At 45.7% G+C, this 72,089-nt stretch overlaps 1 protein-coding gene across 1 annotated transcript; it reads left to right on the plus strand.

Annotated features, from left to right (window-relative positions):
* The first annotated feature begins 22,030 nt into the window (after positions 1–22,030).
* Positions 22,031–36,265, plus strand: LOC120383124 (butyrophilin subfamily 3 member A3-like). Its single transcript, XM_039500748.1, has 6 exons — positions 22,031–22,130; positions 24,077–24,424; positions 27,692–27,976; positions 30,096–30,202; positions 32,416–32,436; positions 35,756–36,265. Exons 1-6 carry the CDS (start codon positions 22,031–22,033, stop codon positions 36,263–36,265), a joined length of 1,371 nt encoding a protein of 456 aa, XP_039356682.1.
* The last annotated feature ends 35,824 nt before the right edge of the window (positions 36,266–72,089 follow it).

Raw genomic sequence — 72,089 nt, forward strand, 5'->3', positions numbered from 1 at the left:
CTGGGCTGCAGGTTTTATTCTTTTCTACTGCAACAAGTGTGACAAGCAACTTCTGAATTATTTTAGAATAACATGGTGTGTCTAGATTTCACCATTCGACTACATTCATATGCTGAAAACTTTCCCAATAGTTGTTAAAGACATTTTCAGAATCGTTAAGAGACTTCCTTACCCTCTTGATTCCAAAAGGGGTCCTTTGTTAGGCGGGAAAGGACTTCTGAACAAATAAAGTCCTCCAATTTTTCTGCAGTCATTTTGTGGAAGTGTGGCTGTGGTGAGACTGCCTGATTTATATGGTCTTCTGCTGTGGTCACTACTGGTTGTTATTTAGCAGTGCAGTCAAAATCAACTGCAGCTTTCTGATTGGCTGAGGCTATATAATGGTGGTGTGGAAGTAGTATTTACCACTACTAGGTAGAGCTGAGCATTGATCCTTGGCTGCTCTGATGCTGGAACCAGGGAGCCAGTTAGATTTATTTATTTAAAAAACAAAACAAAAGAAAACAAAAAAATCTATCCAATGCACTAAAGACCAGATTTTCAAAAAAACAACAAAAATAGTCCAATTAGGTTTTCAAATTAAGTGGTTAGATTTCAACACTCAGTTACTCATAGGTTGAGAGGACAATATCTCTCACTGCCCTAGTGAAATAATTTTAAATATTAGTTCACGTTTTCCTGTGTCCATGAATATTGGGAACTCAGAGATTCCAGTATTCATTTGTCCCTTCTACATAACTGTAGGGTGTGCAGGACTCACCCCTGTGGTGCCTCCTGCTGGTCATCGGGAATTAACTCTTCTCCAGCCAGCGGAGCTCCCTCTGCAGGCCAGTGTCCCACTTGCTGCTGCTGGGCCCCCACATCCCTCCAGGACCTGGTGCCCCTTTAACTGGGTGCTGCCCCCCTGGGAGTACCCCCACACTCTTAGGTTCTGGGTCTTCCCCTCCCAGGGTGAACCCCCACCCACTATCCCCACTTCACCTCAGTCTTGGCTACTGCCCAGGCTCCATCTAGCCCCTGTTCACTGGGGCAGACTGCAGTATAAGCCACTCATCACAGGCAAAGGGGTTTGAACCTGCTGCCTCTGCCTTGACTACCTGTGGGCTGCCTCCTGCAACCCAAGTGCCCCTTTGGCCTTACCCTAGACCTGCAGCCTGGGTCTTTCCTAGGCTGGAGCTCCCCAGCTCCATTGGCCTTTCCCCAGCCCTGCTCTACTCTAGGTACTTGGCTTGGCTGCAGGGAGCCTAACCCTTCTCTCCCTGAATGCAGAGAGAATCTGTCCATGCTTCTAGCCCACTGGCCTTTTTATACAGGCCAGCTGTGGCCTAATTGGGGCATGGCCAAAGCTGTGGCTGTTTCCCCAATCCACCGAGGCTTGCTGCTTTCCTAGCAGCAGCCCTCTCGCTGTCTCAGCCCTCTCCCAGGGATGATTTCAAGCCCTTCAGGGCAGGAGCGGGTAATCACCCCATTACAGGGACTGCTTACTCCCCAGCGCGTACTTCAGGAGGTGAGGGCCGCTTTGCCGCCCTCTGCTCAGGCCTACCTTGACCAGGTCCTGCACAAGGGCATGCCCTGCCCACTCTCCACTCCAGGCCCTCCGGACCTTTTCATCGGGCCTCTGCCCCGGGACCCAACTGGCCCCCCCACCCCTTCTCCGTAAGCCGGCTGCACAATCTGCGGCCAGTCTGCTTCCAAACTGCGCCAAGGAAACATCTATACACGCTCGTGCTCCACACCCTTCACTTCCTCACCCTCGTGTCCCGCCTAGACACAAAGTTGCGGGACGTCCTGCCACCTCTAGAGGGTGAGGAGCCCCGATGGGCCAGCCTATACTCCACCCTGGTCCCGAGGCCCGCCAGGGATATCAGCTGGCGGCTCCTTCACGGGGCCGTGAGCATGGGCGTGTATTTGACATGGTTTACCCCTGTCCCGGACACCTGCCCCTTCTGCGACGTGAGGGAGACCCTGGCGCACATTTACTTGGAGTGCGCCAGGTTGCAGCCCCTATACCGGCTCCTCACGAATATACTGTTGCGTTTCTGGCTGCACTTTTCCCCTCACCTCCTTCTCCATGCACTCCCTATCTGTGGCCATGCACTCCTCCACAACGTTACGGGACCTCCTGGTCAGCCTCCTCCTAGCCCTGGCTAAAACGGCTATCTGTAAAACCAGGGAGAGGAGGTTGACCAATGGAGACTCCTGTTACTGTGGGCCCTGTTTCCGCTCCTCTGTCCATTCACGTATCCAGGCAGAGTTCCTCTGGACGGCATCCACTGGCTCTCTTGACACCTTCGAGGAGCAGTGAGCGCTGTCCCGGGTTCTCTGCTCAATGTCCCCATCAGGCTCCCTTCTTTTGACCCTTTGACCACACTCCTGTCCCTGTTATTTCATTAGTTGTCCCCCAAAATCATTTGGTTTCCAGGTCATGTAGATTCTCCCCTTAGGCTGGGTGGAGGAGGTCCTTCAGCAGGTACAATAAGTGATCTCTAGTGAGAGTAAGGGATCCACAATTTGTGTCTCATCCCTTATGTTTTTAAGTTAACTAATGGAGTTAACACATGTTTATGTCATTTTCCTGTAGTTTTAGGCTCCAGTTCTCTAATCTCGATTGAGGGTCACCAAGATGGAGGGATCCGGGTGGTTTGTCAATCAGTTGGTTGGTACCCAGAGCCTGAAGTGCTGTGGATCGATCCCAGAGGGTGACCTTTACTATTGTCAGAAGCAAAATCTCAAGTGGATAATGGTCTGTTTGAAACAGAAAATGTTGTTATTATAAGAGGACATTGAAACCAAAACTTGTCCTGTAGGATCAGGAACATCTTTCTGAAACAAGAAAAGGAAGCAGCAGTTTATATAACAGGTCTGTTACCATCCAAACTCCACACTGAAATCACCACCACCAGAAACAAAATAAAATACAGGAAACAAAGAACTGAGGAATCTGTGGTGTATATTTTACAATCTACAATTCAGGCAATCTGATTACCTTAATTTTTGAATATTCAGACTATCAAAGGTTTGCATTTCATGTAAATTTAATCACATGTCTGAATCACCTGAAATTCTAATGTAAAAAAAAAACCCTCCATTGATTTTGAGAAGAAATATTGACCCAAACCATTGAAACTATTTGTTCCTGCAACTGTAACTTCACCTCAATGATTTTCTGAATGTAGTAATTTATGTAATCCTACAAGAAGGATGTGGATAAATTGGAGAGAGTCCAGCGGAGGGCAACAAAAATGATTAGGGGGCTGGAGCACATGACTTATGAGGAGAGGCTGAGGGAACTGGGATTGTTTAGTCTGCAGAAGAGAAGAATGAGGGGGGATTTGATAGCTGCTTTCAACTACCTGAAAGGCGGTTCCAAAGAGGATGGATCTAGACTGTTCTCAGTGGTAGAAGATGACAGAACAAGGAGTAATGGTCTCAAGTTGCAGAGGGGGAGGTTTAGGTTGGATATTAGGAAAAACTTTTTCACTAGTAGGGTGGTGAAGAACTGGAATGGGTTACCTAGGGAGGTGGTGGAATCTCCTTCCTTAGAGGTTTTTAAGGTCAGGCTTGACAAAGCCCTGGCTGGGATGATCTAGTTGGGTTTGGTCCTGCTTTGAGCAGGGGGTTGGACTGGGTGGCCTCCTGGGGTCCCTTCCAACCCTGAGATTCTATGATTCTATGTTTTGTTTGCTGTCTTTTGCCTATGTGAAATATCACCTAAGTTATATGGCACTGTTTCTGTTGACATTCAGTGGGACTTGTGCTCATGACTCACTTTGCCTTTGTCTACTCACAAAAGTTTCACTGATTATCTAGTTAATTATTGATTAATCACCCTTGTTCAAACACACTTATTTCAATTTCAGACTGTCCTGTGGCTTTCTTAAGTCAATTCCTTACTGATTTATACTAAACGGGTATAGAACATTATTAAGCTGATTTACAATTAAAGGTTTTGTTAATCAACGTAGTAAAATTGGTGCAATCCTCTTAAGTGGTCAGTCGTGGAACCAATTTAAGAATGACCACATGAGAATGTCGCACTAGTTCACAGAACCATGCACAAACCATATGTGGAGAAGGCTTTAGGCATGTTTGAAATGATCACCCTGCCTAGGTGACCTAAACGTTGTAAACACAATAAAAGCAACTGAAGATTAATTAATTTGCTGCACTTACTGCTTGGATTAATTGTGATCATGATTCATCCAAATATTTTGGGGGAAATAGTGAGTTGCAAAAATATTCTAATTAATCTAGCAATTCCTGAATGTTGCTGAACACTGAAGGCAAAATTATTTGCCTGCATAACTCCACTGAAGTCAACAGAGTTTTATGAGCAGAGAATTTGCCCCTGAGCCCTATGAACCTCTGAATACTAGTGAATCAAACCAGGCCTGCTCATTCACAGATAAATTCACAGATAAATCCGTGCTAAAACTGTGTTGGTTTGGAATCATTTTTAAAATTAGTCTCTGGTCTTTTGTGTAGTGTAGATGGGGTCATGCATTCATTCTTATCATACATATGTCCTGCTGGGGACTATTTATGTGGAATTAAATAAAAAAAAGGATATTTGTTCCTGCTTCCAAACTAATGAAAAAACCTGGGGTTTTTATTTCTCAGGTTCTTTTTTCCCAAGGGTGAATCTTTGGATGGTGGCTCTGAGTGCGATCCTGGTGGTTTTATTAGGTTTCATTGGTCTCACTGTTTACCTATTTAAAATAAAAGGTAAATATCATAGTAGAAAATATAGTATAATTAGCAAGAAGTTGTCTTCTAATAAATGAAAAAAGGGAAGAATTAAATTTTACACTGGGTCAAGCAGGGGAAGCATATAGCTGCACTACTCCTCCCCCACAACCCATCAGCACAGGGAAGGAAATGCTGCTAAGGTTCCCCTTTGCTCCAGATAGCAGTGATCTCCAGGCACAGAGAACTTCTCCCCCTCAAAATTTCCTTCCCTGTGCTGATGGGGGAGGGGGAGGGGTAGTGCAGCAATATGCTTCCCCTTCTTGGCCGAGTGTAAAATTTCATTCTTCCCTTTTCTCATTTATTAAAAGACAGTGCCTCAGTGAAGCTAACTGGAGCCCCTGAGAAAAGGTGTGTGTGTGATCAAAACCCTCCCCACTCCTCACTCTTTTCTGCCCACTCCCCAACCACTCATGCAGTTATTCCCTCCTCAGTCCCAATGGACTTTGGGAATTAGTAAATGTCTTTGTCCCTCCTCTGACAGGTAAATATTTTGTACAAAATTAGATCATCATAAAGATTATGTGTGATTTTATTTTGGGAGCAGTTGTCTGTGGTTTCATTTACTGTTAACAAGAAATTGGAATGAGACTAAGCCTGATAAATTTCACCCAAACAGGTAATATGAAAAAAATATACACAGTAGAAATTAGGGGTCTGAATAAACATGAGCTCTCAGCCTTAACCTGAGTACTGACAATAGTGGGAAAGAATGAGTAAGAGATGGAGAAAGGAAAACTTTTTTTCCTGGTGTTGAGAACATGAAATCCATCAAAGGCTCATGAATTATACAGTCAGTGTTCAACTTTCACAAAACTGTATAACTAAGGGAAAAATGTTCCTAATAATAATTTGTATTTATTTTTGTTTCTTTTTTAGGGGGCCATGACACAGAAATTGGTAAATGTTGTGCTTTTTCCTCCAACAAGTAAAAGTTGTGCACGAATTTGTCTCCTCACAAGGGTGTTTGATTATTTATTTATGAACTTCTTTGAGTGGAGTTTTTTTACCAGAAGATTAAAGCCCTGATACTGCACCACTAACATCAATTAGAGCTTATCCATTGACTTCAATGAGTCTAGTATCAAGCACTGAATGCACAAATCATCACTAAAACAATGAAGGCCAGCAATTCCACTCTTTGCTCTACCAGGACTCCCAGCAAAGCCAATGGGAATGTGAGAGATACAAGGAGGTAGGATTGGGCTCTAATGGCTAGATTTTTAAAGATGCCCCTCTTTCCTTGGATAGCATATATGAACTGGGGGAGGGGTGTGCAGAAAACCCAGATTTCATATCATAATCAAAGCCCTGAGACATTTCTCAGACTAAACCCCCAATCTCCTCATATCAGAACCACAGATCTCCCAAGCTGCTGCAGCTAATTCATCCACCACTCAATACAGCTACACCTAACACAGTGAATGCAGCTGGAGTGTATGCAGAAAGCTCATAGTGGGTATTGCCAACTCCAATGGAGCAGTGTCAAGTTTGCATTGGCATGTACCTTAACTCTGCATTTCCTGGTTTTTAGAAGTCTGAGTTTTGATGAACTTAGAGAGACGAGGTGGGTGAGGTAATATCTTTTATTGGATAAATTTTTGTTGGAGAAAGAGGCAAACTTTCAAGCTACACAGACAGAGCTCTTCCTCAGGTCAGTGTAGCTCAAAAACTTGTCTTTATCACCAATAGAAGTTGGTCCAATAAAGATATTACTTCATCCACTAATATTCTGGGATCAACATGGCTACAGCAACACTGCACAGAACTTTTGATTAGGGCTGTCGATTAATCATAATTAATTCACATGATTAACTAAAAAAATTAATCATGATTAAAAATTAATCATGATTAATCACAGTTTTAATCGCACTGATAAACAATAGAATACCAACTGAAATTTATTAAATATTTTTGATGTTTTCTACATTTTCAAATATATTGATTTCAATTACAACACAGAATACAAAGTGTACAGTGCTCACTTTATGGTATTATTTTTTATTACAAATATTTGCACTGTAAAAAAAGGTAAACAAAAGAAACAGTATCTTTTAATTCACCTCATACAGGTGCTGTAATGCAATCTCTTTATCGTGAAAGTGCAATTTACAGATGTAGATTTTTTTCTGTTACATAACTAAACTAAAAAACAAAACAATGTAAAACTTTAGAGCCCACAAGTCCACTCAGTCCTACTTCTTGTTCAGCCAATCGCTAAGACAAACATGTTTATTTATATTTATGGGAGATAATGCTGCCAGTTTCTTATTTACAATGTTACCTGAAAGTGAGAACAGGCATTCACATGGCATTACCAGGTATTGTTTTATTTTTGAATGCAGGTATGGGCTTTTTTGTACATAATTCTACATTTGTAAGTTCAACTTTCATGATAAAGAGATTGCACTACAGTACTTGTATTAAGTGAATTGAAAAAGACTATTTCTTTTATTTTTTACAGTGCAAATATTTGTAATAAAAATAAAATGAGCACTGTACACTTTGTATTCTGTGGTATAATTGCAATCAATATATTTGAAAATGTAGAAAACATCCAAAAATATTTAAGTAAATGGTATTCTATTATTGTTTAACAATGTGATTAATAGCAATTAATTTTTTTAATCGCTTGACAGCCCTACTTTTGATGTATCTTATGTTCTGGAAGGGTATGGGCTATATTGGGAAACCTTAACTCCATGGTTACAAAGATGGGGGAGGATTTTTTTTTTTTTGGCCATTCAATTTATTATAGTTCACAAAAAAGCAGGAAGAAGAGTTTCTTTGAAATCATTAATAAATTCAGGTAACTTGGGACACCTAAATGCTTGAATCTGCCTATGCAGGTGCTTCCAGCTGTGCAGGAGTGTGGCTGTTTCTTTAAGAGAGGGCTCTAATCTCCCCTCGTGACAGGATTTGAAATGACTGCAACTTTCCAGTTACTGTTACTTTCACTTTCAAACTCTGCAAATGCTGCAAGAAGGAAGCACATTTATTCGTTTGGAGCACAAACAGATTTCTTTAAACAAGATTAAGGAAAAGCAACTAGAAAACTCTGTAGCTATTTTATAGCCTGAATGGGCTGTGCAATTTGATAAACTGAAATAATCACTCAAAATATAATTATCTCAACAAAACTGATGAGGCCTGACTAAATCCTGAAGATTACTCCTTCTGAGAAGTTTTACAATCAGGTAGGTTAATTCTGCTTCAGAATGACTCTTTGTAACTAATCCCCTAATATACATTGCTTGTTGCTTGGACGATTGAAGATTAAATAATCCTCTGATAATTTGTTTCACTCTTTATTAACCCTACATTACATGTACATTCAAAATGATTAACATTCAAATGCACTGCTCATTATTTTCATAGCAATGTGCCACGAGATTTATACAGCACATTGAAGTAATGATTTGTTTCTTTTGCTATTCTGTTTTATTGATGAACACTGGGCCTCACCCTGTTCTCAGTGATGCCAGGGGGAAGATTTGTAACAAAATACAGGAAGAAATTTACCATGCCAGACCCAACAGTTATCAGTCTAGTTTTCTGCCTGTTGTCATTTCAGTTTTCTAGAGCTTACTGTGGGGCTGAATCCTTTTGCTTCTGATACATTCAAGGGAAAAAAGGAAAATTATTTCCACAATCAATTAAAACAGAAAATTGCATCCTTTTCTCCTGATTAAATCATGAGAATTAAGCATGTGTCTAAGGTTGATCCCATGTTTGAGAATGTTCCTGAACAGGGGGCTTCATAACACAATTTAAAAAGAGGTAAATTTATATATTGTGTGACAGGTCATTTCCTTTTGTGTGAAAATCCACTGTAGGGGAGATTTCATATGTAATCCTTCTGCCCCTCTGAGTTGGCAGCAACAAGGGCCAGGTTTAGTATCTAGGGGTTCCATTTCAATAACACTATGCAAAACCGGCTCGATCCCCCACCCAGTGACCTGGGACAATTACATACCACCCCCTCGAACACCTCAAAGAGGCAATACTTCCCCTCTCGCAAGCACGGAGTCTGAGTGTAGCAAAAATCCTTTTAATAAAGGAGGGAAACAATGCGGCATTATGTTGGGGACACACCACAAAAAGGATTCATAACACAAACCACCTCCAAGTAAGTTTTGGCAGTGTCCTTTTCCCCTCAGGGTCTTAAGTCCATTCACCCCAAAGTCCAACAACCCCAAAGTCTCTGTCCCTGGTCAGTGCCACCCCAGAGTTCAAGACTTTATCTGCAGAGTTTTACCCCTTCCCAAGACTGGGTGGGGGGGGGCACATGGGGTGTTAAGGGGCACCTTACATGGTCCAAGGCTGACTGCCCCGCCTCTCCATGGAGTTCTGCTGCAGCCTTCACCACGAACGGCTCCGCTCCACCAGCTACTCTGCTCCTCCAGCTGTCCCATGAGCTGCTCCAGCTGTCCCCGCAAACTGTTCCGCTCCACTAAGCTCACTGTTCCGTGGGCTGCTCCAACCATCCCACAAACTGCTCCACTCTGCCAGCCGCTCCACTCCACCAGCTGTCCCACGAACCGCTCCAGATGCTAACAGAGAGTTTCGCAAGGGAGTTTGGAAGGGGAGTGGGAAGGGGCAAAGACCCCTTGCTGTTCTGTGTTAAAACCTATAAACTAGACTACAGTCAAAACTTCTTGCTTTAAACAACCCCTTCATTAAGTAGGAGACAATGCAGGCAGAAGCCCAGCAGCAGAATGAGGGCTATCCAATTTATTGTGCTGAGTGCAGCATGTATGATTACCTGCCCTGTGGGCGGGTGGCGTATGTGTGCAAGTGGTGCAAGGAGCTCCTGGCCCTCAGAGACCACGTACGGGCTTTGGAGACCAGGGTGGCAGAACTGGAGGAGCTAAGGGAGGCAGAGAGGTATCTTGATGAGGCTTTCTGGGACACTGTAGAATTGTCCCACCTCCAGTCAGACAGCCCCTGCGCTGTTGAGGAGGATGAAAGGCCCAGGGAAGCAGAGCAGTCTACAGGAACAGAGGGAAACCTTCCCATAATTGGAACCCTCCTTCCAGATGGCATTGGGGTATCTTCTCGCACTGAGGTTACCTCTCCAGGGGAGGGAACTCCAGTTACTAGGAAAAGGCAGGTGTTAGTAATGGGAGATTCGATCATTAGAAACATAGATAACTGGGTTTGTGATGACCGGGAGAACCGTATGGTGACTTGCCTGCCTGGTGCAAAGGTTGCGGCTCTCTCGAGGCATCTAGACAGACTTATGTGCAGTGCTGAGGAGGAACCAGTGGTCGTGGTACATGTAGGTACCAATGACATAGGGAAGGGTAGGAGAGATGTCCTGGAGGCCAAATTTAGGCTGCTAGGGAAGAGACTGAAATCCAGGACCTCTATGGTGGCATTCTCAGAAATGCTCCCAGTTCCACGCGCAGGGCCAGGTAGGCAGGCAGAGCTTCAGAGGCTCAATGCGTGGATGAGACGATGGTGTAGAGAGGAGGGGTTCACATTCATTAGGAACTGGGGAAACTTTTGGGATGGGGGGAGCCTATACAGGACAGATGGGCTCCACCTAAACCAAAGTGGAACCAGACTGCTGGCACTACACATTAAAAAGGTTGTAGAGCAGTTTTTAAACTAGGAAATGGGGGAAAGCCGACTGCTGCAGAGGAGCATGTGAATCAAACCAGGCCTGCTCATTCACAGGTAAATTCTAGAGTCTATTGATAGAGATTCTCTAGGTTATAGTCAGGAACAGAGGATGGAAGAGGATAATGTAAGGGCCATATCAGATGAGAAACATTCACAAAAAACGGTATTTGACACATCAGAAAAGGGCAGTCAATTAAACAGGGACAAGTTTTTAAAGTGCTTGTACACAAATGCCAGAAGTCTAAATAATAAGATGGATGAACTAGAGTGCCTTGTGATAAAGGAGGATATTGATATAATAGGCATCACAGAAACCTAGTGGACTGAGGACAATCAATGGGACACAATCATTCCGGGGTACAAAATATGTTGGAAGGGCAGAACAGGTCATACGGGGGGTTGGAGGGGAGTGGCACTATATGTGAAAGAAAATGTAGAATCAAGTGAAGTAAAAATCTAATCAGAATATAACATTAGGGGTCTATTATTGACCACCTGACCAGGACAGTGATAGTGATGATGAAATGCTAAGGGAGATTAGAGAGGCTATCAAAATTAAGAACTCAATAATAGTGGAGGATTTCAATTATCCCCATATTGACTGGGAAATGCAGAGACAAAATTTCTCGATACGTTAAATGATGGCTTCTTGGAGCAGCTGGTACGGGAACCCACAAGGGGAGAGGCAACTCTAGATTTAATCCTGAGTGGAGCGCAGGAGCTGGTCCAAGAGGTAATAATAACAGGACTGCTTGGAAATAGTGACCATAATATAATAACATTTAACATCCCTGTGGTGGGAAGAACATCTCAACAGCCCAACACTGTGGCATTTAATTTCAAAAAGGGGAACTATGCAAAAATGAGGGGATTAGTTAAACAGAAATTAAAAGGTACAGTGACTAAAGTGAAATCCCTGCAAGCTGCGTGGGCACTTTTTAAAGACATCATAATAGAGGCCCATCTTAAATGTATACCCCAAATTAAGAAACACAGTAAAAGAACTCAAAAAGTGCCACTGTTGCTTAACAACCATGTAAAAGAAGCAGTGAGAGAGAAAAAGACTTCCTTTAACAAGTGGAAGTCAGATCCTAGTGAGGTAAATAGAAAGGAGCATAAACACTGCCAAATTAAGTGTAAAAATGTAATAAGAAAAGTCAAAGAAGAGTTTGAAGAACGGCAAAGGTAATAACAAAATGTTTTTTAAGTACATAATAAGCAGGAAGCTTGCTAAACAACCAATGGGGGCCCTCGATGATAGAGATAGAAAAGGAGCGCTTAAAGATGATAAAGTCATTGCGGAGAAATGAAACAAATTCTTTGCTTCAGTCTTCACAGCTGAGGATGTTAGGGAGATTCCCAAACCTGAGCCGGTTTTTGTCGGTGACAAATCTGAGGAACTGTGACAGATTGAAGTGTCACCAGAGGAAGTTTTGGAATTAATTGATAAACTTAACATTAACAAGTCACCAGGACCAGATGGCATTCACCCAAGAGTTCTGAAAGAACTCAAATGTGAAATTGCAGAACCATTAACTAGGGTTTGTAACCTGTCCTTTAAATCAGCTTCTGTACCCAAAGACTGGAAGATAGCTAATGTAACACCAATATTTCAAAAGGGCTCTAGAGGTGATCCCAGCAATTACAGACCAGTAAGTCTAACGTCGGTACCGGGAAAATTAGTCGAACCAATAGTAAAGAATAAAATTGTCAGACACATAGAAAAACAAAAATTGTTGGGCAAAAATCAACATGGTTTCTGTGAAGGGAAATCATGTCTTACTAACCTATTAGAGTTCTTTGAAGGGGTCAACAAACATGTGGACAAGGGGGATCCAGTGGACATAGTGTACTTAGATTTCCAAAGGTCTTTGACAAGGTGTCTCACCAAAGGCTATTACATAAATTAAGTTGTCATGGGATAAAAGGGAAGGTCCTTTCATGGATTGAGAACTGGTTAAAAGATAGGGAACAAAGGGTAGGAATTAATGGTAAATTCTCAGAATGGAGAGGGGTAACTAGTGGTCTTCCCCAAGGGTAACTCCTAGGACCAATCCTATTCAACTTATTCATAAATTATCTGGAGAAAGGGGTAAATAGTGAGGTGGCAAAGTTTGCAGATGCTACTAAACTGCTCAAGATAGTTAAGACCAAAGCAGACTGTGAAGCACTTCAAAAAGATCTCACAAAACTAAGTGACTGGGCAACAAAATGGCAAATGAAATTTAATGTAGATAAATGTAAAGTAATGCACATTGGAAAAAATAACCCCAACATATGATGGGGGCTAATTTAGCTACAACGAGTCAGGAAAAAGATCTTGGAGTCATCGTGGATAGTTCTCTGAAGATGTCCACGCAGTGTGCAGAGGCCGTCAAAAAAGCAAACAGGATGTTAGGAATCATTAAAAAGGGGATAGAGAATAAGGCCTGGTCTACACTGGGGCGGGGGGGCGATCTAAGGTACGCAACTTCAGCTACGTGAATAGCGTAGCTGAAGTCGAAGTACCTGAGCTCGAATTACTTACCCGTCCTCACGGCGCGGGATCGACGTCCGCGGCTCCTCCGTTGACTCCGCTACCGCCACTCGCTCTGGTGGAGTTCCGGAGTCGACGGGAGCGCATTCGGGGTTCGATATATCGCGTCTAGATGAGACGCGATATATCGAACTCCGAGAAATCGATTGCTACCCGCCGATCCAGCGGGTAGTGAAGACGTACCCTTAGACTGAGAATGTATTATTGCTCTTATATAATTTGATGGTACATCCACATCTTGAATACTGCATACAGATGTGATCACCTCATCTCAGAAAAGATATACTGGCACTAGAAAAGGTTCAGAGAAGGGCAACTAAAATGATTAGTAAAAGCAGCAAAGAGTCCTGTGGCACCTTATAGACTAACAGACATTTTGCAGCATGAGCTTTCGTGGGTGAATACCCACTTCGTCGGATGCAAGTGATTAGGGTTTTGGAGAGGGTCCCATATGAGGCGAGATTAAAGAGGCTAGGACTTTTCATCTTGGAAAAGAGGAGAGTAAGGGGGGATATGATAGAGGTATATAAAAATATGAGTGATGTGGAGAGAGTCGATAAGGAAAAGTTATTTACTTATTCCCATAATACAGGAACTAGGGGTCACCAAATGAAATTAATAGGCAGCAGGTTTAAAACAAATAAAAGGAAGTTCTTCATACAGCACACAGTCATCTTGCAGAACTCCTTGCCTGAGAAGGTTGTGAAGGCTAGGACTATAACAGTGTTTAAAAGAGAACTGGATAAATTCATGGTGGTAAGTCCATTAATGGCTATTAGCCACAATGGGTAAGGAATGGTGTCCCTAGAGACTGTTTGTCAGAGGGTGAAGCTGGATGGCAGGAGAGAGATCACTTGATCATTACCTGTTAGGTTCACTCCCTTTGGGGCATCTGGCATTGGCCACTGTCAGTAGACAGGATACTGAGCTAGGCTAGATGGACCTTTGGTCTGACCCAGTACAGCCGTTCTTATGTTCTCATGTCTTCGCAAACTGCTCAGCTCCACTCACTATTCCATGGGTCGCTCCAACTGTCCTGCAAATGGCTCCACTCTGCCATCCACTTAGCAATATATCTTCAGGCTCCCTCACTAGTTAACACAGCACTCAGTGATCTTAGCTCAGTAATTTTAGCTCTTTTAAGTGATTTCAGCTTGTAGTAGGGGAGCCCCAGTGCTGGTGCACCATTGGCTCAAAGGAAATTCAGCTCAGCAGCCTCTAGCTAGACTCCTAATAGAATCAAAATTAGGTCTGCTATTCAACAGGGGAGGGGAGGAGAAAGAGAGGTGCGTAATTGGTGTTTCAGACCCTCAAAGGGTACCCATACCCTCAGGTATACCTGTCCCCCAGCTTCTCTCAATTCACTGGGTTTTCGAACCCATGTCCCTTGTCTAGCGAGTGCTACTTAGTTGATGGTGAGACCCTCTGTCATAAAACAGTTTCATAGACTTCATTCACATAATCAGGGTAACAACACTTTATTCCTCCTGCCCCGATCACAGAGAAATGGGGATCCCACAGCTGTCAAAGTGACCATTTTGGGCTACCTTGGGCTCATACTAGGCGGGGTGGGTGTGCCTATGCAAACAAGATCAGCCCCTGAAGTTCTTTTCCACACTCACCATAATTCACCACCATATGTCAGGGTAGAGCTCATCCTTACTCTGGTTACACATGTATAAATCTATAGCGGTAAAGCTAGCTGAAAAAATGGAATTATTGTGAAATTGTATTTTACAGTTATTTCTGTTTTAGTTGAAGTATTTTATGGATTTTTCAATTTTTGATCAAATATTAAAACAAACATTCACCCACGAAAGCTCATGCTCCAATACGTCTGTTAGTCTATAAGGTGCCACAGGACTTTGCTGATTTTGTTTTCAATTTTTCTCTTTTTTCAATTTTCGTTCACCCGCCTTTATCTTTCATTGAAATTTAATTGAATTATTAGAATGTATCATTTCACTGAAAAATTAGAAATATTCAAATGATAAGAGAAAATATTTTTATTTTTTTCCTAAAAATCACATCAAAAATCATTTTTGTTGAACTTTTTTTGATCAGCTACAGTGTTGTCATCTCACTTAATTTTATTGTTTTTGGGGGGATTTTACTTTGCCTCACAATATTTGGTAAGCCTGGCATCTCTAGTTTTGAGATTATGTATGAGATAAACATAGAACTCCAGTCTCCAGGGCTCTCAGGGCATTCATCTGGTCTGGCTGCAGGAGGGGATGTGGGGCCAGACTGAGGGGGCCTGGAACAGTTTGGGAAGCAGCCACCTGGAAGAAGGTGAGGTAATTCAATTGTGCTAGGGAAGCAGTGCTGAGTGAGATGCTGCAGGGGAGGCAGCTAGTTCCCTGGGTACACTTTTGCTGCAGTTTAACAACCTGCTGAGAAATTGCTGTACAGCTGAGTAAAGTGGCTGTGTTGCTGTTCTTTGGCTAATTAGTGCAAGGCTTGAGATTGGCACTCATCATTCAAACACATTAACTCTGCCACCAGCCCATGTACCTGGGGTTTTTGTTCAGCATCTCAACATGGAGCAGAGCAGATTCAGTGCTCTAGGTCTAGGGTGAAGGAAAAATAAAGGAATGGTCTATACCATACCCCGTAATCTATCTCCTCTGGCTGTAGGATGTACTGTGAGCAGCTGGTAAATTAGGGATGTACAGAGCTCAGCACACTGGGGTCTCATCCTCCATAGACTGTAATACAAATAGCTACACAATCATTATATAGATGTGGAAATGAGGCAGGGAGAAGGTTGGCTCAAAGGGCCCACTATTCAGTGGCTGCAAAGGCCAATGCAGACCTTGGCAAAAGCTAGGAATGTCCTGAGCTCCAGCCAGAACTGCATTCCTGTTGTAGTGGTCCCTATGGGGCTTTTCCAGGGTGCTGAGTATAAGAGGTGTAGCTTCACTCTGGCCCCACCCCTTTATCCCTGTGTGACATTGCAGGTCATAATGCTTTATAGAAATATGCTTATGAATGCAAATATGACATAACTGGAATATGTTTTATGTTAGATATGCCATGTAACATATCTTTGCAAAGGTTATGTTCTACTGAATGTATTCATCCTATTTGTATGCATGTATCATTTTTATATCTGAAGTGATGAGTGTTGACTCTATACTTGTATTTAAAGTGTTTGATGTAGGAAGCACATAAAGCAGATTTGGTCAACATAGTGTGAAGGGGTTATTCAAATAATTGGGAGTACTTAGCTAATAATGGCCTTTGGGAGACGCCAATCCACTTCTAAGCTTTCCTGGGAACATTCAAACTAACATGTAAACGATGGTGTCGGCCTGTAAAGAACTGAGTCATGCATGGACATGTGACTTGCCCAGGTGACTGCAAAACTCCATCTTTAGGAGGGGATTTTACACAGGAGAAGAGAGGGGTTTCCACGCACAAGAGAGAGACTATATAAGCCCCTGGAAACCCCGCCATTTTGTCTTCAGATGGCTCAAAAGATAGCCTCTCCACCCCAAAGAGATGCCTGAAAGAAATGGGAACAAAGGACAGTAACTATGGGGATGTGAGTGATTGCTGGACCCAGACTAGGAAGAAGTCTAGTCTGTCAGAGATAGCTGGGTTTCTGATGACCGGGAGAACCGTATGGTGACTTGCCTGCCTGGAACATCTCTGAGGATGAGATTTACTTGCATTTAGTTTCCTACTGTATTAGGCTTAGACTTGCGTCTTTTTGTTTTATTTTGCTTGGTAACCTACTTTGTTCTGCCTGTTATTACTTGGAACCACTTAAATCCTACTTTTTATATTTAATAAAATCATGTTTTGCTTATTAATTAACCCAGAGCAAGGGGGAGCAAACAGGTGTGCATATCTCTCTATCAGTGTTATAGAGGGTGAACAATGTATGAGTTTACCCTGAATAAGCTTTTTACAGAGTAAAATGGATTTATTTGGGGTTTGGACCCCATTGGGAGCTGGGTATCTGGTTGCTGGAGACAGGAGCACTTCTTAAGTTGTTCCTCCTCTAGCCTGTCCATGACCAACCCCCATTCCTTCCCTGGTCCTCCCAGGAATACTCCTTGTGCCTGCAGCTGCTGGGGAGGAGGCACGCCAGGCTTGGAGGGGAAGGAGGGATTCCCCAGTGTGGGGGAGGGGTTTACACCTTCCCTACAGCCCCTTTGGCCCAGACTAACAGGCAGGGGGCCAGAGCACAATGATGGGGTGGGTCCAAATTTCAAGAATGTGCTCAGACTCAAGGTTTAAATTTTGCATGTCAACTCTAACCATCTGGGGCCTGGTTCTCAGAGGAATTGGATGCTTACAGCTCCATTGACTCCACCTGCAGCTGTGGATGCTAAACAGCTCTGGAGAACATGCTCTGCAGTTCTCTAGTTGAGGGGCATAAATCGAGGCATACAAAGTTAGGCTATTGTTGTACGTATAGACTTTAATAAATTGCCCATTAATAAGAGTAGACATGGATTAAGTCTAATTGAAAAATCACTGTTTATACTTGATCACTGTTGACCAGGGCAGGATTACAACCAGTGACCTAGCAGTGAAAGGCCCAGGATGTTCCAGCCCCAGAATCCAGAGGCAGCCAGTCCCCCAGGGATGGAACAGTTCTGCAGAGTATTTTAGATTCATAATCTTTCCCACAGGAGGGATAATTCCACAGCCTTGTACATGAAGGTGAGAACCTCAGGATGTTAAATTCAGCAAAGTGAAAGTATCTGAAATGTGACCCTGCCCTGCACAGGTGCTGTGGTGCTCTGGGGAGATGTGACTTTCACACAGTGTCCAAGCTCCTTCCCAGTATTGAGCAGTGTGAGGGGGAGTGAGAAGGAGCCACATGCCTACTCCAGGTGTTTCTGACATCCTAGAGGGGAAAGAGAGGAAAAAAGAGAGCTCCGTCTAATATGACACTGACTGGGGATCGCTCCTGTAGGGGTGGGGTGTCCAAGGGAGTAGGGGGGTCACATTCTGGGATCCAGGCCAATTTCTCTGTACATAGTAAGTTTAGACCCTCTGTTCTGCAAGTGCAGAATGAGGGACAGGATCAGAGTTTGCAGCAGCATCAGGGGATGAGATTACAGCAAACCATACGCTGGCAGTTAAGGAATCCAATCAGTGAAATGCACCAGCACAGACCATATCAATCAGTGTGTTATCATGTAGATCTCACACAACAGGGAGTGCTGCATTAAATGGATGGCTGGATCTAGTCCCTTGAAGTTAAGGCCCCCATCAGCCTATGATTGAATTGACAATGCTGAATGCAGGAGTGAGAATCAGCCAGTGGCTCCATAATGGGTTGCCCAGAGGTCTGATTGAAAATAAACCTGTTCTGGGAATGGAAATGGAAAGGCAGCCAAAGAAACCAGACTATTCAGTGACAGTAAAGAATAAACTTGCACCATCGACACTGATAAAGATTAACTTTAATATTAAAATTGTAAATTACAAAGTCAAAAGAAGAACTAGGAAGTGTGATCAGAGTAATAAACAATAACATCTGTAAAGTAAATAATTAAAGGCAGTGAAGGTACATTGGCATTGGATGACAGATGGGAGTCCAGTTCAGGCAATCAGCACAGGAGTGAAAACAGATTTGTGACCAGCTCTCAAGTTCTGTGCAGACATGTCACTGGTCTAGCGACTGACAAGGAATTCTTGTAAACATCAAAACTAAGTGAAAATTATGATTTTTTTATAGAATGGTTTGGGTGTAAAATCTGTCACTGAATGAGGCCTCCCTTAGAAGCTGACTGCATCATTCCAGACAGGGAACGGCAGCCTTGTGTATATGTGGGGCTCAACCCTGCCTTTGGGAACCCTGGGGGAAGGGTGGGAGTGCTGAGATGGTCAGTCCTGGAAACAAGCCCCATTTGTGGCAACTTTTATCCCCTCTGTCCTGTCTGGCAGTGCATCCCTGCGGTTCTTAACTCTGGCTCCTACCCCCGACTTTGCCCCTTTGACTCTCTCCTTCCTCTGCCTCCACCTGTCTGATTCATCTCCGGACATAGTTCTGCCATCTCTCCCCTCCCATTTGGCCTCCCTCTGCCTCCCCACCCCTCTCCTCCCCTCACCCTGTGGAGCAGAGTCTGACAGTGACAGAAGGCAGCAGATGTCACTGACAGGATCGGCTCCAGCTTTTTTGCCACCCCAAGCAGCGAAGCCGGGGGGGGGGGGGGAGGGGAGGGGAAGCCGATCAGCAGCACTTTGGTGGTAGCTCAATCACATCGCTTCATTCTTCTGCGGCAATTCGGTGGCTGGTCCTTCACTCCGTCTCTTCCTCTTCAGCAGCACTTTGGCAGCAGCTCAAAGAGGAAGAAAGGGAGTGAGGGACCTGCCGTCGAATTGCTGCCAAAGACCCGGACATGCCGCCCGTTTCCATTGGCTGCCCCAAGCACCTGCTTCCTTCGCTGGTGCCTGGAGCCGGCCCTGGTCACTGAGCATGTTCAGATCGCTGAAGCTGGCTCAGGAACTGCAAAGCAGCAATGGAGATGGGGAGGAAGTGGTTGGTAACCCTGCTCCTTGGCCCAATTAACAGACCTGTGGAAGTCACTCTTCCCAGTTGACAAACATCAGAAATCCTGAGTTAAGTCTGCCAAAACTCCCCAGGGTGGAAATGAGAGTTTCTAATCGAACAAAACTGAACATCCTTGCCCCGCCCCTTCCCTAGCCCTTCCCTGAAGCCCTTCCCTGATCACTCTCCCCCACAATCACTTGCTCATTTTCGCCAGGCTGGAGCCGGGGGTTGGGGTGCAGGAGGGGGTGAGGGCTCTGGCTGGGAGTGCGGGCTCCAGGGTGGGCCACAAATGAGGGGTTCAGGGTGTGAGAGGGACCAAGGGCAGGGGGTTGGGGTGCAGGAAGGGGTTTGGGTTCTGGGAGGGAATTTGGGTGTCAGAGGGGTTCAGGGCTTGGGCAGGGGGGTTGGGGTATGGGAGGGCATGAGGGCTCTGGCTGGGGGTGTGGGCTCGAGGGTGGGGCTGGGGATGAGGGGTTTGGGGTACAGGAGGGGGCTCCAGGCTCAGGGGTGGAGCTGAGTGTGGGAGTGGGTTCTGAGTTGGGGCAGAGATTTGGGGCGTGGGAGGGGATTGGGGGTGCAGGCTCCAGGTGACGCTTACCTTGGGTGGCTCCCCAGAAGTGGCAACATTTCCCTTGGCTCCTAGGCAGAGGTACAGCCCAGCAGCTCTGTGTACTGCCTCTGCCCGCAGGCATTGCCCCCGCAGCTCCCATTGTTCATGGTTCCCAACCAATGGGAGCTGCAGAGCTGGGATTCAGGGTGGGGGCAGCGCACAGAGACCGCCTGGATGTCCCCCCACCTAGGAGCCAAGAGACATATTGCTGCTTCTGGGGAGCCGTGAAGAGCCAAGTAGGGAGTTTGCCAGCCCCGCACCAACTGGGCTTTTAACGGCCTGGTCAGCAGTGCTGACCGGAGCTGCCAGGGTCCCTTTTCGACTGGGTGTTCTGATAGAAAACCAGACACCTGGCAACCCTAATAGCGGACGCAGTCAACTGAGGAATGAGGGAGTGGGGAGAAAAATCTCATCTTCGAATGAATTTTGACCCTCCTCCTGCCCCTCTATCCAGTCTCAGGAAGCAGCTCTGGGCTCTGGCTGCTGCCATTAGCAGGTTAGAGTGTTAAAATATTGACACAGCTGCTTTGCTGGCATTTTCCCCTCCTCACCTTCCTCATGATTCCAGTGCACCGGGAACGTCTATCCCACCCCACCCGCCTCATGATTCCAGTGCATTGCTGGATCTGGGGCTCCTTACACCTGTGGATCAGCAAGGTTCTATGGAGCGGTGTGATTTTGTTTTCTGTCTGAGGCACTCTCCCTCCTGGTATCTTTTCCTTGTAAACCTCTTGGTGTTGGGTCTTATCTTCTTTTGTTTTTATTAACTTTTTATTCCTTTTTAAATATATATACACACAGAGAAAAACATAACCAACTATACATAACATTTGCATAATATATTAACCATTTGCTACCTAACCTTAGCCATACTTGAACATAAAAAATTAATTATATATACATAATATGAATGGTCAAAATATACTTCAATTATTTGCATTAAACAATTTACAAACAAACTCTGTTTATGAAAATCCAACTAGTTAAAGAAAAATTATGAAGTTAAGATAAAGAATAGATGCAAAGTTCAGAGCAGAGGGATAGAGATGAGGAGGGAAGGAAGTGGGTGAACAGGAAAGAGAAGGGGGAGGTGGAATGCATGTATCTCTAATTTTTCTTGGCTATTTCTGTTACGGTATACTAGTGAGGCACAACTAGTAACTAGCAGCTGGAGTTAACCATAGCAAATCTCCTGCTGACGTGCAGAGAAGTTCTGAATTTATCGAAGGAATAAAAAAAGCTCCAGGACTCTCACTGCAATTGAATGTATTGTGACATTTCTGGCTCATTTCCTGTACATTTCTCTGTCTCTGTTTCTCAGGTTTTCTTGTTGGATCTTTTCCACTCTGTATTAATTTATATATTCAGCAGGGGTACAGTGCAGGAGAGAGGGTGGCTTGGTGGTTAGAGCACTCCTTTTGGCTGTAGAAGACTCATGTTCAAGTTCCTGCTCCAATAAATATTTCATTATTTACTCAAAGTGGAACAGATCCAACAGGAAAGATTGAGAAAACTCCACCCCAGGCTAGCCAATAGCGAGTGATTAGGGCTCTCCCCTGGAGAGTGGAAAATGGAGGGAGAGAGGAATCAGGGATTCAGAGCTGGGGAAAGCAGGCACCTGGAGAGGGGAAAATGGAATTGGGGGAAAGCAGGAACCTGTGGGCAGAGAGTGGTAGGGAGGACCCAGAGGGGAGTGCAGGAAATGGAGGGGTGGGAGAAGCAGAGACCTGGAGGTGGGGAGCATTGTGGATTGGGAGGGAATGGGACAAAATCAGACTCAAAATGGAAACATGTTTTCAACTTTAATGTAATGGCTGCTTTAATGGCATAACACAAAAATGATTTTACTTGGCAATGCATATATCCCATTTTATTTATGTGTCCTCTGATCTTCTACCCCAGTAGCCAGTGTCTCATAATCACTGTGTTAAACTCACTATGATGTTTGTTTTTTGCATGATCATCCTGTTATCTAGACCGAGTTCCCATGAAGATGCAGGTTCTCTCATTCTGCCACAGAACCGGAGCCAGATGCTCTCTGCCTGGTTTGATTGTCTTCTTCATTACTTGTTCTGTTCACAAGTTGCAATCAGGTAGGAATCCCATCACTTTCTGCAGTTTCTTATATGATTTATCTAGGCCTCTGCAGTGACTTACAAATATTCTTAACTTGAAGTCAGTGAACTACTCACAGTGTGTAAACTGAACCATACTGCAAGATCAGCAACTTTTTTATTCAATTTTGCTCTGCTTATGCTGTTGCTGGATTGTTTCATTTGATCTTGGGATAGTTTATAGGTTTGCTTATTCATGCATGTATTTTTAAAAGTTGTCAGCAATGGATAACACTCTGTTATTGAAGGAGGATAAAAATATAAATAAATAAATGCCATGGGTTTGATATTTATGCCCAGTAAGATGTTTAGTTGTAGACAAAAAGCTGAACAAAAACCACCCCAAATCCCAAACAGTAACAAGAGTGCTTTAAAAAAAAGTATCTTCACTGCCGGTCCAAACCTTCAGGACTAATAACTGCCTAACTCTCCTTAATGCACTGATATTCTCTTCCACTCACACCCTTCTCCAGAGTGCATGGACTGTAAGTCAGTAGGTTGGACAAGAGGGTACATGAGAATCAGAACTGACGACCCTCCATTAAAAGTGTCCCATTAAAACCATTGGGATTGTTAGCTCAGACACCCCGTCTGCTCTCAGTCACTGGGACATCACATGAAGAAAGAGGCAGTAGCCTGATCCCAAACCACTTGATGCTTCATATTTCAAAAAACAATGCCTTGAATAGCATGAGAAATATTCTGGAAGTCAGAGCAGATCACAGAGCTCAGGTACACAGTGTTCCATGTGAAGAGCACATCTAACCAGCTAGTGCAAAGTGTAGCATCCTATCTTAAATTGACATTAGCCCTCTGGAGATAAAAGGATTTCCCAGCCTGTGAATCTCAGCAACAAAAGGAGGAGTGTCCCTTAGGGTTGATCCAAATCCCACTGAAGTAAATGGGAGCCGTTCCATTGATTCAGTGGGATTGAGATCAGGTTTCCAGCTCTTTAAAATTTCCTCCAAATTTTTTTGCCTAGTTTATCAGATCTAATCCTGTCTTATATGCAGAGCACATTACTACATGAGGATGACAGGGCTGAGTTAATTTTCTTTGTGTCCTGGCACATTTCACATCACAGTATAGAGTGACTGGACCTGATCACCTTGTCACTGTTGCTGGGGTTGGGGGCATTTTGTGACCCTCTCACTTGTTCCCCACAATGTGAGCTGAGAATGTACTTCAGTATTTTTTAAAAATATAATATTAACCCTTTTCACTTGAGTGGTTAGCCAGTGTTCAGGGTCCTGTGGGTTCTTTTTATTAAGAGGAGAAATTGCTGATGGAGTCAAGTATTTATTTGATGCAATCCTTTTTATTTACAAAGAATGTATCACTGAACATGTAGGAATCAACCAGCAGGAGACAATTTCTTTGCCCAAAGTTGCAAGCCTCTTTCAGCCAATACTGTGTCCAAAAAGTGATCGCTTAGCTTTCACATGCTCCAAGTACTTTTCTGGCTGTTTCTGGTCCTTCCTTGCAGCCTTTTCTGTCTGCTTCTGTAGTGTTTTTCCTCTGTTTCTGCTCTCACAAACACAGTTCCACGCTGCATTTGCACTCTGCACATATAGCTCAGCTCTTGACCAGACTTGCACATGGCATGTGATTTCAGAGGTGGCTCCTATTGTTTCAGCTATATTACTCCATAGAGAAGCCTCATTGCTTCTAACATTTATCCTTAATGAAAAGTGGCTATTACACCCACTAGCTTCAATGAGGTTTCACCCTACATCTGGTATAACAATAATTTACAGTTGTGCAAATGTATTATTTCCTGTAAACTCCATATACAAATTCATGCTCCATGGAATATAAAATACATGAAATGCACCCCGTTGTTTGTGTATATTGATAAAAAATGTATATGAATTTGCCATGCTTTCTCCAAGTTTATCTTTCTTGTATCGTGGTACATTTCTCAGCTCATTTTAAAGTGGTTGGACCTGACCAGCCTGTCACTGCCACTGTGGGAGAAGAGTTTGTGTTACCCTGTCACCTGTCCCCCAGGCTGAGCGCTGAGAACATGGAGGTGACGTGGTTCCGGTCCCAGCTTTCTCCATTTGTTCATCGCTATAGTGATGGAAAGGACCAGTATGGGCAGCAGATGCCAGAATATCAGGGGAGGACAGAGCTCTTGAAAGATGGTCTCACCAGTGGGAGTGTTGCCTTGAGAATTTTCAGTATCAGACCTTCTGATGAAGGACAGTACAGCTGTTTTGTTCAAGATGGTATTGATTATGAAGAAACCCTATTGGAACTAAATGTGGCAGGTCAGTGGCATTTTGGGGGAAGCAGTAGATGTGACATATCTTAATTTTTGTCAGGTTTTTGGCACTGACCCACGTGACATTCTCATAAGCAAACTAGGAAATATGGTTTGGATGAAATTGTTAGAAGGTGAGTGCACAACCTGGTTGAAAAACTGTACCCAAAGAGTAGTCATCAATTGTTTGCTATTAAATTAGGAGAACGTATCAAATGGGATCCTACATGGGTCATTCCTCGGTCCCGTACTATTCGATATTGTCATTATTGACTTAGATGATGAAATAGAAAGTACACTTATAAAATCTGCAGATATCACCAAGCTGGGAAAGGTGCAAGTCCTTTGGAGGGCAGGATTAGAATTCAAAATGAACTTGATAAATTGGAGAATTGAAATTCAGTAAAAATATGTGCAAAGAACTCCACTTTAGGAAAAATTAAATGCGCAAAAACAATATGGGAATAACTGTCAGTGCAGCAATACTTCAGAAAAGGATGTGGATGTTATAGTGGATCACAAATTCAATATGGATCCAAGAGTGTGATTCTGCAGTGAAAAAAAGATTTAGGCTACATATTAGGAAAATCTTTCTAACTATGAGAATAGATAAACAGTGAAACAGGCAACCTTAGCAGGTCATGGAATTCATGTCACTGCAGTTTTTTTTTTAAGAATAGGTTATACAGACACCAGTCTGGGATGACCTAGGAGTACTTAATCTTGTTTCAGTGTGGGTGGATGGACTAGATCAAAGGTTCTTAAACTTTTTCTTTCTGAGCCCCCTCTCCCCCCACCAACATGCTATAGAAAGTCCACAGCCCACCTGTACCACAACCACTGTTTTTCTGCATTAAAAGCTGTGGCTGGTGTTAGGGGGTAGTAAGCAGAGCAACTGATCAGAGCCCCATGCCACAGGGGGCCCTGCAAAGCTAATTTGCTCAGGCTTTGGCTTCAGCCCTGCATGGCAGGGCTCGGGGTTCAGTCCTGCACTGCAGAACTTGGACTTTGGCTTTCTGCCCTGGGCCCCAGCAAGTCTAATTACACCCTTGCTTAGTGGACCCCCTGAAACATGCTTGCAGAACCCCAAGGGACCACAGACCCCCAGTTGAGAACCACCGGACTAGACAACCTTTTGAGTTCCCTTCCAACCATATATTTCTACGAGTCAGTGTGTCACTTTTTTGTAAATGACATTTAAGTTCCTATGTCATTTGGGTGTTTTTCATAATTTTCTCCAAGTTTTTTGCAAGGAAGAATTCTTCATCCAAAGGTTAAGTAAATTGGATAAGTGGTTCCTGAATTACTGCACCCTCTTCACCAACAGTATTCTAAGTATTTTCCTGTTTTAAGGGGGTGGGTGGAAGAGAATAAAAGAAATAAAATTTGATTTCCTAGATCCACATAGATAAAATCTAATGCCCAGAACTGACGTTTAATTTACTGAGGTTATCAGCCCGTAAGCAAATCTACTTGTCCAAGCACCATGAAGTGGACTTTATAATAATCATAAACATCCTCTGTAGCTGGACAGACTTGCACTATCTGGATTTAACTGAGAATTTATTATACAAACTAGTCAGCCACATGCTGGCCAGGAATGCACACCTCCTCCATAAGTAAGAAGTTCTAATGTAGCTGGCCAAAGAACAACAATGCCTTTTTGTGACAACTTTTGAGGGTTCAAAATTTGTTTTGTTCCACATTGTAATGGAAATGAGGCCTTCCAAATATTTTTGTGATAGAGAATTGTGTTGAAACTTCCATCTTCCAGTCAAAAAGGGCAGATTTTTGTTCTGCTCATCTCATTCTCTCTCCCCCTCTGGAAGTGACTAGAGTCCACCCTGGACCTCAGAGACCTTCCTGTTAAAAACTTTGCTGAAATCGATATGTCTCCAATGCTCTATGAAAGATTTCAGCTTTGATGAAATAGCATATTTTTATTTAAAAATATTTAATCAGAAAATGTTTTGACCATCTATGCACTAGCTACTCCACAACTGAAAATAAGTGACTAGTCTTCTCCTGACTCCTGGTCACTCTGGTGCTATCTCCTTTCATTCTTGTGAAGGCTGCTAAAATTTTGAAGAGGAAGAACAATTCCTCCTATGATTGTGTGGTATCCAATGCAAAGTTTGTCATGTTGGGTATCTTCAGAAGGCTCATGATGCACTGAGCATTGTTGTTATAGTAATGTTATAGGTTGTAGTTTCATGTATATAGTTATGTGACTGAAAATGTGTCCTCATGGCTTAAAACAAGCCCAGGCAAAACTCTTCAGAAACAGGGGGGCAGGTCACATCTCATCAGGGCATGCATGGGACAAAGCCAGCCTAGCCTCACAGGAACAAAGGACACTGGCTTAGGCAGCAACAAAGGATCTGTTGGACTCTCGAGAAGAGTCACCCCCCTTCGTTTGGTCAGTCAGAGACTACGATGAGGTAATGCTCACCTGACCCTCAAGGAGGAAGGAGGGCAAAGCCAAGAGGGAAAAAAGAACATGATAAAAGAGAGAGACATTTGCCATGCTCTTCCTCTCTCTTCCACCTCCATCTACAGACATCACCTCCAAGCGACTGAAATGCTGATCAAAGGGGAGAGCCTGGCTGAAGGGCACCAGCCAGCCTGTGGTGAGAAGCATCTAAGTTTGTAAGGGCATTGAAAGTGTTAAGATCAGCTTAGAATGCGTTTTGCTTTTATTTCATTTGACCAAATCCGACTTCTTGTTCTTTGACTTATAATCACTTAAAATCTATCTTTATAGTTAATAAATATGTTGGTTTATTCTACCTGAAACATTGCGTTTGGTTTGAAGCATGTCAGAGACTTCCCTTGGGATAACAAGCCTGGTACATATCAATTTCTTTGTTAAATTGACAAACTCATATAAACTTGCAGTTTTCAGTGGGCATAACTGCAAGAGTTTCCTAGGGTTGTGTCTGGGACCAGATATATTGGCTAGTGTCATTCGGTTGCACAATCCAAGCAGCTTACATGCTAGGGGCTGTGCGTGAACAGCCCAGGAGTGGGGATTTTCACAGCAGAGCAGGGTCAGACTGGCTCCCAGAGTCAAGGATTGGAATGAACTAGCAGACTACTGTTCCAGATAACACCAGGGGAACGTCACATCTTCCCCCTCCATGAAATAATTACAATTTCCTATTCATATACTTTCCAGAGTCCATGAGTATAGGGAATAAAAGGAAAGTTTAAATGTTTATCTTCCATGTTGAACATGTGCATAAATTAACACAGATGTATTCATTTTCTCTAGCTTCAGGCTCTGCTCCTCACATTTCTGTCGAGGATTATCAGGAAGGTGGAATCCGGTTGGTGTGTCGATCATCTGGGTGGTACCCAGAGCCTGAAGTGCTGTGGAGAGATCCCAGTGGACAGCATTTACCATCACTCTCTGGAACAAATTCCCAAGAAGTCAATGAGCTGTTTGAAATAGAAAATTCTATCATTATTACAGAGAATTCACACAAGAACTTGTCATGTGTAGTCAGGAACACTCACACCAACCATCAAAAGGAATCAACATTGTTCTATATATCAGGTCAGTTACCACCAAAACCATACACTGTGAACAGCAATAGCAAAAAGATAACAGCAAATTGGTTAACAATATTAGAATATATCAATATCAAAGAAGGCTAGAGTATGATATTAAAAAACACAAAAGAAACAAACTAATGGTGGGGTTTTCAAAAGTGCCCTGAAAGTCAATAAGTCTTGTCCTCCTAAATCATTCAAACACTTTTGAAGATCCCACCTATGCTGTACAGGCTGCAGAGTAATTAAACCAGGCTAGTTACTTTACTTGTTTACTACAAAAACATGGGGTAATTGACATATCTGAAAATGTATTACAATCCACTTGCAATCTTTGACATAGCTGCTTTTGAGAATCCCATTCCAATATTTAAATGTATAGAAATGAACAGAATAGTGTAGACAAATATTCAAGAATCTTCCCCAGGCTCAAATAAATATAGAATTCTAAAATATTGTATCACCCACCCAGGATTGGATTGAACTAACCTCGTTACCTCTATCTTGCTTCTTGCTTGCATATATATACCTGCCCCTGGAAATTTCCACTACTTGCATCCGAAGAAGTGGGTATTCACCCACGAAAGCTCATGCTGCAAAACGTCTGTTAGTCTATAAGGTGCCACAGGATTCTTTGCTGCTTTTACAGATCCAGACTAAAACGGCTACCCCTCTGATACTTGCCACCCAGGATTAAATCTTTAACTCTTTCCCAAGATTCCCACATTCCCCACCCCAGGTGAAATCCTGGATCTATTGAAGTCACTGGCAAAACTCCCTTTGACTTCCCTGACATCAAGATTTCACTCCACCATCTATTGTTTTTGAATAATTGATTGCAAAGAGCAGTGATCACAGCTCACCACCTGCTCAGCGATTGTCAGGTTGTATCGTGGCAGGCATGAGTTTTGAGACGGGACTCGGAGGACAAGATGGTTGGTTTATCTGAGAATTTTTCCCACTCATGGGAGCAGCTTGTTTGAAAGAGCTTTTTGAGAAGCAAAGAACTGAGCAAAGTTGGCAAAATTGGTGAAGCAAAAGCCAGAGTTGACCTTATGATGATACCCTAGGGTGGGTAGGTAGGGTGGGGATAAACAGAGGAGGGCTGGTAAGTGAAGACAAGAGATTTGTGTTTGAATAGGGGAGGAAGAAGGGGGAACCAATGGAGGGATATAAAGAGTGGGATGACACAATCTGTCATGAGTCAGGAGGAGGATCTCGGCACTCATCTTGTAGTGATTTGATTTGGGCGGTGGTGGGGCACTGAAATCATGTAGGAGGAGATTACAGTAATCAATAGTAAAGGCATAAGATGGTCAGGGCTTGAACTAGAGGTGGTGTGGCCAGAAAAGGAAGGAAGATTGCAGCTTGGAGACATTTACAGGAAGAAGTTTGGAGCTTTCGACCTGAGATTTAAACAGAAGAATCACACACAATTAATAGCTTCCTGCAAAAGAAGTTTGGATGAATTGTGATTATGATTCAGTCAAAGATTTTTTGGAGAAACAACCTGGCAATTTCTGAATGTTGTTGAATATTGAAAGTATTGTTCACTCCATGGCCAAACTCCACTCTGATCAGTGAATTTAGTCCTGAATACTCTGACCTGTGATCATTGCCATTATTAGTGGCCATACTACACTAGATGCTTCAATGGAGATTGCAACCCCAGTGTGTTGAGCATTGTACAAACAAACAGTGATAGTCAGTTCTAAACTAAATAAACAAAACAGACAAAAGACTGAAGAGGAAATGAAGCAAAAGAGAGGAAATGACATGGTAAAGCTCATACTGCAGGGTGCCAGAAGAGAGGGAAACATAATCCAGTCTCCTGAATTTCAGTCCAGTGCCTTAGGCATTGGACAAGGTTGCCACTCATTGCAACAACAGCAGTGAATTAAACTAAGCTGTTTCATACACTGGTCTGTGAACTGATGACTGTTTTGGTTGGAGTCTTTTGTAATATATGTTTCTGGTGCTCTGTGCATTGCAGACAGGGCTGTTATTTCCATCTTTGTTTTAGACCTTTCCTTCTTGGGGATAGCTTTATATGACATGGAATCATTCAATTTTTGCCCCTACTTACAGAGTGATGTGAGTTCCTCTGGGGTTTTCTTTTACAGATGCTTTTTTCCCAATGACGAATCCCTGGATGGTGGCTCTGTGCGTGATCCTGGTGGTGCTGGCTGGTTTCATTGGCCTCACTATTTATCTATTTAAAATAAAAGGTAAATATTAGAGGCAAAAATAGTGAGATTTTCTTCTAATAATGCAATAAGACTAAATCTGAGAAGCCAAAAAGTAACATGAAAAATGTAGAAGCAACAAAAAATAATGGTTTTGTACAGAAATTGCCTTGCAAAGGAGCTTCACTGATTTACCCCAACTGAGCCCTCACATTTATTTGAGTACTAACAATCGAATGTACAGCCATGGGACACACAAGAGAAGAGAAAAGTGAAAACTTTTCATCTTTGTGCTAGGGATGTGAAACCCTTCAAAGTCTCTGTAACTGTATACACAAGAGAAAAGAATAATTTATATTTATCTCTATTTATTTGGGAAATGTGATAAAGACATTGGTGTCATTCTCTTTCCTCCAACAAGTAAAATTTTGCACATATTTGTCTCCTCATTTTGGGGAGGTGGGGTGGAGGAAGACTTTATAACCAGAAACAGATTAAAGATCTGATCTTGTACCACTACCATCAATCAGAGCTTTGTCATTGACTTCAGTGAGTGGAGAATCAAGCACTAAAAGCGCAAGTCATATCCATAGAACAACATTATTGATAATGTTAGGACCTGAAATTACACTTTTTGCACCCCTAACACTCCCAGCAAAGTGACTGGAAATGTAGGATATGCAAGGAAGCAGGACTGGGCTTTAATTCAGAACTTCCACAACTGTAAATCCTTGGCAATAGTCATTTTTTTATATTGAACTTCAGTATAGCCACATGATTAGTAAAACATAATTTGAATGTTTATTATTGAGGTGCTAGGAATTTATATATTGAAAACAGTCCTTTCAATCTGAATTAACTGAAAATATCCTTAAATAACCTGCATTTGGTCCTGTTCACTTTATTTTTCTCCCAATAGAAACTCTTGCTGTTAATTTTTGTTGTTATTAGTAATAAAGGGACATCAACTTGAAAATCACATGGAATATCCATGATAATGTATTGATGATAATTCAGTAGGCAGGTGATGAGAACACCAAAAAAACATTATTTAAAATGTATCTTCACTGAGGGTGAAATTCCCTTAGTGCTGGAGGTGCCATGAAGTGGGAGACCAGGGGCCTCTGCACCCCACCCCTGCACAGCGGAGAAGGGCTCCATTCCAGCTTGCTGTCAGTGTTTCCCCTTTGTGCAAAGTTGTTTCTGATAGGATGAGAAATAGTTGATATGAGTTAGGTCTATTCTTGGTGTAATAAATATTGTTATTTACAAAACGTATACAGAAAATTTTGCTTCCTTGAACACAGTAGAAACCAATAGCAGTCAGTTTCCTTGCTCAGAAAAATCCCCAATCTGCCATTACAGTGAGCTCCGTGCCTGAAAAGCTCTGTCTGTTTCTTCTTAGGTTCATACCCATCACTCCTTTGCCTGGTTTCTTCTGGCTTTCTACCACCAAAACACCCACCCACCCACACTCTGCAATCTATCTCCGAGCCCTGAGTTCACTATTAGGGAAAGCCCTGTTAATCTACCTGGGCTGGCTCTGTTCAGACCTCACCATGTGGCCCAGTGCACTGGGCAGTAGTTTTCATTATTTCTAGCTAGACTGCAACATAAAAGGCCAGAATTGCTTTTTCTACTGCACCTGAAGGAAGATGCTTTGTTTTAACAAGGTCCATGATTCTCTTCGGATCAAAATCCCATTAATACCTTTATGCATAACATAAGCAACTGCTGAGGAAAAGGTGGTGGTATGTGGCTATATGTACTTTAAATCTGTGCAGCAAGCCAGAAGCTGGGGCTAGGGAGGGACTTTTGCAGAAGCTGGACAGTGAAGTGCAGGGAGAAATGGAGACAGAGTCGGAGGTGCTTTAGGGATAGCTCTGTTCTCCTTATAATAACATTATGGGGTCAATGACATAGAAAATGATTCTGTTCTTCTTTATAATTGTCACATGACAAGTATCACATCTTCAGATGGGAGAGAAGCCACCAGGGCCAGGATTTTGTAGATTCCATGTAGGAGATGGGCAGAAGCTGCAGCTCAGATCAAAGCCAATATACAGTGGCCACTGAGAGGCTTCAAAGGTGCTCTGTGTCCTGCCTGTGGTCTCCTTAGACCTCTGTAATTTGCCTGCAAAATGGATAAATGAATGTTGTGTTGGATAGGCTGTATAATAGGAGGCTGGAGTTAATTTCACCCTGTAAGAGAAACACTTAATTAGTGTATCTTTCTTTCTGACTCTTTGTTACCTAGGTGACCACCAAAGAGACCTTGGTAAGTTTTTCCTTTTTCTAATACAGCCTTATCTGACCCACCCATCCTTACTTATGTACTTACCCCTTTGTGTGTGTGTGTTGTGCAAGTTACAATTTTGCCCTGAATAAAGATCATGACAGGTATATGTCTTGATAGAGGGGCAGAATAGAAGGGAGGAGAAAGCAGAAACCCAAACCATACCCTTAGCTCTGTAGCCTGCTCAGGCTGCCAGCTATCCCCTTCCCAGGTCTCTGAAGATCACTTATGTCTGCCTCTGCTCCCATCAAATGAGATTCTGCAAAGTCTAGGGCTGGCCTTTTTTTTTACTTAAATCTTTTTGCTAACGAAATGCAGAGTACCTGGGCATGCTCCATGGTAGGTAAGTAAATAAATGCATCTGTTTTAGAGAGGAAAAATATCTTAGCAACGTTCATGTTTTAAAACCAAGAAATTTTTGAGTCCTCAGAGCTAAATATCATCAATTATAACATCTCTATGGATAAGGCATTGGCCTCCTGAGGCAGAGATTGTGGGTTCATGTCCCATCTGGGGTGAAAAGCTATCTTCTTGCAGGGAGGGATAGCTCAGTGGTTTGAGCATTAGACTGCGAAAGCCAGAGTTGTGAGTTCAATCCTTGAGGGGGCTATTAAGGCAATTGGGGGTGGGGGATTGGTCCTGCTTTGAGCAGGGGATTGGACTAGATGACCTCCTGAGGTCTATGATTCTATGATCACTCTGTCCAGCACTCCCATAACTCATGCTGTCCTCCTTACCCATAGTGAATTTTGTACATAAAGAATACAGCCCTTTAACTATGTTTCATGGGGTAGAAGCTCTGAATAATAAAGCTTTTGACTAATAACAAATATTTGTTTCTCTACATTTTTAGGGATACTTACTGCTGAACTTGGTAAATCTCTATGCTTCTTTCTACTTTTTGTACAGTTGTATCCTGATAAGCATGTTTTCTTGTTGTGATTGGTGCTGTTGTTTGTTTAGCTTTTTCGCTTGGTTGATTGGATTGGGGGGGGGGCAAGGTTGTTCTTCTGATTATTTGTTTGTTTAGGGGAGTTGTTTTGGTTTGTTTTTTTCATTTTAAGTTTTAAAAAATGTAGAATAGAGCTAAGGCTGATCAATTTTACACAAAATAAACAAAATAAAAAATAGGGATTTGAAAAGAAATGAGCTGTCAGATTTAACTTTCATCCTGACAGTACTAAGAAATAGCACAGAAAAGAAGTGGAAAGTGGATCTTTGTCATAAAAAGAAAATTAAAATTAAAATAAAAAATACTTTTTTGAAGAAAATGTTTGTTTCTGAAAAAGACATTTTTTCAAGAAAAACACTTTTAATTAAAAAAATTTCACTAGCTTTCAGATTTGATTTGCTATGTGTATGAGTAGAACTTACTGAACTCAGTGAAACTACTCAGATCTGTAAAGTTAAGCATGTGCATTGCTCTTTGCAAGCTCACTGCATATATTCATTCTATTCTTCTCCCCCTAAAGTAAATGGGAGATTTTTCACTGACCTTGGTGGGAACAGGATCAGGCTTTTCTTACCAGGTATTTTGTATCATAATTTTAATGTGTCAGTGGGGAAAATCTGATTGTAACTTTTTGATAGTTACATAGATAATGGAACCTGATATAATATAAAAGAGTCTGTTAAATGTAAAAGCAGCAAAGAGTCCTGTGGCACCTTATAGACTAACAGACGTTTTGGAGCATGAGCTTTCGTGGGTGACATGCATCCGACGAAGTGGGTATTCACCCACAAAAGCTCATGCTCCAAAACGTCTGTTAATCTATAAGGTGCCACAGGATTCTTTGCTGCTTTTACAGATCCAGACTAACACGGCTACCCCTCTGATATCTGTTAAATGTGTAGCCTCTGAGAGAGAAGCTTTTACACAATCTAGGTGAGTTTCTGATTCTTTATTTTAATTTATAGTAAACTTCTGGGAGGAATTCTAGATGTATTTTCCCTCAGTGTGTCATTCTGTACATTATTGAATCCTATAGTATTTGTGAATTCTCATCTCTGATTATGCGGTTGCTTGCAGGCTGGAGAAAACTTGCTGCCCCTCTGGAAAAAGGTAATCAAAGATAATGCTGTGTCAATGTCCAATCCCACCTTCTGTAAGAAAATGTTGCACCTTCTCCTTGATTGTTGAAGTGGATAATTCAGGGCAGACTTCACAAGCATCCTGTATGTCACTGCACATCGTGATGTGAGGCAGGTTTTATGCCTATGTCCTGCCACAACACAATGAATCCAGATCATATCACAGCTCCTCCCCATCCTCTGCCTGCATGTGCACTATCCCCTGCAGAGTTTTCTGAGAGCACCTCCCAGTCATTGTACAGAGCCAGTGGGGCATGCATCTCCCCAAATACTACCCCAAAGCCAAGGCCTGCCCTGTCTGCCATCAGTCGCTTTCCTGCTCCTGCTCATGTCTCCTCCTCACTCTTCTTCAGCCCTCACTGGGAGAGGGACAGAGCCATGCTCTGCAGATGGGAAGCAAACTGAATTCTGTGTCTGGTTACTAGGTAGCATTATGATGGAGAATGGGAAAAGTGTAGATAGAATTACAGCGAGAGGGGCCGGGGGTAAGTGAGGAAATAAAATATTAGGAAGGAAGGTCCTGCTTCTTGCACATGAGCCTGAGAGAGTAGTGGACTAGCGATCGGTGGGGAAGGGAAGGGTGGGATTATGAGTGGTCTGGAAGTTGGTAGGAATGAACAAGAGGCTGAGTGCAGTTGCCCCCAAAGCAGCCGTCCTTGGGAAAAACGGGACCTGGTACTGAGCAGTGAAATCTGGGGCATGTCAAATCCTCACACCATGTGGCCTGTTGCTGTCTGAGGCAGGAGCACTTCAGCAATCCAGCATTTGGACAGGGGATGATTGACTGAGGAGGCTCACATCAGACCTCAGAGAGGGAGCAGCTGAGACACAAAAGGACTCATGCTGGGAATGAGGCATTGCAGGGGGAGGGAGCTGTGTCAATATTCTTCATGTCATATAATTTGCTGAGCCCCCTGTGATATCAAGGTCTTTAGTCCCCTGTGTGTGGGAGGGGAAAGATCCTGGGTCTCAGGCCTGATGCCAGCTGATCCTTTCACTGATCTTTTTCTGCCAGGGGAATGACTCTCCCCTGTACAGTACTGAGATCTCAGAGCTGCTCCCCATTCAGAGCTGGGTAAATCCTGGAGGAAGGAGATTCCCTGATTTACTCCTCAGATGGAGCAGATTCTCTCACTGACACAAGCAAACCCTCACCCAATGCTGAGCTCTGCCTCTAATGCTCTGATTCTCTCTCTCCCCAGTGAATGTGACTCTGGATCCAGACACAGCTCATCCCCAGCTCGTCCTGTTTGAGGAATGGAAAAGTGTGAGACGGAGAGATACATGGCAGGATCTGGACAACAATCCTGAGAGATTTGAATATGAGCGCTGTGTGCTGGGCTGTGAGGGCTTCACCTCAGGGAGACATTACTGGGAGGTGGAGGTTGGGGGTGGGGAATACTGGGCCGTGGGGGTTGCCAGAGAGTCTGTGAAGCGGAAAGGAGAGATCATTTTTGAAACTGAGGAGGGGATCTGGGCTGTGGGCTATTGGGGGAGTCAGTACCTGGCTGCCACCTCCCCTCGCTTCCCATTGTTCCTAAAATGGGTCCCCAGGAGGATCCGGGTTTATCTGGACTATGAAGTGGGGCAGGTGGCATTTTTTGATGCTGATAGAGGGGTCCTGATATTTGCTTTCCCACCATCTTTCTTTGCTGGGGAAAGAATCCACCCCTGGCTCTGGGTCTGGGATACAGAATCCCAACTCAGACTGTGTCCCTGAGACACAGGATGAAATATTCCTCTGGACACCTGTCATCGGCCAGTCTAGCCTCACACATCCTCATCCTAAGGCACTGGCAGTCTCCCATGTTCCTGCAGTGCCTCCTGTGCACAGTATCTATAAACCTGGGGGTGGGGTGGTGTCTCTGGACTGTAATAGTCACTGAGAGCAGAGATGGAGCAGAACTAGACAATTTCCTTGGCTTTAAGACTATGCAGCTAGTCTGTCACTAGCCTCTGTGACCCAGGAGAACTCTAGCAGCCAGTCAGGTCAGTAGCTGAGGGTAGGTCTACACTGCAGTGTGTGCTCCCATCCTGGCTTGTAGGCATGTGCACATGTTAGTCAAGTCCACCTGTAAAGGTCCATATTGCTGAGCTGCACTCAACCCGTAGCCCATACACCTGTGTCCACACAAGAGCTCTAGTTGTGTGTTTGGCGCTAGGATTTCTAGGGTCTTGTCCTTGGGTTCTAACTACCTTGCTAACTATATGCTTGTATCTTCAGACATATAGTTTTTTAAATAAATCCTTCAAAAGACCATCCTTATCTAAAATACACATTTTAATTGTAATTACTATATGTCATGAACATACAGCTAAGGGTAGCATAAAATCCCTCCTTTACCTGTAAAGGGTTAAGAAGCTCAAATAACCTAGTTGGCACCTGACCAAAAGGACCAATAAGGGGAGAAGATACTTTCAAATCTGTGGGAGAAGGTTTTTGCTTTGTGCTCTGTGTTGTTGTTCTCTCTGAGACAAAGAGAGAGACCAAGCAAGTAATCCAGCTCCTACTGAAATGATACATCTAATACTACAGAAATGCCAAGACCAGAGATGGGGGGGCACTTTGTCTAACTCACCTGGTGGTGGCAGAGATACCATCCCAGGGCAAGGAATTTGTGCCTGGGGGAAGTTTTTAACCTAAGCTGGTGAAATATAAGCTTAGGGGGTCTTTCATGTGGGTCCCCACATCTGTACCCCAGAGTTCAGAATGGGGAGGGAACCCTGACACTATAGTACAAAAAACTTGTTTCCACATTTTTCATGTCCTTTCTGTTCATCCCTTTCTCCCTTCATGCCCCCTGTTGAAGAGAGCCGTTAAAGAGACAACACCTCTTTCCTTCCAGATAGCTGGACAAATGAGTTTCCCTTTCTTTACTTCTGACTATTTGATGAACTAGTTTTAAGAGAACCCTCCAGCAAAATCAGTACCTTAATAAGATATAAAATCCTTTGTTATGCCTAAAATCTTTGGAAACATTTTTTAAAGTTCGTGAAATTTCATAAGCATGTCTATTGTTATGGAGATCACAAAAAGTAAATTAGTGTTCCCTTTTTCTAAAAGCAATGAACATTGTTATGAACACACTAAACCTCTGTGACTGATTAATTTAAAATAATGTTTTTGTTTCAGTGAGTTAAATATGTGGTACTTTGGAATGATTACTGTATGAAGTCTTAAGAGTACATTTAAAATATAAAATCAGTTTAGAAATACTGATTAAGAAAATGTGAAACAGAAGAGCTTCATCATGTATTCCATAATATTTAATGTTGTATTCAGCAAGACAGAGGACTTGGCCTTACTACAAAGTGTTTGCAAATAAATCTCTGACAGACTTCAGGGTATATCAAAAAACCTGTGACTGACATTTTTTGTTCTCAAGTTTAGTGCTTTTAATTAGGTACTTTCTGCATGTCGAGTCTTCACCATCTGTCATGTAGTGGAAAACATGCTCCATTTTCTTTAGAAAGAAATTGCAGAAGAGTGTTTTTTTCAAATGTCATTTGGGTTCAGGGATTTAGCTAGAAGGGGGTGATCAGGGAGGGGGAGGGAAGAGAGGAGGGAGACAGTGGGGAGAGTGCAGGGTCTGGGCAGAGTGGGAGTGGGGCCTGGCGCAGAGCAGGGGTGGAGTATGGGTGGGCCGGCCACAGGCAGAAGAGGTGGGCTGGGAAGTTAGCCTTTCCAAGCAGCATCTTCATCCACCGCCCATGACAGCACGTAAGAGCGGGTCGGCTCCCGCACACCCAACGTGCACTGCAGTGTCCTTAGGCAGGGGCCATATTCACAGAGATGAATGCGCTGGCACCGTGCATTCTGCATGAGGGAGAGGATATGGGGGTTTCTGCGGGGAACTATTATTCTCTGCCACTATGAGGTGGGCCGGACAGCTCGGTAAACCTTGCTGCCTCACCCCTCCTCCCCCTACCCCACCGGGCTGCGAGCCTGGGCTGTTGTCGGACATAGGGGCATCAGTTTAATAATACTATGTAGGGCCCCATAAATCCTAAGGATAGCCCTGCCCATGTGGAAGTGGTTTTAGCCCTCCAACACATTCAGTTGAGGCACTTCTAACTCTGCTCACTCCTCACTTCTGTTCATTCCAACGGGGGGACAAGTCATGGATCCATCAGCACTGGATGAGCTGCTCCTGCTTGAGGATGAAGTGCTTATGTTCAGTGAAATGCTGAATGCCATTTCCTCAGCAGTTTGTGAATTGCAGAAGGTGGTGGGAGTTGGAGGGAATTCATTCATGGCATTCTGAACGGCCATGATGCATGTTACACATGCACTTCCCATGTGCAGAATGGCCATTCTTCTTCGAGTGATTGCTCCTATGCATTCCATGTAGGTGTGCGCGCCGCGCGTGCACGGCTCTCCGGAACATTTTTACCCTAGCAACTCCGGCGGGCCGGCTGGTGCCCCCTGGAGTGGCGCCGCCATGGCGCCCCTTATATACCTCAGCCGGCCCGTCCGCTCCTCAGTTCCTTCTTCCCGCCCGTGACGGCCAGTTGGAACAGTGGAGTGCTCCCTTACCTCCACAACCCTAGTGTTTCTCCATAGTTCTAGTGTAGATAGTTTTAGTAGTTAGTTCAGTTCTTGTTGTAGTTGTATATATATTTAGTGTTAATAGTGTTAATAGTTACGGAATTAGAGGGTTTGCCCCTCTTCTTCCGCCCCGGTGCGGGCTTATGCCCGAGCACGGGTTTCAAGCCTGTGCGGCTTGCCAGCGGCCTATGCGGTTAGCGACCATACGACTCTTGCCTCCGCTGCCTCGGAGAGTCGCATCGGCCAGATAAGTGCTCTATTTGCATAGCCTTTAAACCTCGTACGAGGAAAGAGAGAGACTCTAGGCTGAAGCACTTACTGATGGAGTCTGCGCTCCAACCTCCGGCGCCAGCTCCAGCGGCACCGAAAACCGCCTCGACAAGCAGCGCTCCGGCTGCACCGAGCCGCTCCGGCACCGAGCCGGCACCAAAGACCCGGCACCGCTCCCTCTCCCCGGGGAGGAAGCACAAGGCGCCGAAGACGGCTGCCGCAAAACAGCAGCGAAAGCCGTCAGCCCAGCCGCCTCCGACGAAAACGGTGCAGGCTGAGGCAGTGCACGCTAAGTGCACCGCACCGTTGACTCCGGCGCCGCCTGGCCCGTCGAGTCCGGTTCCGCCCAGCTCCCCGGTGCCCACCGAGGAGGAGCTGAGGATCCCGTCGACGCCGGAGGCGTTCGCGACGGCAAGAGAGCTGATCGAGGCGACGGCCCCGTCATATCAGCCGCCGGCACCACCGGTGCGGACATTCAAGTCCCTCGGCAAGCCAGCGATGGTGCGCCCCTCATCTCCGGGCGACCGTGGCGACCGTGGCTCCAGAATCCGGTCTCGATCCCGGTCTATCTCCCGGCGAAGGTCACCGAGGCACCGCTCCCCATCCCGCCGTAAATCGCCATCGCGACGCCGCTCAGCGTCCCGGCACCGGTCGCAGTCCCGGCACCGCTCTCCATCGCGGGGCCGGTCGTACTCCCGGCGGCGCTCCAGGTCCCGGTCACGAAGTCACCGGCACCGCAGCAGGTCCGCGTCCAGGCACCGCGGACATCGGGACTCGCGCAGCCGTTCGAGGCGCCGCAGATCCCGCTCGAGGTCCGGTTCCCGGCACCGCCGGTCGAGCTCCCGACGTCGCCGGTCGAGCTCCCGCCGCCGCCGCTCCCCTTCTCGGCACCGGAGATCCAGCTCCCGACGCCGTAGATCTGGCTCCCGGCACCGGAGATCCGGCTCCCGGCACCGTGCGCAGCACAGGTCCCGCTCGCCACTGGACCCCCGAGACGCCCGGCACCGACCCTCGGCACCGGAGGATCGTCTCACGCCGGCGCTGGACGCCCGCCCAGGCATCGCCACGGCTCCACCCTGGCCCTCCAGGGAACCCTCTGTAGCCTCACCCCAAGGCAGTGCGGTGGATTTCAGAGCCGGTTCCGTTCCCCCGGATCATGGACCCCAGTATTGGGGCCATTGGGTGCCCTGGGCGCAATATGAACAGGGGCCTCCCCTGCCACCCAGGCAGCCGGGCTCGGCACCATCGGTACCGGTGGCCACCGTTAGTCGAGCCCCCCCGTCCCCACCGACGCAAGCCGCCGCCCACGGCCATTCTTTGGGCCAGGACTCGCTGCAGCCTGATCACCAGGTGGGCGAGCACCAACAGGAGGAGGTGCTCCCGGGCCACTCCTCGTCGTCCTCTCCAGATGAGGCGGTAGCGGGGGCCTCGCCATCTGGACCCCCGCCCATTGACCTCAGGGCACACCAGGACCTTCTCCGAAGGGTGGCAAAGGCCATTAACTTGCCCATAGAGGAGGTGCAAGAAGTCGAGGACCCGATTACGGACGTTGTGGGAGATGACGCCCCTGTCAGAGTGGCGCTCCCGTTCATTCGCACCATTCAGAAGAACAGTGCCACTATCTGGCAGTCGCCCTCCTCCGTTGCCCCCACGGCGCGAGGCGTCGAAAGGAAGTATTCCGTCCCGCCCCAGGGCTACGAATACTTGTACGTCCACCCCACCCCGGACTCGCTGGTGGTCCAATCGGTCAATGACCGCGAACGACACGGTCAACCTGCCGCTGCGCCGAAGGCGAAGGACGCCCGGCGCATGGACTTATTAGGGCGAAAAATCTATTCGGCGGGAGGCCTCCAACTCCGTATCGCCAACCAGATGGCCCTCTTATCCAGATACACTTTTAATATCTTGGGGTGCCTTGCGAAGTTCACGGAGCTAACCCCTCAGGAATCCCGCCCTGAATTCTCAGCGCTGCTGGAGGAGGGCAAGTTAGCCTCCAGAACACTGATCAAAGCGGCCGTAGACGCAGCAGACTCAGGGGCTCGAACGGTAGCATCCGGGGTGACGATGCGCCGCATTGCGTGGCTACAATCTTCCACCCTCCCACCTGAGGTCCAGTACACCCTCCAGGACCTCCCGTTTGACACGCAGGGGCTGTTTTCTGAGAAAACGGATGCCAGAATCCAGTCCCTAAAGGATGGGAGGGTTGCGATACGAACTCTGGGTATGCACACGCCGGCCACGCAGAGGCGTTCGTTCCGCCAACAGCCCTACCGTCCCTTCAACCAGGCCAGGTCTCGGCCGTTTAACAACCGCCGAACGGCCCCCTTCCGCCGTAGACCGTCAGGGGGGCGGCGCAACCAGGCGCAGAGCTTCGTCCAAGGCTCCGCAAGGCCAAAGCCGGCCTTTTGACGGGACGCCGAGGACGGCCCATCACTCCCCAGGATCCACCCTTTTGTTTTCCAATCGCCTTGCCCGCTTCCTTCCGGCGTGGTCTGCTATAACATCGGACAGCTGGGTCCTCAGCACCATCCAGCACGGCTACCGCCTACAGTTTCTTTCGGCCCCCATCCCACCCACCTTCCCGTCCCTCTTCAGGGACCCCTCTCACGAGCAAGTCCTCATACAGGAGGTGCAGGCTCTGTTGAGCGTGGGTGCTATCGAGGAGGTGCCTCCCTGCAGGCGGGGCAGGGGATTCTACTCCAGATATTTCCTCATCCCCAAGGCGAAAGGAGGTCTTCGTCCCATCTTGGACCTCCGGGAGCTGAACAGATACCTCTGCAAGCTCAAGTTTCGGATGGTAACCTTGGGGTCCATTATCCCTTCCTTGGATCCGGGAGACTGGTTTGCCGCCCTCGACATGAAGGATGCTTACTTTCATGTGGCGATTTACGCCCCCCACAGACGCTTCCTGCGCTTCACGGTCAACGCGACCCACTACCAGTTTGCGGTGTTACCCTTTGGCCTCTCCACTGCCCCGAGGGTGTTCACCAAGTGCATGGCGGTCGTGGCCGCAGCTCTCCGTCGTCGCAGAATCCACGTATACCCCTATCTCGACGACTGGCTGATCCGTGGGCGATCTCAAGAACTGGTGACAGCCCAGGTGTCAGAGATACTGCACCTGTTCCGGTCTCTCGGCCTCCTCGTCAATGCCGAGAAGTCCCAATTACTGCCGACACAGCGATTGGAGTTCATAGGAGCAGTCCTCGACTCCACCCTCGCCAGGGCCTGCCTCCCTCGTTCTCGACACGAGACGATGGCCTCGCTCATTCGCACCTTGCAAGCCTTCCCTTCCACGACGGCCCGGTCCTGCCTTCGCCTGCTGGGCCACATGGCTGCGTGCACCTTTGTGACCGCGAACGCGAGGCTGAGGCTCCGTCCGTTCCAGATGTGGCTGACTTCGGTGTACCGGCCCCACCGCGACCCCCTAGATCTGGTGGTCACGGTCTCAGACCCCACTCTCCAGACGCTCACCTGGTGGCTGCATCAGGAGGTGGTCTGCGCCGGGGTTCCGTTTCGCCCCCCTCGCCCGTCGGTCACCCTGACCACAGACGCCTCGGCGCTTGGATGGGGGGCTCACATGGGAGACCTGCACACTCAGGGCCTCTGGTCGGCCCAGGAGCTCTCCCTGCACATCAACGTCAGGGAATTGAGAGCGATCCGCCTGGCTTGTCTCGCTTTTCTTGCACACCTCCGGGACCGCTGCGTAGCGGTATACACGGACAACACGGCAGCCATGTTCTATCTGAACAAACAGGGCGGGGCCCGATCCTCCCCGCTGTGCAAGGAGGCGATGCTCCTATGGGACCTGTGTGTAACCCACTCGATTCGCCTCGAAGCGTTCTTTCTACCAGGGGTGCAGAACACGCTGGCCGACCGTCTGAGCCGGTCCTTCGCTGCCCACGAGTGGTCCCTTCGCCCCGACGTGGCCCACACCATCTTCCAAAGGTGGGGATTTCCCCAAATAGACCTGTTTGCCTCCAGGACCAACAGGAAGTGCCACAGGTTCTGTTCGTACCAGGGTCGGGCTCCGGACTCCATCTCCGATGCGTTCCTCATGTCCTGGACGGGTCCCCTTCTATACGCCTTCCCGCCGTTCCCGCTAGTCCACCGAGTACTGCTCAAGCTACGGAGGGACAAGGCCCGCGTCATACTCGTCGCTCCGGCCTGGCCGAGGCAGCACTGGTATACCCTGCTCCTCGAGCTATCGATCCGGGATCCCATTCCCCTACCGTTATGGCCGGATCTCATCTCTCAGGACCTCGGCAGGCTTTGTCACCCGAACCTGCAGTCGCTGCATCTTACAGCCTGGTTCCTGAGTGGTTGACCGACGCGGAGAGGACCTGTTCCGCAGCGGTACAGCAAGTTCTCCTTGAAAGCAGAAAACCGTCCACACGCTCTACCTACCTGGCAAAGTGGAAACGCTTTGCCCTTTGGTGCGATCAGCAAGGTCTTAACCCCTTCTCGACCCCGCTCCAGACGGTCCTTGACTACCTCTGGTACCTGAAAGGCCAAGGTCTCGCGATCTCGTCCCTGAGGGTACACCTGGCGGCGCTTTCGGCCTTCCGGCCTGCTGTAGATGGTCGCTCCGTGTTTTCCAACCCCATGGTTGCCCGCTTCCTCAAGGGGTTGGACCGCCTCTACCCGCAAGTGCGTCCGCCGGCTCCTACGTGGGATCTGAACCTGGCTCTCACCCAGCTGATGCGCCCGCCCTTCGAGCCCATGGCCTCCTGCTCCCTCCTCCATCTCACCTGGAAGACGGCCTTCCTCGTGGCAATCACATCCGCCAGACGAGTATCCGAACTCCGCGCCCTGACGGCGGGTCCCCCATATACCGTCTTCCACGCGGACAAAGTGCAGCTTCGGCCACATCCGGCCTTCCTCCCAAAGGTGGTGTCGGCCTTTCATCTTAATCAGGAGATCTTCCTCCCGGTCTTCTTTCCAAAGCCGCACGCCTCACCTCGTGAGCAGCAGCTCCACACCCTCGACGTCCGTAGGGCCCTCGCCTTTTACATTGACCGAACTAAGTCCTTCCGGCGTTCCTCCCAGCTCTTTGTCGCAATTGCGGAGCGCATGAAAGGCGAGCCTGTTTCATCTCAACGGATTTCTTCCTGGGTGACATCCTGCATACGGGCGTGCTACGAACTTGCTCGCGTCCCCCCGTGCCGGCTCACCGCACACTCGACAAGGGCGCACGCCTCGTCAGCCGCCTTCCTGGCCCACGTTCCCATCCAGGACATCTGTCGAGCGGCCACCTGGTCTTCCGTCCACACCTTCGCTTCCCATTATGCGTTGGTGCAGCAGTCCCGAGACGACGCAGCCTTCGGCTCTGCGGTACTACACTCCGCCACGTCTCATTCCGACCCCACCGCCTAGGTAAGGCTTGGGAATCACCTACATGGAATGCATAGGAGCAATCACTCGAAGAAGAAAAGACGGTTACTCACCTGTAGTAACTGGTGTTCTTCGAGATGTGTTGCTCCTATCCATTCCAGACCCGCCCTCCTTCCCCACTGTCGGAATAGCCGGCAAGAAGGAACTGAGGAGCGGACGGGCCGGCTGAGGTATATAAGGGGCGCCATGGCGGCGCCACTCCAGGGGGCACCAGCCGGCCCGCCGGAGTTGCTAGGGTAAAAATGTTCCGGAGAGCCGTGCACGCGCGGCGCGCACACCTACATGGAATGGATAGGAGCAACACATCTCGAAGAACACCAGTTACTACAGGTGAGTAACCGTCTTTTCTGGTGCAGGAGAATAAATGCAGTGTGGTGGGACCTCATCACCATGCAGACCTGGGATGACCAGCAGTGGCTCCATGATTTCTGTATGAGGAATCAGAGCTTCATGGTGTCAGAGAAAAACTAAGTTCTCACTTTTCGTTTGGTTGCAGCAAAATCAAATACTTTATTTTTTCTTTACAATTGCATAGAGGGAGGGAGTGCCCTAGGACACAGGGTTGCCCCAGTCCCAGACAGGTCTCTCCACAGGAAAAGCATTTATACTTTTCGTTACATACAATAATAAGCAACAGCTGCATTTTGTTTATACATAGGCCATCCTGCTATTTTATTTTTCTCACTTCTAGTTAGACGCCAGTCTACTTTCCTCATTATTGACACAAGGTCGCAACAACTTCTCCCACAGTTCTTTTCCACTCGCCTCACACAATCCTCGCTTCTACAAATCTCGCGTAAGTAGGGTTACAGTTAGCCTAACTCTTGCTAAAAGAGACTGTCATGCATTAAGATCCCCTACAAATCGCTGTCAGTTCTTTCTCTACTTCCACAGTCCCCCGTTTTGTACTTCTAGTACAACAAAAAATTTTAAACCTCTATTTGCATTAAACCATGGATTTCAGATTCGAGGTCAGATGCTTCAACCTTAGGGGTTTTCATTGGATGTAATGACAATGCATGATTAGCATGAACATGAAAGGTATTACTATTATCACATCTTTTACAACAACAATAACATAATCCTAAGCTAACTAATAGCAATAGAAGCAATAACATTCCCATAGCAATAATATTATGGGGTTGTTGTACAATTTTGGTCACAAAGCACAATACATTATACTTGGTACATAAAGTAGACACTCTATAAGCTGTATGAAAGGCGTTCTTTTCAACTTGATATATATTTTGAAGCATATGAATTTGCCCTTGTAATTCAGAGATTCTTTGAACCTCTGGTAACAATAAAAGCAGATTTTGAAACCGATCGGGCACTACTCTAGTCCAATTAAAAAATACCTGAAACCTAAGAGCTACCTGCAACATTCTATCTGCAGGCCAGTAAATAATATGATTGCCTGCAGAAGTGGTAAGATTAACATGTATATCTCGCAGTGTTATGGCTTTGACATACACACAGCTATCATTACCTTGAAAAAGTAGGTGTCCTGTCAGGGTAGTTCCTTGTCCTCTACCCTCCCAGCAAATATTGTCATAAACAGTGACAACTTCCCCTGGCTTCAGTTTCCGTACACACTGAAGCTGTGGGGGTTCTAATGGCCAAAATGTCCATTGATTCCCTAACCCCATGCAAATATCGGGTGTAATCCCAGGGGCACTAACTAAAAATCGATTAGGCATATCAGGTGGTCTAACTTCCCAGATATCTCAGTGAATCACCCAATCCCACATGCATCCTCCCCATGGACCTGGCAGGATTCGGTATGTGGGAGCCCACATCCCCTCAACCGGTCCATATGCTTGGAAGGAGCACTGTGAATGTCCACACTTCCACCCCGAAATACTCCAAGTATGTCTCCATGGCCACAGATCAGATGGTACTCCTGATGTGTCTGTAAGGGCAGTGGGCCAAGCCTGGTGCTCAAGATCACTCCGAATGGCCATCAGCTGGTCATTCAGGAAATTTTGAATTTCTGAACATGCTAGATTCCACTGCAATGCCTTCCCAGCCTCAGTGATATTCAATACCATCTCTGTCAGTAATTTCTGGGTCATAGAACTAAGGGCGGAAATGACATGTAACTTACCCACTCCGGTCTGTACTTGGGTTAGCTGAGCCCCAGTAATAAGGCCAGTGGCCTTCTCTAGTTGGCCCAATTTCTCATCGTGTTCTTGGTTCTTAAAAATATTCCAAACTGCTGCTGCACTATTGGCCCCATCCCACAGGGATCCGGTCAAGTCCCTCTTCTTTCTAGAGGAAACAACCCAGACCCTTTGTTGTGCCAATCTAATGGCAGCCTCTTGTGAGCAATTTGGATATATAGAGGTGATCTGGAAATTAGATAAGTGTGACGTAAACTTAACAGGCCCTAGTGTAGTGTTAATTACAGTCCATCGATATCCCACTGCATCTTTCTTTGGTGTAGGGCTATACCACATCTGTTGGTTGTATACCTTTATATATTTCCAGGAGGCATTAATGTTAAAAGCATAAAAGGCGGTGTATTGTAATAAGGTACAGGTTACATTATTAGTCACTGGAATGGTTTCAATACAGGTAAAATTTCCAGTGGCAGAACAAACTCTTTGGGTATTCGATTGATTATTTATTAATTGGGTAACCAAATAGCAATAAGGGTCTCTTTCATGTAACACAGTGCAAATTCCAGGAACCATCATATCTACTTCATTATAGAACCCATCAATTTCAATTACAGATTCTTGGGGTTCATTTGTAGTGATATCATATACTTTTATTTCCACTGATCCATTTGTTTTCCACTCAATTGTTCGCTCATATGAATTTTTTTGAACTTTAAAGAATAATCTCTCTGAACAATATTCTAATAAATCGCTAAGATGTAAAGGCCTTGGCCAATGAATTTCATTAGAATATACAATATTGTTTGTATCAGGATAAGTTACAGAGGTGATGGCAAGGGTTATGGGGCTAGTGGGGGTAATATTTGTGGTAGCAAGGTGCTTTTGGTATTTATCATCTGGAAGCCAATTAGGGGGGGCAGTGCATCCCCAAGGTACTTGTCCATAAGCACAGAGCCCTGCCCCTGGAAGAAATCCAAACCACCACTTGGCCTTGCATTCCCAAGCACGATTCCCATAGTTCCATCCTTGCCAATTAACAATGCTCCGTCTCTTCCACTAGGGCCAGTTCTTAATGTCTCTTGTAGTCAGGAATCCCTGGACTCTGGAAGTTTCAGCAGAGCGAGTGTTTCTTCTTTTCTTCTCCAAGGACAATTGTGGTTTAGCATGATAAAGGGGAGAGGTTACTAGCACTTCACCTTGTCCTCTTTCCCCGCTGTCCAGTAGGCACAGCAGGGCTGGAAGGAGGAGTACGCTGATCATCAGTAGGAGAATCCTCCAGAGGTGGAGGGGTCTTTTTGCAGTGAGAAACATGGGTCCAGGCAGGCAGTTCTTGACACTTCACAGCAGTATTGGTGGTTAACAGGACTTGGAAAGGCCCCTTCCAGTGTGGAGCCAGGGCAGTCTTTTGTTGATGGACCTTTATGTAGACCCAGTCTCCTGGTTCCAACAAGTGGCAAGGTTGCACAGGTTCCTTGGGTAGCGCTTCCTTCACCTGTGTATAAAAAGGCTTAACACATTTCATTAGTGCCTGACAATACTTAAGCATTATGTCATCCATTAAATGAATGTCCATCTGAGCTAGGGTCAGTGGGGGCGCAGCTGATAGTCGCATTGGGCACCCTGTCAAAACCTCATGAGGGCTGAGTCCAGTCTTTTGATTGGGAATGGCCCTCATACTCATCAATGCCGGAAGAAGGGCATCTGGCCACTTTAAGTTCATCTCAGCACAAATCTTGGCCAGTTTATTTTTTAAAATTCCTTTCTGGTGTTCCACTGTCCCAGCAGACTGTGGGTGGTGAGGGCAGTGAAGGTTGTGCTGGATCTGAAAAGCTGCACATAACTCCTTTATAATCTGTCCAGTAAAATGAGTTCCACGATCACTGTTGATACTCACAGGGATGCCAAAACATGGTACAAAATCTTTAAGCAGAAGTTTCACAACAGTCTTGGGATCTGCTTTCCTGCAGGGAAAAGCTTCAACCCAATTGGTAAATACATCAACTAGAACTAACACATATTCATAACCACAACATTTAGACATTTGAATAAAATCAATCTGAATATTTACAAAAGGTCCCCAAGGAGGAGGGTGGGCTGCCTGCTTAGCTTTAACAGCTTTACCAATGTTGTGCTGTTGACAAGTCACACAGTGTTGACAGTAGTGATGTGCTACAGATGGGAAACCGGATGCACAGCAATCTCGTTTAGCTGCAGCAACCATCCCCCCTTTGCTTACGTGTGCCATTCCGTGGTATACACGAGCAAGATAGGGCATTAGCATCTTCAGTGCTACCAGGCGACCATCTGGGGCACGCCAAAGATGAGCAGTATGTAAAATACATCCAGCAGCACTCCAAGAACATTTCTCGGCTTCTGGCACTGCCTCCTGGATCTTAGCCAGATCCTCAAGGGAGGCTAGTGAAGGCTGCTCAATTAAGACACAAGTATGTTCAGCCTGAGGTGCAGAAAGGGCCGCTGCTTTGGATGCAGAGTCTGCCAAAGCATTTCCATGGGTAACTTCATCATGAAGGGTCTGGTGAGCAGCACATTTAACAACAGCAATAGCTTTAGGCAATAAAAGGGCATCCAAAAGAGCAGATACATAGAGACTATTCTTAATAGGAGAACCAGTGGATTTAAGGAAACCGTGGTATTTCCAAAGCAAACCATAATCATGTACTATTCCAAAAGCACAACGAGAATCTGTATAGATTGTAACTGTTTGATCTTGAGCTAGAATGCAATCATGTGGGATTGGGGTAACTGGGTCCAGGTATACTGGCGTTCTTTATAGTTAAAGGCAAACAAATACTGACTGTCAGGGTGAATGGGAATAGAAAAGAAAGCTGAACACAAATCCACAACTGTAAAGTGAGTGGCAGAAGGGGGAACACAAGAAAGAATTGTAGCTGGATTTGGAACCACAGGGAAAGAAGGCAAAACAACAGTATTAATCGTGCTGAGATCTTGGACAAAACAATAGGTGTTCTTTCCTGGCTTCTTTACAGGAAAGATAGGGGTATTACAAGAACTAGTCGTGGGAACAATAATACCTTGCTGTAATAAAGACTCCATTACTGGAGCTATTCCTTCCTCTGCTTCGGGACGCAGTCGGTATTGTTGAACTCTTGGCAAAGCTTTAGTAAGGTCAACAAAAATCTTGACCAGCTCTGCCATTCAGATCTGTCCCACTTCATTTGCATGCCAAGACCAGAGATGGGGGGGCACTTGTGATAACAAATTCACAAGGTCAGGGCTGAGAGTTATCTTTGATTTAACTGGCTCTGCTATATGGAGTGTGGCCAACACCAGATTAGTATTCTTGGCAGGAACTTGTAAGAATGCGCCATCTGGTGTGCAATAGATAGTACAACCTAACTTACACAAAAGATCTCTTCCCAGCAAATTCACTGGAGAGGAGGGGCTGAGCAAAAAAGAGTGTTCATTGGCAAGGGGCCCTAGTGAAACAGCAAGGGGTTTTGTGACAGGATGCAAAACAGGATCAGGGCTGGTGCAACCATTTAGGCAACCTAGGCGGTCGCCTAGGGCCCTGGCATTTTGGGGGGCGCCATTTTCTTCGCCAGCAACCGTGGCGGCCAGATCTTCAGCCACCCCAGTCGCCGCTGGCATTTAAGCAGAGGGCGCTGGGGCAGGGGAGCATGGGGAGGGCTGCCTGCAGCAAGTAAAGGGGGAGGCAGCATGCAGGGGAACTCCCCACCCCAGCTCACCCTTACCCCGCCTCCTCCCCGAGCACTCCATGGCTGCTTCACTTCTCCCACTTCGCAAGCTTGCGGCGCCAATCAGCTTAGGCGCTGCAAGCCTGGGAGGCAGGAGAAGTGAAGCAGCAACAGCGTGCTCGGGGTGCTTGTGCTCGTGCATGGAGCAGGGGTGAGCTGGGGCGGGGCGGGTGCCTGAGGGCGGAGGGTGGAGAGCTGCCGTGGCGGGGGGGTGCCACAGGGCTGGGGGGGAGGGCTCAAGGTGGAAGTTTCGCCCAGGGCGTGAAACATCCTTGCACCGACCCTGAACAGGATGGTTTGAAATGCCTACAGCATTAACAGACAAAGTTGACAAAGGAACAGAGGGAAACTCTGAGGATCTTAAAGCGGATCTACTAGCTCCAGTATCCACAAGACTAGCAACAGATTGTCCTGCAATTGCACAATTTACATATAGGCCTTCTTGACTGATAGGAATTAAAGGATTCAAGATGCAATTACGTTCCCTCAGGCTGTTCTAGAAAGAGTTGTTTTGTGGGGAAAAAGCGGGTGCTTCAGGATTTGGGAAAGGAGGTGGAGGGTTCTGAGATGGTCGGTTTGGGCATTCGTTTCTCTAGTGTCCCTCCTGGCCACAAAAGTGGCATGCAGTGTTCCCTGTTGGGGCAGGATATGAGGGACCCTTCCCCCTTCCTCGCCCACAACCTCATCCTCATCCTCCCCTCATTCCCCCACGGCCCTTGTTTTGATAAGTCTAACTGCAAGGCCATGAGTTTTCTTTCAGTATTCTCCTTCTTCTGCTCTATGCAAGCTGTACAATGATTGGCAACTGTCACCAATTCAGAAAGGGGTTTAGTTTGCCAGCCAATGCAGATAGTTCTTAACTGCTGCTGAACCTTTGGTAAGAGTCCCTGAAAGAAAGCAGCCCCTACCGCCTCTCTGGCATTTTCAGCTGGCTGAGCAATTCCCGAATGCTGTTCAAAGACCTTAGTCACTCTATCTAGATAATCATCAGGGGACTTTCCTTTGTTCTGTTTACAGTCAGTAATCTTTGTCCAATCCATTTTCTTAGGGCAAACCTCCGTAATGGAGTTCAAGAGACAGTCCCTAGCCTCTTTCAAGTCACGGTCAATTCCAGGGTCAGCATCGGGCCAATCAGCCTGTCTGACAAACCGTTTCTGAACCTCGGCTGGCATAACTACCTGCAAGAGTTGGTTAATATCTACCCATGACGGATTACAACACTGAATCACTATCCAGAGCTCTTCTCTAAACTTTTCTGGCTCCTCCCTAACATTAGGAAATTCCTTTACCAAGTTTCTAAGATCTCCTGGTGTCCAAGGGGTATGCACCATAACTAATGCCCCTGCCACCCCAGGAAATTCTCTTAAAGGAGCCTGGAGTGTCTATGTCTGGCTTCTAGTAAAGTAGTGGACACTGTCATCAGAAGCACCAGGGTCGGGTGAGCTACTGGGAGGATCAGAATCACTGGATTACTGTTCTCAGAGAGTAGTTATTAATGGTTCCCAATCCTGCTGGAAAGGTATAACAAGTGGGGTTCCGCAGGGGTCTGTTTTGGGACCAGCTTTGTTCAATATCTTCATCAACGACTTAGATATTTGCATAGAAAGTATGCTTATTAAGTTTGTAGATGATACCAAACAGGAAGGGATTGCAACAGCTTTGGAGGATAGGGTCAAAATTCAAAATGATCTGGACAAATTGGAGAAATGGTCTGAGGTAAACAGGATGAAGTTTAATAAAGACAAATGCAAAGTGCTTCACTTAGGAAGGAACAATCAGTTTCACACATACAGAATGGGAAGAGACTGTCTAGGAAGGAGTATGGCAGAAAGGGATCTAGGGGTTATAGTGGACCACAAGCTAAATATGAGTCAACAGTGTGATGCTGTTGCAAAAAAAGCAAACGTGATTCTGGGATGCATTAACAGGTGTGTTGTGAGCAAGACATGAGAAGTCATTCTTCTGCTCTACTCTGCGCTGGTCAGGCCTCAGCTGGAGTACTGCATCCAGTTCTGGGCACCGCATGTCAAGAAAGATGTGGAGAAATTGGAGAGGGTCCAAAGAAGAGCAACAAGAATGATTAAAGGTCTAGAGAACACAACCTATGAAGGAAGGCTGAAAGAATTGGGTTTGTTTAGTTTGGAAAAGAGAAGACTGAGAGGGGACATGATAGCAGTTTTCAGGTATCTAAAAGGGTGTCATAAGGAGGTGGGAGAAAACTTGTTGATCTTAGCCTCTAAGGATAGAACAAGAAGCAATGGGCTTAAACTGCAGCAAGGGAGGTTTAGGTTGGACATTAGGAAAAAGTTCCTAACTGTCAGGGAGGTTAAACATTGGAATAAACTGCCTAGGGAGGTTGTGGAATCTCCATCTCTGGAGATATTTAAGAGTAGGTTAGATAAATGTCTATCAGGGATGGTCTAGACAGTATTTGGTCCTGCCCATAAGGGCAGGGGACTGGACTCGATGACCTCTCGAGGTCCCTTCCAGTCCTAGGTCTATGAATAAGTGAAGATCTCATGTCTGTTAGCCCAATTAACATTCCTTTGTTATCCACACATAGTAAATTGACATTCCTTGGAGGTTGTGACGTGAGATGGCTAGGTGTCAGTGTTACTCCAGGTATCCTCTCTGCCCTCCTTAAACTTCCCTTCCCTTGTCCTGCCCAAGAGAAGGGGCTAGGTCCCATGTCTGCTGCTTCCAGCCTGGCCAAAATATCCAGGGGGCTCTTGGTGGTGGAGGTGGTGTCACCACCAAGGATGGCGGCCAGCTACTTATAGAAGGGAAAGGTATTTGGCACACAAACAGAGTGATAGTTTGCCTCCCTTGCCTTCTTGGATTCATGCCTCAGCTTCTTTATCATTGCTCAGCACTGCAATGTGTCCCATTCATAGCCCTTATCACTCAAGCCATGAGAAATCTTCCCATAGGTATTGAAGTCCTATAGCTGGAGAGCATCTGGGACTGCACAGCCTCCTTTCCCCATATAATCAGGCAATCCAACAGCTCAGCTGTGGTCCAAGTGGGAGAGCAAATGCTGTGTGGAGCCACCATGGTCACCTGGGACGATGCGATGTGAGCGCTCCATGTGGAGTAAACAGGAAGGAGAATTTCAAAAATTCCTGGGCCTATAAAGAGAGAGGGGCAGATGCTTGTTTACCTGGCTGCAGGGTAGCGGAGTTTGAACTGCTGACTAGCGCAGTCAGGATGGGCATTGTGGGACATCACCTGGAGGCCAATTACAACAACAAAACCAAGCGTGATGTCTACACTGACACGTTGTTGATCTAACTTTGTGGCTAAAACTCTATGTCAGAGATGGCCAAACTGTGGCTCATGAGCCATATGCAGCTCTTTTACTGTTAAAGTGCAGGTTGGGGAGGCCCCCGCACCCCTTCTCCACCTACCAGACTGGGGTGGGAGGCTCGGGGCTTCTGCCCTCTGGAGGCTGATGGGGCTATGGCCTTCTGCCAGAGCCAACTGGTGCCTGTTGAGAGTGGGGGGTACAATTTAAAGGTTCGCCCCCCCCAACAGTTTGAGTCATGCCCCCTCAGGTACACCCCCCTTTGCCCTTAGTGGCCCCTCCTTGCAGTTCCCAGCTGCTAGCTCCTTGTGGAGAGGCAGTCACAAAGAGCTTGGAGCTGCAAGGAGGTGCTGCTGCTTTAGCTCTGAGGGGAGAGGCAGCAGCAAAAGCAGCAGCTCTCACTGCAGCTCCCAGCTAATTACCGCTGCCTCCCACATCGGTCGCAGCTCCTAGATTGGTGGCTCCAGCAGTTGCCGTGCAGGGAGGAGCCTGGCATCACCATGTGACCAAGTGGGGCCAGCAAATCCTGGCAAAAATCTGGGGGGGCACTTGACCCAACATGCCTATCGGGGAGGGGGATCTCAGGGCTTCAGGCCTGTGGGGTGTGCCTGCCAAAACTTGGGGCTTCAGGCCTGCAAGGAATGCCTGCCGAGGCTCAGGGCTTCAGCAGGAGCGGGATTGAAGCCCTGAGCCTGGGCAGGTACCTCCCACAAGGCTCAAGCCTGAGCCTCTGGCTCTTGAACTTTTGAAGATTGTCATATGTGACTCTGGCGGTCAGTAAGTTTGGCAACCTGCTCTATGCCGCTCATCGTGGTGGTTTTATTTTGTCGGCATAACAGGAGAGTTTTGTCGGCAGGAGGAACATTGTAGTGTGTACACCACTATTAACAGGCTCTGATTTGTATTTTCCCAGTGGATGCTCCACCCCTGCTCTGCCTGAGGCCCTGCTCCTGCTCCGCCCCTTTGTAGACTTTTATCTACAAAACTGTGTAGCGTACACAAGGCCTTACTTTTGCTTTCCATATTGACAAATGCTGTAAGAAGGAAACACATTTATCTGTTGGGAACAGAAAAATATTTTCTTTAAAAAGTCCAAGGAAAAACTATGAGAAAATTATGCAGCTATTTCATAACCAGAATTAGCTGTGCAACTTGATAAACTGAATTAGTCACTTCAAATGTAAATTGTCTCAACAAAACAAATGAGGTTTAATTACACCCTGAAGATTGTAAAACTTCTCAGAAAGATATGCCCTCATATATACTGCTTATTGCATGGACATAGTTTGAATAACACAAAGATTAAATAACTCTGTGATAATCTGTTTTACTCTTTATGTAAACACTACTTAACAGGCACATTTATAAAGATTAACATTCCAATACTTTTGAGATTATTTTCATAGAAATGTAACTCAAGATTTGTGCAGCATGTTGAATTAGTAATTTATTTATTTGATGACTGTATTTTATTTTAACCTAGGGATGAGTGAGTTTTCATGACTGTTCGTGTTTTTCTTTCTCTTTCAGGTTATTTCAGTTACAGGGTCAGTTGGGATTGTGTGTGTCATAACTATAAAGGGAAGGGAACAGCCCTCCTGTGTACAATACTATAAAATCCCTCCTGGCCAGAAACACCAAAATCCTTTTACCTGTAAAGGGTTAAGAAGCTCAGGTAACCTGGCTGACACCTGACCCAAAGGACCAATAAGGGGACAAGATACTTTCAAATCTTGGTGGGGGGAAGGCTTTTGTTTGCACTCTTTGTTTTGGGGGATGGTTCGCTCTTGGAACTAAGAGGGACCGGACATCAATCCATGCTCTCCAAATCTTTCTGAACCAGTCTCTCATATTTCAAACTTCTACGTAACAGCCAGGCAAGGCGTGTTAGGTTTAACTTTGTTTTTTCAACTTGTAAATGTTCCTTTTTGCTGAGAGGATTTTACCTCTCTTTGCTGTAACTTTGACCCTAAGGCTAGAGGGGATTCCTCTGGGCTCCTTGAATCTGATTACCCTGTAAAGTTATTTTCCATCCTGATTTTTACAGAGATGATTTTTACCTTCCTTTCTTCAATTAAAAGCCTTCTTTTTAAGAACCTGATTGATTTTTCCTTGTTTTAAGATCCAAGGGAATTGGATCTAGACTCACCAGGAATTGGTGGGGGGAAAGGAGATGGGGGGGGGGAATGATTAATTCCTCCTTCTTTTAAGATCCAAGGGGTTTGGATCGGTGTTCACCAGGGAATTGGTGGAGGAGTCTCTCAAGGCTACCCAGGGAAGGAAAGGTTTTTGGGGGGAAGACAGAGTTTCCCAAATGACTCAAACTATTTGGGTGGTGGCAGCAAAAGCAGATCTAAGCTGGTAGTTAAGCTTAGAGGTGTTCATGCAGGTCCCCACATCTGTACCCTAAAGTTCAAAGTGGGGAAGGAACCTTGACAATGTGTCTGGAGACTGTTTGAGCCTTTGTTCCCTGGATCTTCCTTGATCATCTTTTATCAGCTTCAATCAGCCTTGTGATCACCCTCCCACTGTGTGATTAATGAGGGGGTAGGTCTGACCTAGGAGAGAAGGCCTTAAAGCCAGAAGCTAAGTGACCAAGGGGATCGAAAACAGGGGAGTTTGAGAGGGAGTTTGTGGAAGGGAGATATAATATAACCACTATGGTTAGGAAGGGGCCCATTGCCTGTTCCAATGCTGCTCCTATCTCCTCCACCTGCACCTGAATCCAGACAGAGAACCTAACCATGGATGCCTCTACCCAGACCCTGGTGTGGATTTGCAGAAACTGTGGCCTGCATTTCCCACTCACAGAAAGCGAGGCTGGGGGGAACATCCAGTGGGAAAGATGCCTGCTGCAGGAATCTCTCAGGTGGGAGAGCTCCTTAGTGTATGAGCCGCTAGCACGGACAGGGTATCCTCCCTGAGTGTGTGATTGGAAAATGAGTAGGGGACAGTCTAAACATTCCACCTCACCCCCTAAAGGTACCCCAGCATATTACATGTACGTACATTATGGTCCAAAAACCTGCAGGTATTTAGACAATTGGAATCTTTACACACATGAAAATCCATCTAAACAATACCCACTAGAAGGTACCTTCGATTTAGATAAACTTACATACCTCAGAGGAACCCTTACATCCCCAAAAGACTCTGATATGCAGTGGGAGCAGTTTATGTATTGGTGGGAGGAAGCAACAAAGAGACTCCATGAGTCTTGGCTGTGGAGTCTAAAGGACTCCAGGAAAAAATAAAAACTCAAGTACAGGATTTGAAACTTAAATGTAAGGCATCCAAATGTCTTCCTGCTCAAGCAATCCCTTTTGCTCCTCTTTATCCCTCCTCCTTCTCTTGGGAGGAGGGATAGCTCAGTGGTTTGAGCATTGGCTTACTAAACTCAGAGTTGTGAGTTTAATCCTTAAGGGGGCAATTTGGGGATTGGTCCTGCTTTGAGCAGGGGGTTAGAATAGATGATTTCTTGAGGTCCCTTCCAACCCTAATGATCTATGATTCTATCCCCAATTAGTTAAGGCTGAGAGTGAGGAGGAAGCTGCTGAGGACATAGTGGATTTCTTCAGCTGTATTTCTCAGCCACAGCTGTTTCCCCACTCTGCAGGTTATGCCTGCTAAGGAGCTTCACCCAGCAGCATTAGCCTTGCCACTGCATGTATCAACTGCACAAATTGTTCTTTCTTCTCCTATGAGAGAATCCTCCTCTTATGCACCCACCTTATAGTAGCCCCATGTAAGTTGTATTTATCTAGTTTATCGATAAGAATATCATGTGAGACCGTATCAAATGGCTTACTAAAGTCTAGGTATACCACATCCACCGCTTCTCCCATATCCACAAGACTCGTTATCCTATCAAAGAAAGCTATCAGATTAGTTTGACATGATTTGTTCTTTACAAATCCGTGCTGGCTATTCCCCATCACCTTGCCACCTTCCAAGTGTTTGCAGATGATTTCCTTAATTACTCACTCCATTATCTTCCCTGGCACGGAAGTTAAACTAACTGGTCTGTAGTTTCCTGGGTTGTTTTTATTTCCCTTTTTGTAGATGGGCACTATGTTTGCCTTTTTCCAGTCTTCTGGAATCTCTCCTGTCTCCCATGATTTTCCAAAGATAATAGCTAGAGGCTCAGATACCTCCTCTGTTAGCTCCTTGAGTATTCTAGGATGCATTTCATCTGGGCCTGGTGACTTTTTTTTTTTTTTAAATATAACTGGAGATATACCAATCTCCTAGAACTGGAAGAGACCTTGAAAGGTCATTGAGTCCAGCCCCCTGCCTTCACTAGCAGGACTAATTTTTGCCCCCAATCCCTAAGTGGCCCCCTCAAGGATTGAGCTCACAACCGTGAGCTTTGCAGGCCAATGCTCAAATCACTGAGCTATCCCTCCCCCCCTTGCAAGGATCTAACTTTTCTAAGAGATTTTTAACTTGTTCTTTCTTTATTTTCTCTTCTAAACCTACCCCTTTCCCATTAGCATTCACTATGTTAGGCATTCCTTCAGATTTCTCGGTGAAGACCGAAACAAAGAAGTTGTTAAGCATCTCTGCCATTTCCAAGTTTCCTGTTACTGTTCCTCCCTCCTCACTGAGCAAATGGGTCTACCCTGTCTTTGGTCTTCCTCTTGCTTCTAATGTATTGATAAAAAGTCTTCTTGTTTCCCTCTATTCCCGTAGCTAGTTTGAGCTCATTTTGTGCCTTTGCCTTTTTAATCTTGCCCCTGCATTCCTGTGCTGTTTGCCTATATTCATCCTTTGTAATTTGTCCTAGTTTCCATTTTTTTATATGACTCCTTTTTATTTTTTAAGATCATGCAAGATCTCGTGGTTAAGCCAAGGTGGACTTTTGCTACGTTTTCTATCTTTCCTACCCAGCGGAATAGCTTGCTCTTGGGCCCTTAATAGTGTCCCTTTGAAAAACTGCCAACTCTCCTCAGTCGTTTTTCCCCTCAGTCTTGATTCCCATGGGACCTTACCTGTCAGCTCTCTGAGCTTGCCAAAATCCGCCTTCCTGAAATCCATTGTCTCTATTTTGCTGTACTCCCTTCTACCCTTCCTTAGAATTGTGAACTCTATGATTTCATGATCACTTTCACCCAAGCTACCTTCCACTTTCAAATTCTCAACGAGTTCCTCCCTATTTGTTAAAATCAAATCTAGAACAGCTTCCCCCCTCGTAGCTTTTTCAACCTTCTGAAATAAAAAGTTGTCTGCAATGCAGTGCAAGAGCTTATTGGATAGTCTGTGCCCAGTTGTGTTATTTTCCCAACATATATCTGGATAGTTGAAGTCCCCCATCACCACTAGATCTTGGGTTTTGGATGATTTTGTTAGTTGTTTAAAAAAAGCCTCATCCACCTCTTCCACGTGGTTAGGTGGCCTGTAGTAGACCCCTAGCATGATATCACCCTTGCTTTTTACCCCTTTTAGCCTAAGCCAGAGACTTTCAACACTTCCGTCTCCTATGTCCATCTCCACCTCAGTCCAAGTGTGTACATTTTTAATATACACCGCCCTTTTCCCCCTGTCTATCCTTCCTGAGCAAGCTGTACCCATCCACACCAACATTCCAATCATGTGTATTATCCCACCAAGTTTTGGTGATGCCAACGTCATAATTGTACTTATTTATTAGCACTTCCAGTTCTTCCTGCTTATTACCCATACTTCTCACATTTGTATATAGGCATCTAAGATCCTGATTTGATCTTGCCTCCCAGTTTTGCCCTGACCCTGCTTTCTCTCTGCCGTTATAGCCCACGCTCCCTCCTATTTCTGACCCATCTCCCAGGTCTCCATGTTCTCCACTTACCTGTGGGCTTTGCTCACCTGTCCCCGTCGAACCTAATTTAAAGCCCTCCTCACTAGGTTAGCCAGTCTGTGTGCAAATAGGGTCTTTCCCCTCCTCGAAAGGTGAACACCATCTCTGCCTAGCAGTCCTTCCTGTAATAGCATCCCGTGGTCGAGGAAGCCAAAGCCCTCCTGGTGACACCATCTTTGCAGCCAGGCATTCACCTCCATGATGCACTTGTCTCTGCCCAGGCCCCTACCATTGACAGGAAGGATGGAAGAGAATACCACCTGCGCTCCAAACTCCTTCACCTGTTCTCCCAGAGCCCTGTAGTCACTCTTGATCCGCTCAGTGTCACACCTCGCAGTATCATTTGTGCCCACATGGATGAGTAGCATGGGGTAGTAGTCAGAGGGCTGGATAATCCTCGACAATGCCTCCGTAACATCTCAGATACAGGACCCTGGCAGGCAGTATACCTCTCAAGATGAATTGTCAGGGACTTGTGTTGATTAGAATCAAGAGTAGATGCTAATTGTATTTATCTGTATACTCCTATAGCCTGTTTAATGTACACTAATGTGGAAGTAGAGAAAGAACTGACAGGGCTCTGTAGGGGATCTTAATGCAAGACAGTCTCTGTTAGCAAGAGTTAGGCTAGCTGTAACCCTAATAACGCAAGATTTGTAGAAGCGAGGATTGTGTGAAGCTAGTGAGAAAGAACTGTGGGAGAAGTCGCTGCAATCTTGTGTCAATAGGATTGTGTGAAGCGAGTGGGAAAGAACGGTGGGAGAAGTCGTTGCGACCTTGTATTGGTAATATGGAATGTAAATTGGCATCTAAATAGAAGTGAGAAAAATAAGATAACAAGATAGCCTACGTATAAACAAAATGCAGCTGTCGTTCATTATTGTAGATAACGAAAGGTATAAATGCTTGCTGTAATTGTTTTCTTGTGGAGAGACCTGCCTAGGACTGGGGAAACCCTATGTCCTAGAGCACTCCCTCCCTCTTTGCAATTGCTTGAGAATAAATAAAGTATTTGATTTTGCTGCACTCAAACAAAAAGTGAGAACTAAGTTTTTCTCCGACAATTTGGAGGCTCGTCTGGGCTGGCAACGCCCACGGAGCCACAGATGGCTGCTATGGATCGTTCCCCTTCGAACCCCATGGCGCCACAATAGAGGTAAGAGACCTTTTGAAACCTCTATTGGGGTGTCGGAGGAGGACCGTCCGTGGAGACGTCTGTCACTGTTGGGCTCACGCCATCTGAACTTATTGACTGATCAGATGCAGAGCAGTACTGGGGAACTGTTTTGATGCCCCCAATAAGGTTAGTTTGAAGTGGTACTGGGGAACTGTTAGTTTGGCCGCCCCCAATAAGGTTAATGCATAAGGGAAATGCAATAGGTATGCACCGGTGCTGAGGGGTTTTTACCGCCTCAAGAGGGGTTGTTACCACCTCATGTGTACTGAGTCCGGACGTAAGGTATAGATGCACTGTGGTATTTAGAAATAGAGGCCTTGGGAGATTCTGTCCTATTCTATTATTAGATTGCACCAAGACAGTAACAAAAGTAAACTTCCATCTCACCACACGGGTTAACAAGAAGTCAAAATGAAGCCTCTTTAGGCGTTCCAGCCCTTATTTCACCACCCAGACACTAGACTTTATGATGAGCAGTTACTGAAAACCAGTTTCATCAAAGTTCTTCAACCACATGGCCAGGTCAATATATAACTCAGATCTTACCCAACAATCGTGCTGCTCATAATTCTTTAATAAGTAAATCTAAAGGGTTATTAATAAAAGAAAAGAAGAAGAGAATTAAAAGTTTTAATAGGTCATATACATACAATACTGTCAATGTTCTCATATCAGGTTTGTAGCAGTGATGTTACAGGCTGCTGGCTGTAAAGTCTCTGGTAACTTCCAAAAGACTTCAGTCCATAGTCAATATGCTCCTTTTAGTTTTAAATCCACATTCCCGAGAATCAGAGCAGGAAAGAGGCAAATTGAGACATCTCAGGGGTCTTTTATATCTTTGCCTGGAAATTTTCTGTTCCAAACAAAGCTCACAGCCCAGTTTGTGGAAAGTTACTGGCAGAAGCTGGAGTCCAGGTCACATGAGCATATCATATGCCCTTACATGTTTTGACGACACCATTGGCCCCTTGGAGGCTGAGGTGTCTTCAGGAAAAGTTAGCTGGGTGGAATGAGTTTCTTCTATGGCCCATTGCTGAGAGCTAAGTGTCTTTGATGGGCCATCAGGCTTGAATTCCCCATTCACAATAGGCTGTCTAGACTGGCTGTATATAGCTTGGGGGAGTTACCCAAGGAATACAATCACATGTATAAAATACAAATCCCTGGTCAATATTCATAACTTCAGATACAGTGATGATACATGGATTTAAACAAGATAATTTTATTTAGCAAATTGTAACTTTTCCATTGATGCCGTACATGATATACTTTGTACAAGATTTGTTGCAATTGTCTAACAGTGGCAATATCAATGATATACATGGTCATATTTCAATCATACAGCATCACAGATGCTCAGAAGGCCAGGTTGCCTAATGGTTAGTACATCTAGACTCCAAGCCCTTGTCTCATGGTCAGGGGGGCGGTAGCAGCGCCAGGAGTGTTTGGGTCTCTCCCCTGCATTTGGGCATTTGCCCTTAAGTGGAGCATGATAGGGGGACACAGGCCCTCCCTCGCCACTGGTTTCCAGCTCAGGGCCCTGTGGGAAGTAACACCAGCAGGATTCTCCTGCAGAGCAGATAAACTAGCCATCCTGGACAACTTCTTATCTATGTGCTCCTTCAATGTGGAGAATGGTCCCTATCATCCAGGGGTGGCCAAACTTACTGACCCTCCAAGTTGCATATGACAATCTTCAGAAGGTCGAGAGCTGGGGTGTGCCTGCCAGGGCTTGGGGCTTCTGCCCTGTGGAAGGCACCTGCTACTGCTCAAGCCCTGAGCCCCAGCAGGTGCACCCTGTGGGGTTGAAGTCCCCCCCCTCCTCTGGGCAAAAGCCCCTACCCCACCACCCTGCTGCAAGGCAGCGGTCCTGAGCTCCTCTGCAAGTCTGGTAGGTGGAGAACGGGGTGAGGGGGAGGGCGGGCTCAGTGAGTCATGCTTTAACTGTAAAAAAAATCTGCTTGTGGCTTGCAAGCCACAGTTTGGCCACCTCTCCTATAGTCCAAACAGTCAATAGCTTCACAAAAAAGTCCAAATAAGCAGGGCCCTGCAAGACCCGTTGGTTCCAAAGGGTGTGGAGGTTGCACAAGGAACTGCCTGGGGGCCTTACCCCACTCTATGGGTCTCCTCTCAGGCTCCCCATTGTGTATGACTGCCAAGAGAAGGATTAATCTCTTCTGCAATCTGTCCAGCACCCCTTGTCTGCTTCTGAGTGGCTTTTAATCTGCTTCTCCAACTGCGGCATGCTTGGCAGGCTGGAGCGGAGGCTGGGAGAGAGGCACTCTCTGGGCCCAGTATTGTCTTTTAACCCCTTTGAGCCCAGGATGGGGTTTATATAACCCATCACACAGAGCTGCAGTAGTGTATCAACTGCAAAAACAGCTGAGAACTACAACTATCTAAATGACCAGTAACAAAGCTTTTCTCTGTCAGTTAAAAAAACTAGGAAATTAAATAGCAAAAAAAAGTCATTGTTAACACAGAGCTAAGGTTCCCCCAATGACAGCTCCTGCCCTTCCAGAATGTCAAGTTCATCAACACTAACATTTCTGAAAACCAGAAAATACAGAGTTAATCTACATAGCCAATGTAACATTAACTCTGTCCTCTTTGAACGATGACTCAATACACCAATAGTGCACATATTCACATTCCGCCTGTGCAAATGGTGCAGAGCACTCAGGCAATAGGGTACATGAAATTGTAGCAGAGTCAAATGCTTTCTCTTTGGGCTTGTCTATACTGGCAAGTTTTTTCAATGAAACTAATGTCGCCAAGGAAAAATTGACAAAAGCTAAGTCGCCAAAGCGTGTCTACATTTGCTCCCTTTGTCAACAGATCGTGTCCACATTTGGGGCACCTTTTTCGACAGCGAGAGCAATGGACTTTGGGCATGTATCCCACGGTGTCTGGCAACACCATCTGTCGCTAGTTGTTGTGGGAATGTGGAAACGGAACGAGGCACATCCTGGGATATGCAAAATGTACCATCATGCACTGCTTTGAGTCCCACTCCTCCAAAGGTTTCTGGCTTCCTTTTGCGCTGTTTTTCCAACTGTCATTCTTTTGTAGTGCGTGCCAGCATCTGCAATGAAAGAGGATGGATCCCACGCTTCTCTCCTATGCGCGGTTAGCTGTTGTGAGGACATCACACATGGCAGCACAGTTACTTCCATAGTTACTCACAAAGTTAGCAGAGGATGAATCACAGGAACCAGAATGTGATATGGACACCTGAATACCTAAATTTATCTAAATTTTCCTAAATTTAGGAATTTGGGACATCTGAAGCTTGAATCTGCTGGTACAGGCACTTCCAGCTGAGCATGACTATGGCTGTTTCTTTAAGAGAAGACTCCAATCTCCCCACATGACAGGATTTGAAATATCTTTCCGTAGCCTGTGTTACTTTACTTTCGTTTTCATCTCGGCAAATGCTGCAAGAAAGCAGTACATTTATCTCTTTGGACTATAAAGAGATTTCTTTAAAAAAGCACAGGGAAAAGCTATGAGAAAACTCTGCAGCTATTTCATAGCCAGAATTAGTTGTGCAATTTGATAAACTGAAATAATTTGCATTTTAAGTGACTAGCTCCACAAAATGAATGCGGTTTTATCACACTTTTAATAAGATTGGCCCTTCTGAGAAGTTTTACAATCAGGTAGGTTAACTTTTCTTCAGAATGACTCCATATATTCCCTAATATATACTGTTTATTGCTTGATCAAATTGTTAATAATGCAAAGATTAAATAATCCTGTAACAATTTGTTTTACTCTTTATGTAAACATTCCTTTACATGTACATCCAGTTATTTACATTCCAATACTTTTCAGATAATTTTCATAGCAATATAATTTGAGATTTGTACAGCATGTTGAATTAGTAATTTGTTTCTTTTGCCGTTATGTTTTATTCAAGAACATTGGGCCCGATCCCATTCTCAGAGATTTACGAGGGCGATTTGTAACAAATGACTTCCTGTATTTAGAATACCAGAAGAGACTTACTGCGCCACACCTAGCTGTCATCAGTCTAGCTTTCTGCCTGTTAACGTTACAGTTTTCTACCTCTGACAGTGGGGCTGAATCCTTTTGTTTCTAATACTTTCAAGGGAAAAAAAGGGAAGTTATTTCCACAATTAAGGAATCCAGAAAATTGCATCATATACTCCTTCTGAAATGAGGGGGAATTAAGCATGTGCCTAAAGCAGATCATTAACTCAAGTGTACTGCTGAATAGGGATTTCACCACATAGGGTACGTCTACACTACGGGACTATTCCGAATTTGCATAAACCGGTTTTGTAAAACAGATTTTATAAAATCGAGTGTGCGTGGCCACACTAAACACATTAAATCGGTGGTGTGCGTCCACGGTCCGAGGCTAGCGTCGATTTCTGGAGCATTGCACTGTGGGTAGCTACTCCGTAGCTATCCCATAGTTCCCGCAGCCTCCCCCGCCCCTTGGCATTTCCGGGTTGAGATCCCAGTGCCTGATGGGGCAAAAATCATTTTCGCGGGTGGTTCTGGGTACAGCCTCACCCCTCCCACCCACCCAGACAGCGGCAGACAACCCGTTAGCGCCCGTTTTGCTTGGTGAACCGTGCAGACGCCATAGCACAGCAAGCATGGACCCAGCTCAGCTCCAAACCGCAATCGTGGATGTTTTAAACACCTCGCGCACTCTCGTGCAGTATATGCTGAACCAGGACCTTCGAACCGAGGCGAGTAAGAGGCGGATACGGCAGCGCGGCGATGACAGTGATGAGGACGTGGACACAGAATTATCTCAAACCGCGGGCCCCGGCGCTTTGGAGATCCTGATGGTAATGGGGCAGATTCTATCCATTGAACGCCGATTTTGGGCCCGGGAAACAAGCACTGACTGGTGGGACCGCATTGTGTTGCAGGTGTGGGACGATTCCCAGTGGCTGCGAAACTTTCGCATGCGTAAGGGCACTTTCATGGAACTTTGTGACTTGCTTGCCCCTGCCCTGAAACGCCATAATACCAAGATGAGAGCAGCCCTCACAGTAGAGAAGCGAGTGGCGATAGCCCTGTGGAAGCTTGCAACACCAGACAGCTACCGGTCAGTCGGGAATCAATTTGGAGTTGGAAAATCTACTGTGGGGGCTGCTGTGATGCAAGTAGCCAAAGCAATCACTAAGCTGCTGCTACGAAGGTTGTGACTCTGGGAAACGTGCAGGCCATAGTGGATGGCTTTGCTGCAATGGGATTCCCTAACTGTGGGGGGGCGATAGATGGAACCCATATCCCTATCTTGGCACCGCAGCACCAGGGCACCCAGTACGTAAACCGGAAGGGGTACTTTTCAATGGTGCTGCAAGCACTGGTGGATCACAAGGGACGTTTCACAAACATCCACGTGGGATGGCCAGGGAGGGTTCATGATGCTCGCGTATTCAGAAGCACTACTCTGTTTAAACGGCTGCAGCAAGGGACTTACTTCCCAGACCAGAAAATAACAGTTGGGGATGTTGAAATGCCTGTCGTTATCCTGGGGGACCCAGCCTACCCCTTGATGCCATGGCTCATGAAGCCATACACAGGCAGCCTGGACAGTGGTCAGGATCTGTTCAATTACAGGCTGAGCAAGTGCAGAATGGTGGTGGAATGTGCATTTGGCCGTTTAAAGGCTCGCTGGCGCACATTACTGACTCGCTCAGACCTCAGCCAAACCAATGTCCCCTATGTTATTGCTGCTTGCTGTATTCTCCACAATCTCTGTGAGAGTAAGGGGAGACCTTTATGGCGGGGTGGGAGGCTGAGGCAAATCACCTGGCCGCTGATTACGCGCAGCCAGACACCAGGGAGATTAGAAGAGCACACCAGGAAGCGGTGCGCATCAGAGAAGCTTTGAAAACGAGCTTCATCAATGGCCAGGGTACAGTGTGACTGCTGTGTTTGTTGATGAACACCCAACACCCTAATAGACTCAGTCCCTGTAAGCAACTCCCCCTCCCCCTTCGAGTACAGCTTACTTATGCAAATAAAGTCACTCTCATTTAAAAAGCATTAATTCTTTATTTTTTCATTATAAAAAGAGGGAGAGAAGTAAGGGTGTGCTTTGGGAGGAGGAAAGGAGGGATGGAGAAGGCCATTAAAAAAAAATTCAGAGTAACGGCATCCTTCTGGTTGGGCTGTCCACGGGGGTGGAGTGGGCGGGTGCAGAGCCTCCCCACGCGTTCTTACACGTCTGGGTGAGGAGGCTAAGGAACATGGTGAGGGGAGGGTGGTTATACAGGGGCTGCAGCGGCACTCTGTGATCCTGCTGCCGTTCCTGAAGCTCCACAAGACGCCGGAGCATGTCAGTTTGATCACGCAGCAGCCCCAGAGTTGCATCCCGCCACCGCTGATCTTCCTGCCGCCACCGCTGATTTTCCTGCCGGTCTTCCTGCCGCCACCTCTCATCTCGGTTGTCCCTCCTGTCCTCACGTTCACTGGCCTCTTTCCTGTAATTTGAAACCACGTCCTTCCACTCATTCAGATGAGCTCTTTCATTGCGTGTAACTTCCATAATATCTGAGAACATCTCATCTCGCGTCTTCTTTTTCCTCCGCCTTATCTGTGCTAGCCTTTGGGATGGAGGAGGGACGCTTGAAAATTTTGCAGCTGCATGAGGGATATAAATATTTAGAAAGATACATTTTACAGAACAATGGTTATACTCTTTCACAGTGAAAAGCACTATTCACCTTACATAGCACATGTGATTTCCTACAAGGTCGCATTTTTCATCTTAATAGTGACTGCTTGCATCTCTGGGGTTACAGATCTCACAGACACAGGTCCAGGCATCAGGATTCAGCTTGCATGCGGCCATGGTAAGCCACTGTCTCAGTGATTTACCCTCCCCAACGCATGGCTAATACCACGCTAGCTCCTGCTAATCAACAACCTTCCCCTCCCCACCCACTGCTTGTCCGGTAGCTTGGGGAAGATCGCCTCGCCGGTGACCAAACAGAAAAGATCATCGGCATTTCACCCTCCTCCCCGCCGCCACGTGCAGGAAAGTGTTTTTTTAAGCTGCTGCATTCCACGAACCCAGTAGAAAATGGCCACCCCCTTACTTAAATTCCTGATTTTTAACCAGGTTATCCTGAACGATATCACTTTGCTGAGGATAACAGAACAAGATAAAGAGCGGATGCTTCTTGAATGCCAGCAGTCCCGGGACCATACGCTGCGATGCTTTGCCACGCAATGATACCTGATTACTTGCTACATGCATGGCATGGTAAAGTGTCCTACCACGGTGGGCAGAACAAGGATGCCTTGCCCAGAAACCTTCTGCAAAGGCTTCTGGAGTACCTACAGGAGCGCTTCATCGAGATGTCCCTGGAGGATTTCCTCTCAATCCCGGACATGTTAACAAACTTTTCTAAGTAACTATACTGTCTGCGAATGCATCCCAAGTCCTCAGGGCAAATCAATCATTAAAAAAGGCTTGCTTAAAAAACACTGTTTGCTATTTGCAAAGGTACACTCACCAGAGCTCCCTTCCAGGGCGTCATTCTCTGCAATAGTTGCTTGTGAGGGCTGGGAGCAGGGTAATTCCGTCAGGGTGATAAAAGCTCCTGGCTGCTGGGGGTCACGGAGTGCTGTGTGCTCTCTGCGAGGTCTTCCTCTTCTTCTTCCTCTTCATCTTCCCGTCTGCATAATCCTCAGACATGGCAGAGATTACAACCCCCACCTCGGAATCCACAGTCAGGGGTGGGGTACTTGTGGCGCAGCCCCCTAAAATTGCATGCAGCTCAGCATAGAAGCGGCATGTTTTTCGACCTGCCCCGGACCTTCCATTTGCTTCTTTGGTTTTCTGGTAGGCTTGTCTGAGCTCCTTAACTTTCACTCTGCACTGCACGGAGTCCCTGCTGTGGCCTTTAGCAGTCATAGCCTTAGAAATTCTTTCAAATACTTTTTCATTTCGTCTTTTGGAACGCAGTTCTGTTAGCACTGAATCCTCTCCCCATATAGCGATCAGATCCATTACCTCCCGAGCGGTCCATGCTGGGGCTCTTTTTCGATTCTCAGGAGACTGCATTGTTAACTGTGCTGATGAGCTGTGCGTGGTCACCTGTGCTGATGAGCTGTGCGTGGTCACCTGTGATGATGAGCTCTCCACGCTGTCGAAGCAGGAAATGAATTTCAAAAGTTCGCGGGGCTTTTCCTGTCTACCTGGCCAGTGCATCCGAGTTGAGAATGCTGTCCAGAGCGGTCAGTGGTGCACTGTGGGATAGCTCCCGGAGGCCAATACCGTCGATTGCGGCCACACTAACCCTATTCCGATATGTTAATACCGATATTAGCGCTACTCCTCTCGTCGGGCAGGAGTACAGAAACCGATTTAAAGAGCCATTAAAATCGATATAAGGTGCCTCCTAGTGTGGACGGTTGTGGCGTTAAATCGGTTTTACACTCGTAAAACCGATTTAAACGCCTAGTGTAGACCAGGCTATAATAAAAAGAGGCATATTTATACATTGGTTGACAGATCATCTCGTGCTGTGTGACCAGCCATTGGAGGAGAGATTTCTTGAGGAAATCTATAGGACCAAAGGTAGTCAAAACTGGAATTATTGTTGTTAAACAGTATTTTGTGTTTTGTTTGAAATATGTTATGGACTTTTCCATTTTTAAACAAATATTATTGAAACAAGATTGTTGTGTTTTTTCTTTTTTTTTTTTTTTTACAATTTTCATTGTTTATAGTCTTTTTTTACTTTTAGCAAGGATAGGGGAGGGGTCAATCAAAAGTTTTGAATCCATTTGATTAGAATTCTCATTTTGAATCAATTTGAAATATATATTTTTCATTTAGCATCTTTTCACTAAAAAATTAGAAACAATCAAATAATAGGAAAATTAGTTTTAATATTTTTTCCTAAAAGTCATTTTCTATTGAAAAATCATTTGTGTTTAAACATTTTGACCAGCTAAACATTTGTCTGGTCACACACTTTATTGTGAGTTTTGGCCTTCCACTGTAAATCTCACACTATCTGGTAATTTTCCTAAAGGCCCAGCTCTCTAATTTTACAATTATGTGAGAACCTCAGATTTCATTTAAGTAAAAGTAAAATTCTAGGCCTCATGGTTGCAGAAAAAAAATTAGCAATATGCCTGAGTGCACCCTGAGGCATAAGAAACCAAAGGCAAAAAATGAGAACTTAAAATGTATTATTAGTATTACAATTTTAAAACTCTTGATTTTTAAGTCCATCTCATGTCTTTTTTTGGACCCGACTTGTGATTTTGTACTTTTTTTATTGATTTTTCATAAAACCCCCAGACATTGCAAAATAGAAAAAAAAGTAAGTGACAAGTAAGCTGCAAGACCAGACAACAGAAAATGAGACAAAACTACAGAGGCATAACATATTAGGGAGGGCATTACATTGATTTTTGAATATTGGGGTTGGCAGTGCTGCTGCTCTGTTTTCAAAAGGGACAAACAAACAAATGTGAGCTTTCTACAATAATTCATCCAATCTACACAAACCAAGGAATCACACCTATTAATTGTATTCCTCAAAGTGCTGTAGTTCTTTGGCAATAGGGGTCTGAAGGAAGTGTTGGACATTCAGGGAGGGGAAAGTGATCAGGAACAGTCAGCATGGATTCACCAAGGGCAAGTCATGCCTGACTAACCTAATTGCCTTCTATGATGAGATAACCGGCTCTGTGGATGAGGGGAAAGCAGTGGATGTGCTATTTCTGGACTTTAGCAAAGCTTTTGATACAGTCTCCCACAGTATTCTTGCCAGCAAGTTAAAGAAGTCTGGGCTAGATGAATGGACGGTAAGGTGGATAGAAAACTGGCTAGATGGTCGGGCTCAACGGGTAGTGATCAATGGTTCCATGTCTAGTTGGCAGCCGGTATCAAGTGGGGTGCCCCAAGGGTCGGTGCTGGGGCCGGTTTTATTCAATATCTTCATTAATGATCTGGAGGATGGTGTGGACTGCACCCTTAGCAAGTTTGCAGATGACACTAAACTGGGAGGAGTGGTTGATACGCTGGAGGGTAGGGATAGGATACAGAGGGACCTAGACAACTTAGAGGATTGGGCCAAAAGAAATATGATAAGGTTCAACAAGGACAAGTGAAGAGTCCTGCACTTAGGATGGAAGAATCCCATGCACTGCTACAGAATAGGGACCGAATGGCTGGGCAGCAGTTCTGCAGAAAAGGACCTAGGGGTTACGGTGGACGAAAAGCTGAATATGAGTGAACAGTGTGCCCTTGTTGCCAAGAAGGCTAATGGCATTTTGGGTTGTATAAGTAGGGGCATTTCCAGCAGATTGAGGGAAGTGATCATTCCCCTCTATTCAGCACTGGTGAGGCCTCATCTGGAGTACTGTGTCCAGTTTTGGGCCCCACACTACAAGAAGGATGTGGATAAATTGGAGAGAGTCCAGCGGAGGGCAACAAAAATGATTAGGGGGCTGGAACACATGACTTATGAGGAGAGTCTGAGGGAACTGGGATTGTTTAGTCTGCAGAAGAGAAGAATGAGGGGGGATTTGATAGCTGCTTTCAACTACCTGAAAGGGGGTTCCAAAGAGGATGGATCTAGACTGTTCTCAGTGGTAGAAGATGACAGAACAAGGAGTAATGGTCTCAAGTTGCAGAGGGGGAGGTTTAGGTTGGATATTAGGAAAAACTTTTTCACTAGTAGGGTGGTGAAGCACTGGAATGGGTTACCTAGGGAGGTGGTGGAATCTCCTTCCTTAGAGGTTTTTAAGGTCAGGCTTGACAAAGCCCTGGCTGGGATGATTTAGTTGGGTTTGGTCCTGCTTTGAGCAGGGGGTTGGACTAGATGACCTCCTGAGGTCCCTTCCAACCCTGAGATTCTATGATTCTATGATTCTATGGTGGAAGAAAATTGATTTTTAAATAAAAAGGGTTTTTAAAAAAAACTTGAATTTTTAATTTAAAATAGTGTTTAATTTTTAAAAATAAATAATTTAAAATTAAATTTAAAATTGTAACAACCTATGTTAAGGTCTAAACGTAAAATAATGTTCAGTAAGTACATGCTGCAGAAGGTTTAAAGCAAGTCAAACCACTGAGCTGGTAGAAGTCACTGGCTTAGCACTTGGAACCAGAGTTTGTTGAAGTGCTAAACTAGGTTT

This window comes from Mauremys reevesii, linkage group 15 (genome assembly GCF_016161935.1).
Source record: "Mauremys reevesii isolate NIE-2019 linkage group 15, ASM1616193v1, whole genome shotgun sequence".
Lineage (NCBI taxonomy): Eukaryota > Metazoa > Chordata > Testudines > Geoemydidae > Mauremys > Mauremys reevesii.

Bases quoted from the DNA above. Each gene is read 5' to 3' on its own strand.
- LOC120383124 (XM_039500748.1), top strand. From the start codon at position 22,031: ATGCAGGTTCTCTCATTCTGCCACAGAACCGGAGCCAGATGCTCTCTG. The intron at 24,425-27,691 runs GTCAGTGGCATT...CATTTTCTCTAG, and splicing joins ATTGGAACTAAATGTGGCAG to CTTCAGGCTCTGCTCCTCAC. The intron at 30,203-32,415 runs AAATATTAGAGG...TTTGTTACCTAG, and splicing joins ATCTATTTAAAATAAAAGGT to GTGACCACCAAAGAGACCTT.